The sequence below is a fragment of the Convolutriloba macropyga genome, chromosome 7 (genome assembly GCF_964194025.1).
Source record: "Convolutriloba macropyga chromosome 7, txConMacr16.3, whole genome shotgun sequence".
Taxonomy (NCBI): domain Eukaryota; kingdom Metazoa; phylum Xenacoelomorpha; order Acoela; family Convolutidae; genus Convolutriloba; species Convolutriloba macropyga.
In genome coordinates this window covers 32,874,711-32,946,076 of record NC_134474.1, presented here as the reverse complement: position 1 = coordinate 32,946,076, position 71,366 = coordinate 32,874,711, and the positions used below count along the sequence as shown (strand labels likewise).

The following is a 71,366-nucleotide window of genomic DNA, read 5'->3' as shown; positions in this document are numbered from 1 at the left end:
TCTTTAGAAACTTTGGCGCAGAATATAAACAAGTTACTACACATGAGAACACGCTAACTGTTAGCAATGTTGATTCAAAATGTGAGGAAGTAGCCGATGAATTTCCGCAAAATTTTCAAAACTTAAAACCATCCAATACGCAAATAACACGGTTTTAGTGAACGTGCACCAAAATCTAAATACAACAAACTTGAAGTACGCATAAATATTATGGAATTGAAATAACAATCAGAAATAAATGGCTCAAGAAATTGAATGCATAAATGTACTCAATGCACAAATGTATTCAATGTACAGAATTAATATACAAAGACAGGAAAAAATGATCTTCGTTTTCAGGCAAGCTCGATGCTGTTGCCCTTTTTAAAGGTGCTAATAAAAAAATCATAAAGGCCTGTTTCAAAATGACTATAAAATGACTACTTCAAATCTTAAGTCTGGCTGGTATCATATTGTAAAGATTTCCAAAATTTTGAGCATATCTGATGCGTACTGCAAGCACGACAAAAAAAGATCAGTGCAGAAAATGAGCAATATGAGACCGCTGAAAATGAGCGATATGCTATATTGACCTGAACCAACTTGTAATTCAAATTTTTGTAGATGTTTACGCAAAACAAAGGTTGAAATCTTCAGAAGAACAAAAAGCGTGATAAATTAAGATTACGTGAGAAGCATTCACTTTGAGAATTGCAATCAGCAACGCAAACAGAGATGATGCTTTTTCAAATGAAGTTTCCACTTTTTACGTCAAACTATAAAACGCCTAAGCTAAATTTGACATCAATTGTCATGTGGAAAGATATGCGGCATGTATAACTTTGATTGACCATGTTGGTGGCTTAGTTGGACATCTGGTTTTCGTTATTTGAGCACAGCATGAAGGCTAAAAACGCCTAATCTTGTAAATTTTATATAAATTAACAAGATTAGAACGCACAAGATTAAAACATGACATCACCAAAAATAGGTGTTAAAACAAAAATAGGTGTTAAAATAGGTGTCAATATGAAAAATTCTTAAACTCAGTACTTCAGCGAACACATAATTTCCCAGAATAGCATAAAACACAGGAAACCAATCGAAGGAATCTAAAAACAAAATTGTAGATTTATGCAGTGAAAGATCGTCACAAAAAATCAGTCAGGAAATGAACTTTCCCGATATCAATATAGCTCATTCGATAACGGCAAGCTTTCGCTGGGAATATCTTAACAGTTTTCATTGATCAATAAAAACTTGCTACCTAGCTGAAAGCCGCAAATTTTGTGCTGGTTTGATATCTTAATTTAATGTACTCTAAGCTTGGTTGACGCTGCAGCTACTCTGTGGAAGATTTACGAACTTTAACTCTGGCTTAAAATTTGCTTCCTCTTACTGCTTTAGCAATCAATTTTCGAAGTCTACCGACCTTCTAACGGTCAACTTTGTACAAAACAATTCAGGACTATGTAACCGTGAATTTCAAATTCAGTACCATTCAGACTTTGTCAAATATCTTGGTTTCAAATTACCCATAATTGAACAATCCGCACTTAATACTCTAAATAATTCAAAAGGTGATAATTTAAATTTGGAATTTCAATTTAGAACTTCTCGGTTAAAACTGTTGCTCGACCTGTTACCATTTAGTCGAGAAACTTCTTCTGCGCTTTTTCTTTCAACTTTGACTCCGCTTTCTGTTTGTACTCTTCGCTTAAGGCAATGGGCACGCAATTCTCCATATCGATTCTAAACAACGGATACAATTGAGTCGAGTCGAAAATCGCAACTTTATCCGGAGCTTCCAACTTTGATCTGTTCAAATGCCAGTCAACGCACGAATCGAAGAGCTCGTCTTTTCCTTTCTTCTTCGGGGGTCGCTTGTCTTTAGGGTCTCCATAGGCACTTTCACCCATCAGAACAAGAGCAACGAACACAACTCGATTCGTAGCCTCGTACATGACATTTCCATACTTATCAATCACTGCTCCATCGCAGAACCGCTGTGAGTACTCCAAGTAGGGACTGAAGTAACACGCATCTCCTAGCATCAGATTTGACCCAGAGGCCAACCGAGGATCGAAGTTCTGCTTTGTGATCGCGTCCATGTACTCCCATTTAGTTCCATGGAACAGCAGCACCTCATTCAATCTTCCGATTCCCAATTTGCCAATCATGTGCTTCTTGCGCAACAGGTAAGTTTCCCAAAGTTCCTTATTTTCCAGCATATTGATTTTGATATTATCGTATTTAAAATGCTCTTTAAAATGTTGCTTAATGGTAGTGTAGTACTCATTCGTAGCGTCAAGTTCGACTACTTTCTGCCCAGAAAAGATGACAACCGGTTCGTCATCATCTTCGCTTTTGTTCACAACATGGCAATCCTTCAAAGCAAAAGTAGCTGGTCTTCGACAGATATCGCGTTCTGTTTTTGTTCTCAGATTCTTCTGCTTCCAGGAACGTAGGAATATCGCATACGTTTCTTTCTTGCTGAATGTTATCATTCCCGTCGGATATTCATGGTATAAAACGTCAAGGTAACAACCGACGTCGTAGTGCTTCTTAGACTTTCCCTCTCCGTATTTTACCCAATTAGTTCCCTTTTGCTGAACGTCTTGCTTCAGGAACTTTTTCAGAATTTCCGGAAAAACAGATATTCCATCCGACTCCACCAAATTATTTTCCAGCCAATACCAGTTCCATTTGATCAGTTCTCCCTCCGAGTTGTTAACGTACTGCAACCTTTTGATTTGCCGTTCTTCGGAGCACATGATCAACTTGCCATCCTTTCGGATCTGGACGTCAGATCCTCCGGGTAACCAAACTCTCCAATTTTCAGGATGACACATTGCTTTCTCCCACCAATCTGAATCTTCTTTCGACATAGCGAACCACTTCCCATTATTGCGGCGCTCAACCCACATATAATCCGCCTCTTCGTTTTTATACATTGGGCATTGCTCCTGGTCACACGGTCGTTTAAGATGCTTTTTGCATGCATTCTCATATTCTGGATTTATATAAGCAGTTTTACGTTTCGGAACTGGGCATTCCGGTAAGATAACATCAGGAACAATGGAACTCTCCACAGGTGCGGCTTTTCGTGGTTTGGAGGGTGATTTGACGATAGCAATACTCGGGGCAACTTTTAGGCTAGTTGACCCTGCTCGTTTGGGACTTCTAGTCCGAGAACGTGTTCTCAATCTTGCCAAGTGTGATCCCGGAATTTCTTTCCCGACTGACATCTCAGCCGATAATCTCTTGCTCGACACTCGGAACATTGGCTCGGGCTCATTTTCGTCAGTTTTCGTCTCCGAAAATTGATTCTTAGACGGAGAAGCTTCTTGGCTTTTGTCTGACGCACCTTCTGGTTTCTTAGCTGTTGCGGGCACCTTAAGAGATCTCGTCTTTTTCTCATCTTTCCCCTTAAACAATTTTATGCTGTCAATTGAATTGCGTTTCAGCGTCTTTGTCTTTGGGATTTTAACAATTTCTGTTCCCGTTTTAGATTTCTCATCGGTAGACATAGGAGCAAAGTTGTCAGAGCCAACATTGTCATCACTGCTATTCATTGATATTTCCAGAACACAGTTTCCAATAGCTTCATTATTAATCCAAGCATAAAGAACAGCGCACTGCCTCGGCTTACCTATGTCAAAGCAACGTTGTTTCAATTTGTCCAAGTCAAGCAAACTCAAAGTGTGACTTCTCTTATCGATACAATCCTTTTCAGGGTACTTGTTGCAAGCTGACTCAGCGTAGATATCCAACATCTTGATACAAACATGAAGGTCTGGGCAGAACGTATCCTCACATCCGCCATCATTATACGCAAAGCAAGGATCCGGCAGTGCTTCTGCGGTTGTATTTTCCTTAATTCCACCGCAGAAATACAACAGAAATGCGTTGAACTCTTCGTGGTTTATATCAACACCATAAGTTGCCAGCCGTCTTTTCCAGCGATCACTGAGTACATGATCACGTGGACAATCACACTTCGCACTCAGACCACGGATACAAATATGGATAAATTTACACAATGGATTCCTACAAAATTTCAAAGAGTTGTAAAATTTGCATATTTCGGGAAAGCGCTCACTAGTATCCATCGCTTAGTTCCAAATGGCGCGTTCTTGCTGCAACCTCTTGTCCAGTTAAATCGTTGACACTATGTAAATCGCGAGCGAGCAGATTTTGTTTCGGTCAGATGAAAGGATTCCGAAACAGCCAAGGTCACGGTCCAATGGTTGCAACCGTTGTTATAGTAAGTCCCATGAAGTTGCAATGCAAGCGAACGTTCGAAAAGCTCGGGGCATGCAAATGGGCAGTGTTTTGCTAGATATCTGCATGTTTTAAATTTAAACTTTGACCTTTCAAACGTTCGATAGCGTTGCAACTTTATGGGACTGACTATATATAGCGTGTCCCAAAAAGTTGAAATAAGCGAACGTTTCAAAAACCCCTGGACAGATTTCAAAGATCAAAGATCAACGTTAAAACATGTAGAAAAAAAATGATGAATCGAAGCTTAATGGAATACAAAGTTGAAATTCAAATGACCAATTTGATGCTCAATTGCCTGTTTTTGACGTTTTTGAACGTTCGCTTATTTCAAATTTATGGGACAGACTATTTAGCGAGTCCCAAGAAGTTGAAATAATCGAATATTTCAAAAATTGTCCAATTGCCGATTTGCATGCTTTTGAGCTTTTCGAACGTTCAGTTATTCCAACTTTATGAGACCATAGTTATAGTCAGTCCCATACAGTTGCAACGTAAGCGAAAGTTCGAAAAGCTCCCGACATGCAAATGAACAAGGAAGTATTTACCTCTCCATGTTTTAAATGTGAACTTTGACCGTTGAAATGTTCGATAGCGTTGCAACTTTATGGGGGACAACTATACCTGAATTGATGTAGTCTGTCCCAGTAAATTGAAATAATCGAACGTTCGAAAAACGCCAAAAACAGGTAAATGAGCAACGTGGACCTTGTTTTTTTTGAAACGTTGATTATTTTCAACTCGTTGGGACACATATAAATCAAAACATAGAAAGCATACCGAGTAATAGCCGCGAAACGTACCAATAGGTGTGAGCTAATACCGATTGATGATCTCGGCTTTCATCCCTGAATGTATGCTTAACAGAAATCCATCACCGTTTGTCAAGAAATCGAGCCCTGTTAAATATTAACATTTGACCACAACAAAAGTTTGACCAAACGCCAAAAAATTGGATTCAATGAAGTCTTTTTCGTCAACCAATCACGAATCACATGAACTTGAGAGAAACACCACACACAGAAATTCCCTGGCTTCACCGGAACAAGCAAAGCAGTCCAACAAAGTTTATATTTAGAGGTTTTGAGACGTGCCTGGGGCTCTATAAAGTTCAATTGCCAATTCGGTTCGGCGGACCCCGCTCATTCGCATTCTTGACTCAAGTTTGCCATCCAAAGTTTTGAATTAATTTAGTACATGAGCACAGCCAAAAGTTTCCTAATCACCTTCAAAACCTGATGGCCTAACTTAAAAATCAATTTTAACATATCTTAGACAACAAGACAAAAAATTCAAAAATAGCTGGCAGATTACCAGAAAATAGCCGCAATAGCTTCGTAGATCTGTCGTCTCACAAAAACAGTAATAAAAGACAGACCAAAAAAATTCGTCTTTTCATTGAAGGCTGATATGCTATATTTTGGTTAAAAATCTGCATAAGTTTTTGCTGCCTCTATTAGCTGCTCTCAAAAAACCTTCATTTAGAGTAACACACACCCATTTGACCTAATCCCTGTGAATTAAAGTAAATAAAAGTCAATTTCAAAGTGAGGAAGTCATTTTTGAGAGTGTGGTAAGTCAAGTGTGACCAAAAAATTAATCACGCGAAAGAACCAAAAAATTCGCTCCACTAAGAGCGAAAAATGACGTCACACACAAACTTCAGTTGAAATTGCATGAACAAATGAACAAAAAGCAGATTTGAAGTGGTTGTGACGTCATATGGTCGTAACAAAAATCGTGACGACGAAATAAAAAAAACATAGCAGGACAAGTCCTGACGTACAATTCAAAGAATTTTCATTGACTAAACAGAAAAACTAGACCTACAATGGACTATGAGTGAATTGAGAAAACCATTTCAAAAAAAATCAGATAAAAAAAAATAAAAAAACAGAAAATCAGTGACAAAATGCCGCATGTGAACAAAAAAACCACTAGCGAGAAATGAAAATTTAATTCAAACAAAAAACTAGGCCTAGAATGAGCTGTGAATGGATTGGTAAAACCATTTAGAAAAAAATCCGATCCAAAAAATCGAAACAACAGTAAAAATTAGAGTGAAATTGCCGCATGTGAACAAAAAACCACTACCGAGAAAACGAATTTTTGTTCAAACACCGTTTTCTCACTCTACTTTAAAATTAAAGCGAAAAAATTCACGCCGCAAAATCACTCGCTTTTTCGCTCCACTTCCTGTTTCGGCGTGACCAAAATCACTACTCCAATTTGACTTCAAAAATCATGAAAATGTGTGAACAGATCTTAAAAAAAAAGACAGCGCCCCAATACAATTCAAATTCTTTGAATTGTAACAAGCCAAGAGAAGGCCAATAATAGCCCCAGCTATCGCTGTGCGGGTATTAAACAACCAATTTTGCCAAAAAATTATTTCGCAAGGCAAGATTTTTTGAAAATATTCTTTGAAAAAAATTATTGGAATGCGAAATAAGTTTTTGTAAAACTGGTTGTTTACATGAAATTATTGTTTCTGCTGGCTACGATATTTGAAAGAAACGCCAAAAAATGAGTTTATTTTCTCTGTTCCAGTCTGTCGCTGATTCAAAATTTACTCATCCAACTTGTACATATTTTGTAGGAGTGACGCTGTCTGCATTTTGCAATTGATTTTCAGTTGTTGAATGCCAAACAGCAGTTTTAAGCACCCGTTACTTTAACGACACGCTAGGATATTTTTTTAAAAAAACAAGCGTTGAACCTAGAGTTGAGCAAAGGAGCTATTTCCTGCGAAAGAGCTCAGGTACATCAAAAAATTGGAATGGTTTTTTTTCATGAAAACTAATTTCATATACCAGAGTACACCATTTCAAAAGAAGTAGCCCATTTGCTCAGCTGTCAGCTGCAGGTTCAACGTTTGTTGTTTTTTTAAATGACGTCGCGTACCATTAAAGTAACTGCTGCTTAAAACTGCAATTTGACAATCAGTCACTAAATATTAACGCAACAAAGGTAAACAAACATCCCTCTTACAAAAATTCTATTAAGGAAATTATCAGGATTTGGAAAAATATTGGTTAAATAAAACAATTTGGAATGGTTTGGAACAGAGAAAATGTTCTTATAAACGCTATTTTTGGCAATCAAACAAATTTGGCACTCAAACAAATGTCAAACAAATTTGGTAAGGCCTATTAGTATATAAGTCGGGCATCGCAGCACAAACGTTTATTCTTCCTATTCAATCGAGCAGATAACCGCCTTGTCAGATTATTCTAACTCTTGTTGTGGATGTTTCTGAGCAAAATTATTGGCTCAGAAACATCCACAACAAGTGTTATCTGACAAAGAGGTTCGGTAATGTGCGTTAGCACAAAATGTTCCGACCCTGCTCATCTACATTTTTCACTTAATTGTCTACCAAGTGAGGAAGAGATAAAAAAAACATATCGTTCATCAAACTAATAAAAGAATGAAACAATCTACCTTGCTCGAAGAGACCTGTCAATAATAGACAACCAGAAAAGACGCCGATAAAAATCAAACAATTACAAATATTAATTATGACCAAAACCCGTTGTCCATTTTTCAAAACCATTAATAATCAAACCAAAATGACATCAGATAAAACTTATAATAAAGAAGATTACCCTGTTCGTAAAATATGGGACTTTTCCTCAATGCGACTTATTAATAAGTCGACAAGAAATGCGCAAAAGGGCAAAGTTTAATAAAACTTTGCTTTTCTGAAAAGAATTAAAGTCAAACTTATTAGAAACATTACTAAACAAACGGAATCATTGAGGTTCATTTATACCTACATAGAGAGTGATTGAGACCATTCATCATCGAGTATATGTCATAACACTACAAAAAGAACGGCAAAAACAAGTAAAAAAAATCGAAATTTGAACGAAAACGGTGTCCCAGACAATTAAACATTAAGCATTTCACTAAGAACATTAACAATTTTTGATTGCGTTTTTCTGAAAAGGCTAGAGGATCGCCCATTCTTTTAATACTGTGACAAAACTTAAAAAAATGGGCGAATACTAAAAAGTCAAATATTTTCTGAAAACTCGTTGTACCAAGAACGAAGACCATATGAGGAAAATGAAATAGTTATAAAGAGCAAACTGTTGTTCAAAAGAAAGGGGACGCCACTTATCAGATATTGCTACAATTAACAGAAATATGATTGGCAAAGCTCAGAAATCCAGTCTTTTCAAATATTTTCAAAATTCATGGCCTACAAAAGCTTTTGATAGAGTAGACAGTTTATCTTGCAACTTCTTCAAAAACTAATTGCACCTGTTATTAGTAAGACTATAAAATAAATAACATTAAATACAAGCAGAACTAAAAAATATTCGCAAACAAATTTACGACACCACAGTGTTGAAGCCGTTAAACTTATAAATATTAACCACGAGAAAATTAAATCTTCACTTGCGTCTCCCTTGAATTTCATAAAGTCTTTTTTGTAAAACGACTATCTCAGAATGACATCACAAGAAACACAAATTGAGCAGCAGCTAAAGCTCACAAAATTCTTCTGAAACAAATTGTCTAAGGCCTCAAGACATCAGTCAAAACATTTAACCAACAGAAAAATTATAGTTTGGCTCAACAAGGAATTAACGAGATCTCTCAATAACGAGGATAAGTTATCAAAATGATACAAGTTTGAGAAAGACGAAAAACACGAGAACCAGAACAAAAGGGGATAAGTCGAAGAAAACATTTTTTTTTTGAAAATTAATTTGAAAGTCAATAAAAACATTAACTAAATACCGATAACAGTTAACAAGTTCAATAAAATATCTAAAGTTGGCCATTCTTAAAATATGGGACTTTTCCTCAATGCGACTTATTAATAAGTCGACAAGAAATGTGCAAAAGGGCAAAGTTTAATAAAACTTTGCTTTTCTGAAAAAAATTAAAGTCAAACTTATTAGAAACATTACTAAACAAACGGAATCATTGAGGTTCATTTATACCTATATAGAGGGTGATTGAGACCATTCATCATCCAGTATATGTCATAACACTAAAAAAAGAACGGCAAAAACAAGTAAAAAAATCGAAATTTGAACGAAAACAGTGTCCCAGACAATTAAACATTAAGCATTTCACTAAGAACATTAACAATTTTTGATTGCGTTTTTCTGAAAAGGCTAGAGGATCGCCCATTTTTTTAATACTGTGAAAAAACTTAAAAAAAACGGGCGAATACTAAAAAGTCAAATATTTTATGAAAACTCGTTGTACCAAGAACGAAGACCATATGAGGAAAACGAAATAGTTAAAAAGAGCAAACTGTTGTTCAAAAGAAAGAGGATGCCACTTATCAGATATTGCAACAATTAACAGAAATATGATTGGCAAAGCTCAGAAATCCAGTCTTTTTCAAATATTTTCAAAATTCATGGCCTACAAAAGCTTTTGATAGAGTAGACAGTTTATCTTGCAACTTCTTCAAAAACTAATTGCACCTGTTATTAGTAAGACTATAAAATAAATAACATTAAATACAAGCAGAACTAAAAAAAATCGCAAACAAATTTACGACACCACAGTGTTGAAGCCGTTAAATTATAAATATTAACCACGAGAAAATTAAATCTTCACTTGCGTCTCCCTTGAATTTCATAAAGTCTTTTTTCTAAAACGACTATCTCAGAATGACATCACAAGAAACACAAATTGAGAAGCAGCTAAAGCTCACGAAATTCTTCTGAAACAAATTGTCTAAGGCCTCAAGACATCAGCCAAAACATTTAACCAACAGAAAAATTATAGTTTGGCTCAACAAGGAATTAACGAGATCTCTCAATAACGAGGATAAGTTATCAAAATGATACAAGTTTGAGAAAGACGAAAAACACGAGAACCAGAACAAAAGGGGATAAGTCGAAGAAAACATTTTTTTTTTTGAAAATTAATTTGAAAGTCAATAAAAACATTAACTAAATACCGATATCAGTTAAAAAGTTCATTAAAATATCTCTAGTTGGCCATTGAGACCTTTTATTACTCAATATTTGGCATACGACAACAAGAGTTAACAACAAATACAGGGCAAAAAAATTCAACCAAATGCTGCAAGAGAACGGTGTCGCAGCCCCTAAAACAGTTATAAAAAATACAGGATAGAAATAAAAAACTCTACCAAATTCTGCAAGAGAACCGTATCGCAGCCCTTAGAACAGGAAGTTATGAAAACAATAAATATGTTCAGTTACAATTTTTCTAACGTTTTTCTCAATTAGATTGTTATGTAATGTAAAAACTTACCAAAGAAGCAAAAACAAAACAGCGAAAATGGGCAATTATGCACAAAAATTACGAAATTTGTATGAAAACTCGTCGTACTAAAACCAAGAAGCCGATATTTTAATTACAATAAGCTAGAAGTTGACAGAAATAAGATAAATTAACGATTTCAACAAACCAATGATTTTTATTAAAACAAAAATATTCCATGTCGTAAGAGACATTAGATAGCAACCGAATGCATTGTACAGTTTCCATTACACCTATTGAACAAGCCATTTTTGCATCTTTGATTGAGTAGACATAGTAATCAGAATGCAAAAAGAATAACAATTAAAGGCAGAACACAAGAATTCAGTTAAAGTTTTCTAAAACTCTTCTTCAAAGCCATAAAAACCATTAGGTTCTCTGAAAACATACTATTTTTTATATTTGGCATCATTTATACGTAAATGGGAGCTGTCATTAATGAAGCCGTGAATAGAAAATTTTTTCTGTAATTAACATTGAAAACAATAAAAGCAAGACATTTTTTTAAAAAAGGCAGTAGCAAAAAAATGAGGAAAAAAATCTGATTGAAAGAATCCATGATAATATCAAGCCCATCCCTAATTGTGCTGCTCGCCCAACAAACTACCAAGGTCTTAAAGGTTTGCGATTTAGACCAATTGTTAAGTGAAACATTTCAAAAGTCAAAAATGGCTAGAGGACCGCCCATTATTTTAATCCTGTAAAAAGCAAAAACTTACAAAAAAAGACGAATACTAAAAAGTATACACTTATCTACTAGAGGTACTAGGCTACAATTAACAAATAAGATTGGCAAAGCTCAGAAATCCAGTCTTTTTTCAAATATTTTCATAATTCATGGCCTATATTAGCTTTTGATAGAGTAGACAGTTTATCTTGCAACTTAATCAAAAACTAATTGCACCTGTTATTAGTGAGACTAAAAAATAAATAACTTTCAATAAAAGCAGAACTAATGAAAATTAACAAACAAATTTGCGAAACCACAGTGTTGAAGCCCTTAAATTTAACCACAAGAAAATTAAATCTTCAATTGCGTCTACCTTGAATATCATAAAGTCTTTTTTGATCTCAGAATGACATCAGAAACACAAATTGAGAAGTAGCTAAAGCTTACAAAACTCTGAAACAAATTTTCTAAGGCCTCAAGACATCAGTCAAAACCTTTAACCAACAGAACAATTATTGTTTGGTCCAACAAAAAAAACTAACGACATCTCTCAATAACGAGGGAACGTTACCAAAATGATACAAATTTGTGAAAGACGAAAAAAACGAAAACCAGAACAAAGGGAAATAAGTTGAAAACTTATTTTTTTGAAAATTAATTTGAAAGTCAATAAAAACATTAACTATATACCGATATCAGTTATTAAGTTCATTAAAGTATCTATACTTGGCCATTGAGACCTCTTATTACCCAATATTTGGAATAAGACAACAAAAGTTAACAACAAATACAGGGCAAAAAAAATCTACCAAATTCTGCAAGAGAACGGTGTCGCAGCCCTTAAAACAGTTATAAAAAATACAGGACAGAAAAAAAATTCTACCAAATTCTGCAAGAGAACCGTGTCGCAGACCATAAAACAAGAAATTATGAAAACAATAAATATGTTCATTAACAAATGCTATAACGTTTTTTTCAATTAGATTGTCAAGTAATGTAAAAATTTACCAAAGAAGCAAAAACAAAACAGCGAAAATGCGCAATTATGCACAAAAATCACGAAATTTTGTATGAAAACTCGTAGTAACAGAACCAAGAAGCCGATATTTTAAAAAACATCCACCACAAAGATTAGTTTGTATCTTATATGAAAGAAATTTTGACCTGTATTTACTTACAATAAGCTAGAAGTTGGACAGAAATAAGGTAAATTAACAATTTCAAAAAATCAATGAGTTTTATTAAAACAAATATATTCAATGCCATAAGAGACATTAGATAGCAACCGAATGCATTGTACAGTTTCCCTTACACCTCTTGAAGAAACCATATTCGCATCTTTGATTGGTTAGACATAGTAATCAGAATGCAAAACGAATGACAATTGAAGGCAAACACAAGAAATAAGTTAAAGTTTTCTAACTCTTCTTCAAAGCCATAAAAACCATTAGGTTCTCTGAAAACATACCACTCACAATTCTCTAGGATGAACATATCGATGGGCCAAAATTGACTGAACAAAAAAACCCATTTGAGTATGTAGTTCCTCCCTCCCAACTATAGTGGGGGTCGCAACAATAACTTCAGTTCAAAGGAAAAATCTAGAAAATTAAAACGTAATAGCACAGAGACGTCAGATTTTCCATCGAATCCGTTCGTCTCAATTCAGCTTGTCGCCAATGCCGTTGAGCATGCACTTTTAAGAAAACAAAAATGACCAGTTAAAAATTCTGCTCAAGAACTGGCAAGAGACTAAACCCTAAAAAGTGGGTAAATAAATTAACTCTTTGTTAATAACGGCTTTAATTCCACGAAGATTCACATAGTTTGTGCTCAATGTCAGAAAGTGCGACTAGTGCTAAATGTAAAAATTTACCGAAGAAGAAAAAACAAAACAGCGAAAATGGGCAATTATGACACAAAAATGGGCACAAAAATCACGAAACTGTATGAAAACTCGTAGTACCAAAACCAAGAAGCCAATATTTTAAAACATCCACCACAGAGATTAGTTTGTAGCTTATATGAAAAAAAATTGACCTGTATTTACTTACAATGAGCTAGAAGTTGACAGAAATAAGATAAATTAACAATTTCAAGAAATCAATGAATTTTTCTAAAAAAACAAATATAATCAATGTCATAACAGAATTTAGATAGCAACCGAATGCATTGTACAGTTTCCCTTACACCTATTGGGGAAGCCATATTTGCATCTTTGATTGGTTAGACATAGTAATCAGAATGCAAAACGAATGACAAAGGCAAACACAAGAATTAAGTTAAAGTTTTCCAAAACTCTTCTTCAAAGCCATAAAATCCATTAGTTTCTCTGAAAACAAACTACTTTTTACATTTGGAGCTGTCATTAATGAAGCCGTGAATAGAAAATTTTGTCTGTAATTAACATTGAAAACAATAAAAGCAAGACATTTTTCAAAAAGGCAGTAGCAAAAAAATGAAAAAAAAATCTAATTGAAAGAATCCATGATAATATCAAACCCATCCTTAATTGTGCTGCGCGTCCAACAAACTACCCAGGTGTTCCAAAGGTTTGCGATTTAGACCAATTGTTGAGTGAAAAATTTCAAAAATCAAAAAAGGCTAGAGGACCGCCCATTATTTTAATCCTGTGAAAAAAAAAAGCAAAAACTTACAAAAATGGACGAATACTAAAAAGTCAAATATTTTATGAAAACTCGTTGTACCCAGAACGAAGACAATTTGAGGAAAATGAAATAGTTATAAATTGCAAACTGTTGTTCAATAGATAAGGGATGTCACTTATCGAGAGAGAAACTAGGCTACAATTAACAGAAATAAGATTGGCAAAGCTCAGAAATCCAGTCTTTTTTCAAATATTTTCATAATTCATGGCCTACATAAGCTTTTGATAGAGTAGACAGTTTATCTTGCAACTTAATCAAAAACTAATTGGACCTGTTATTATTGAGACTATAAAATAAATAATATTCAATACAAGCAGAACTAACAAAAATTCGCAAACAAATTTACGACACCATAGTATTGAAGCCGTTAAATTTATAAATATTGCCCACGAGAAAATAAAATCTTCACTTGCGTCTCCATTGAACATCATAAGGTCCTTTGTAAAACGACTATCTCAGAATGATATCACAAGAAACACAAATTGAGAAGTAGCTAAAACTCACAAAATTCTTTTGAAACAAATTGTCTAAGGCCTCAAGACATCAGTCAAAACGTTTAACCAACAGAACAATTATTGTTTGGTTCAACAAAAAAACTAACGAGACCTCTCAATAACGGGGTTAAGTTACCAAAATGATACAAATGTTTGAAAGACAAAAAACACGAAAACCAGAACAAAAGGGGATAAATTGAAGAAAACTTATTTTTCTGAAAATTAATTTGAAAGTCAATAAAAAACATTGACTATATACAGATATCAGTTATTAAGTTCATAAAATATCTTTAGTTGGCCATTGAGACCTTTTATTACCCAATATTTGGAATACGACAACAAAAGTTAACAACAAATACAGGGCAAAAAATTCGACCAAATTCTGCAAGAGAACTGTGTCGCATTCCTTAAAACAAGAAGTTATGAAAACAATAAAAATGTTAAGTTACAAACTTTGTAACGTTTTTTTCAATTAGATTGTTAAGTAATGTAAAAATTTAACACAAAAGAAAAAACAAAACAGCGAAAATGGGCAATTATGACACAAAAATGGGCACAAAAACAATGAAATTGTACGAAAACTCGTAGTACCAAAACCAAGAAGCCAATATTCAAAAAAAAAATCCACCACAAAGATTAGTTTGTATCTTATATGAAAGAAAGTTTGACCTGTATTTACTTACAATGAGCTAGAAGTTGACAGAAATAATAAATTAACAAATTCAAAAAATCAACGAATTTTTCTTAAAACATATATAATCAATGTCGTAAGAGAATTTAGATAGCAACCGAATGCTTTGTACAGTTTCCTTACACCTATTGAAGAAGCCATATTTGCATCTTTGACTGAGTAGACATAGAAATCAGAATGCAAAAAGAATAACAATTAAAGGCAGAACACAAGAATTCAGTTAAAGTTTTCTAAAACTCTTCTTCAAAGCCATAAAAAACATTAGATTCTCTGAAAACATACTATTTTTACATTTGGCCTCATTTATACGTAAATGGGAGCTGCCATTAATGAAGCCGTGAATAGAAAATTTTGTCTGTAATTAACATTAAAATCAATAAAAGCAAAATATCTTTTAAAAAAGGCAGCACCAAAATAAAAATGAAAAAAAAATCTGATTGAAAGAATCCATGCTGACATCAAACCCATTCCTGATTTTGCTGCGCGCCCAACAAACTACCCAAGTGTTCTAAAGGTTTGCGATTAAGACCAAATGATTAGTGAAATATTTCAAAAAACAAAAAACAATGATGCACATTGGAAAATTATCAGTCTAAGCTTGCAGAAAAACGGCAAAAATTAATTCCAGCAGACTTTTATAGGACGCCGAATTTCAGCTAGCTCTCTTTGATTTACCGAGACTGTGTCAGCGATTTCTAGGTCTCCATCTTCGACAAACTTCAACAAAGTGGACCAAAAACGCATATTTTGTGCAATTTTTGATAAAAGTCTGATTTTGAAAATGTTAAAAAAACTCCAATCAAACAATTCAGCAACGCTCTTCTGTCTCTTAAGATACCCATAACAATCTACCGCTAAAAACTTAAACTCAATTTAAATTATACTCGCAAAACAGCCAAATTTTAGCAAAAATCAAGGAAATGTGAATATTCACTGTCGAATATTCGCAAAATCTTAAACATCGATAACTCCCTGTAACAAAATTCGAAAAAATCTTTTTAATGCCATATCCTAGGATGTTCCTGCTTTTTAATGATACCACTCACAATTCTCTAGGATGAATATATCGATGGGCCAAAATTGACTGAACAAAAAACCCATTTGAGTATATAGTTCCTCCCTCCCCACTATAGTGGGGGTCGGAACAATAATTTCAGTTCAAAGAAAAAATCCAGAAAATTAAAAAGTAATAGCACAGAAACGTCAGATTTTCCATCGCATCCGCTCGTCACTAGTCAGCTTGTCGCCAACGCAGTTGAGCATGCACTTTTAAGAAAACAAAAATGACCAGTTAAAAATTCTGCTCAAGAACTGGCAAGAGACTAAACCCTATAAACTGGGTAAATAAATTAACTCTTTGTTAATAACGGCTTTAATTCGGCGAAGATTCACATAGTTTGTGCTTAATGCCAGAAAGTGCGACTAGTGCTAAACATTTAACTAAACATTTGGTATTTTCTTGCAATAGCGAACGAAAATACATAGAAACAGAAATTACAGAAGAAACTTTGGGAAAACACTTGGCCAAATAGAGAAAAGAGGAAAACACGAAAAATTAAAGCAAAAATAGTCGTCAGAACTAATTTTTAAAAAATGACCCAGAAGTCATGAAAAATTGCAAAATATCAGCGAAAAAAAGGAAAATTTGATAAGTTCGCAAAATGAAAGCTTAAATGTCCCTGATATTATTTATTAGTTCCAATATTATTTCTTGGTAAATGTTAGCAAGAATTGCCAATTTTGCTACAATTAAGATGAAATTTGCCAAGATAAACGCATAATTATAACTATGCGTTTATCTTGGCAAATTTTATCTTAATTGTAGCAAAATTGGCAATTCTTGCTAACATTTAACATGAAGTGCTATACTGTAGACAATGAGAAACTATGAGAGCAGTTCAAAATCAACGACAAGGAGAAACTATATTTCAAGATTAAACAATAAACTACCCATGGGAAACATTGAAAGTTATTGAAAGTGGGCAATAAAAAATTCATGCATTTTGTCACCAACTTTCGAAAGCCGAACCAAATTCCACGAGAGTAGTGAAAAATGAGGACGTCTACCGCACAGAAAAAGGATCCCTCCCTCTAGTAGCCTCGCAACCACTTTCTATATATTTCTAACAACTATTTTTTGTATTTTAGATGCTTCCTTACCACCTGGGCCATAGGATCATGATTTTTATGTTTTAATGTTTAACCAACTGAACCAAGATGGCTTTATTTCATGACTTGATTTTCAGTTGAAATATTCACTATATAATGTGTTAACAACTGTTACTTTTCTGAATTATATTGCATTTGAACCTTTCAGCAGTTGGTTCTTGTAGTGCACTGGTTTAGGCATTAATCTAGAGTTGTTAAAGTGCAATTTTGACTTAGGTTCGAGACTGGATGGGAGGGATCCTAAAACTGTACCCCCCTTTTTTCACTACTCACGAGTTTTAGCAAGTAATACTTCGCAAAATTCTTCAATTACCCTAAAATTGTATTGCTCAAATTTATTTTTAATTAAGTACTTTAAAGGAAATTCAGATTATCAATTGTTCTTAAGAATCAGAATCAGGGCAGAGTAGATGTAAAAACAGCTAATTGTTACCTGAATCCGTAAATTTAGAAACAAAGCCGGTTTTTCTTGAGATAATAGGACAATATAAGTTTGAAAAGTAGACATAGCCCTCATACAGAAATTAGACAACTTGAGAATATTGGAGGAAAATAACCAATAAGCAGCACTAAGCAATACATAGAATTTGCCCACAGAATATTAAATTTTTCATGAAAAGCGGAGACAGACATTTGATAGGATCAATTTCTGTAAAGACAAAATTTCTGTAAACAATTTTTAAAAAGGTATAACTGCACCTTAGAGAAGCTATTGTGACTCTTTTCTTTTTCAAAAACAATTATAAATGAAGCAAACATTCAACAAAAAAAAATAATTCGGAAAAAAAAATATCTCAGCCCACAATTTGCTCTGAATAAGAATGAGATTAAAAAAGAAAAATTTCGAGGAAATGTCATCCAAAAATAAGCAAGATTTTTATTAACAAAGTTTTACTCAACGGCTTAGCATTCAACAGCTAAGATTTTAACTTGTAAGCTAGCTCTTGAATAAACGCTCGAACTTTCAAAATGTTTTGACTTCACGCTCAAATTATCATAACAATTTGTGTTGTATAGTTTATAATCTCTTATCGAAATTCATCCGAAGGAATAGCCCGGGGCAACCTTTGATTTTTCCAGCATTTTCCAAGATTCTTTCAACATTGTCTATATTTCATGCATTTTTTAATTGGTCAAAATAAAACTCGAATATTTATGTCACGCAGTCTAGAAAGATAAAAAGAGGTACCCTATGAACAGTTACGTCGCGTAGACTTATGCGCCAAAAAATCTAACGAGCCCTCTAATCAAACGATTAGGCGCTCTCCATGTTATTGTTGCTATTAATGTTGCCAAAAAAAATTGGGAGAACTTTATTGCTAGCCCCTTTTTTGTTGAGAATTTTTGACTTTCTTGAGGGCACCTCAGACCAACAAATTTGGCATCAAATTCAAGCTCTCTGCCTCTAGAATTTCACTACAAAAAGAAAATTCAGGAGTTCTGCTTTTTGAAAAAAATGTGGCAACAATTTTGCCTTATAATGTAACGCATTTTTGCCTCATTTTTGACCGAAATTAGCTCAAAATTGGTCAAAATTCAGTGAATTCAGACCACTAAAGGTTTTTTTAAGGGTATCAAACAAAAAATTATATCTTTTTATTATGTCCCCATCTAGGAGAAAAACAAAAAAATGATTTTTTTTGTGTGAAAGTTTCGAGAAAAATTCAGCCAACAATTTGTAATTTTTTATGACTTCCTGACCTTTTCTCACCCCTTTTAACCGAAATTTTTGTCCAATGTTCCTTCAAATTGGGAACTTGTAAGTCCCGAGAATCAGGTTGAAAATTGGATTAGATCTGTCTATTAATGGTTAATTGAAAAAGAGAATATTTGAAAAATCAAAAGAAAAATTGTTGTTCTTTCAAATACAATCTGAAAAAACTATAAAATTGTTTTTCAATATCACGCACACTGTCTGCATGCACCATTAACTGAAAACCAACCAGCAATGACTGATTATGAATTGCGCTATTGTTTGGGCTACACTGATTTGAATAAGAAACATCAAAATTATTTTGATAACATTTTTAAAAATTTTGACCTTACTTTAGTCCTCATTTGAAGTTCCTTCTTTCATATTTGTGTGAATCATAACAAAAAAAACCTTTGTTAGTAGTTGAAGACTTTTTTAAGAACTCTTCATAAATTTTATTTACTTTGAATTCAATTGAAAGTGAAATTTTTGCCGCAATTTTCATTGCATTGGGTCGGAACACGTAGCTAAAAACAAACAGTTTAAGTTCCGAAAGTTCCAAGTGGTTACTTTTATAGTACGAGAAAAACATGTTTCTGCAAGTTTTCGTTGATATACCATATGACCAGTTATGTCGCGTAGACATATGCCCCAACAAATCTAACGAGCCGTCTAAACAAACAATTAGGCGCTCTCCATGTTATTGTTGCTACTATTGTTCCAAATTTATGCTAGCCCCAATTTTTTGTTCAGACCGTTTTTGACTTTTTCGAGGGCATCGCAGACCAAATTTTTCACTAGCAGTTAATTAATTTGCTAATTGATTTGGGATAACAGGAATATTTGAAATAATTTGGTATAACAGTAAAAGCAGCAGTCATATGACTGCTACTTTTACTGTTAAACCAAATTTATTCACAAATTCCGGTTATCCCAAATCAGTCAGCAAATTAATACACTGCTAAAGATAAATTTGTACTTGTGCCCAACAAAAATTAATGATAGGTCTCAATTGCTCTCTAATAATGTTTATATTAAAGTTATTTAATAATAAAAGTTACTTTGAAGTCAATTGAAAGTGAAATTTTTGCCGCGATTTTCATTGCATTGGGTCGGAACACGTAGCTAAAAACAAACAGTTTAAGTTCCGAAAGGTCCAAATGGTTATTTTTATAGTACGAGAAAAACATATTATCGCAAGTTTTCGTTGATATACCTTGCCATCGTTGTATTTTACCAGCTATTTCGCGTAGGCTATACCCCCAACAAATCTAACGAGCCATCTAACTTTTTTTGCAAATTTGAATCAAATCTGCTACTTTTTGCCCGCATTTCAGATCGCCATCTTTCGTTCTAAACACTTCTTATGGAAAGTTTTATCGCGTTCTTCATTAGGTTGCCAATTTTAATCTGTCTTAACTAGTATTTTGATCCCTTAGACATAACATGTTTGAAATAGTTTTTCTATTAGAGATTTTTCCGAATTGTGTAACTACATTTGCAGAAATCAAACAAGCAGTCAAAAATGCGTTTTCTTTTTTGTTTCTTATTGAATTGTATTGTCAGGACCTGTGCTGCTATGTTTCTCAATTTCTTACACAGATTGAGTCATTTCAAAAACGTTTGCCGCTTTCTATGTAACTACCAGAATTTTTCCGTTCCTCTTAACATTTTGTTTTGCAGCTCCAGTTGAGGAGCCTGTGCTATTATAAAGTAAATTTTTATTTAAAACATTTCTCGTGCTTCAGAGGGTGCAATTAAAATACAATTACTACACTAGAGGGCACAGACGGAAAAACTCCTAACTGCCTAAATCATTTCTTGACTCCTTCATGCTTCTAATTTTTTCCATTGTGTAACGAAAAGGACATTTTAAAAGACGTTACTAAGAAAAAAGTGGAGATAATTTTGTCTCGTTGATAGTAAGAGCCAACTAAACGAATAAATTACGACAGTTAAAACAAAAAAAGGTTTCAGCTTCAAATTAGGTGCTTTTTTGAAACAAAATATCATGGCTACGAATAAGTTGAAATGAGCAGTGTTTAAATGAACGCAGGTGATTTGAACCCTTTTTCATTGATGATTTCGGGTTTCTTTTCGATTGTCTGGAAAACATGGAAACATATTATAATTACACTTTTTGGTGACTGCTGGAGCTAAATTTGCCAAAGTTTTGTCCATGATGTTCTCCCTGAGACAAACTCAGAGCGTTTTTAAAACAGTTATCTTTGAATCGGAAGCCAGGAATCAATTTCACAATCAGTTATAGACAAACACTGATGGAGCAAAATCAAAACCACCAATAATGCAAATCGAATTGAGACCTAAATGCTTTATTTTATAGCGAAAACACTTTTGAGAAAAAATTTTCATAATATTTACAAATTAGGTGCAACTAAGTATATTTTGTGAGAATGAAGGTTACTCAGGCTTTTGGTTCCTATGAAAACATACTTTTCTCTGTTGTTTGTTTCCAAGCTAAATAAAACTGACTTTTTCGTAACAGCTTGATAACATTTTTTGGCGTTAGCCCAAATGTTTCGGTGATACAATTTCAGAAATATTGATATATCTCATGCTTCCACAGTTATTTAAACCTTCTTGTTATTTAAGTTATTGTTGTTCAAGTTCTTTGACAATTTTTGTCATTCATTCGAGGAAAACATTTTTCCAAATGCTCTGTTTCTAATTTCAATTAAATAATGCTCTCAAAGGCATTGACACTATTAACACTTACGAACTTCCATACATTTTGTCTTTTTGGCCAGCACTCTTAGTTGTCAGAAAATGTCTCAGCAAGCCATCGTTATTTTCAATTAGCGTTTAACAAAAACGGTTTTTGGGGACAAGAGCATCAAAAATTTCGGTCAACTAAAATGTTTTTTTTTAAAAAAAATCTGGTATTGTCCGTTTTAGGAAAAGGCCAAAAATGTTCACCTAAGGGTTAAAAGAAATTGCCAGGCGCCACGTCAAGGGAAACACGAAAAATAAAGACAAAAACTGGAACAAATAAGACCCTTTTCACGCATTAAAAACGAGGCTATTTTCACCGGCTTTTGTGTTTCAGAAAAATGTGTACAGAATTATGTCAAGTCACATGATTTTTTCCTTTGGGTCATTTTTGGAAATTTCCCAATATGCGAGTCAGCTGGTTGCAAAGGTTTAATTTGCTTCTTTCCTAATCACGAATGGCTTCAGATAGAAAACTTTAAAGCGTGGCACTTGATTGGATACAGTTCTCAAATATTACTCTATAATTTTATATCCTCCACGCTTGAGTCCTCGTCAGACAGAACTTTCACAAAAGAGCCGCAAAAAATTTTCATATAACTTGGTTTAATAAATTCCTTACTTGTTTGGGACAATTTACAATGGTTTAATTCCTTACTTTGTTTAGAACAATTTACATAATTCATAAATTGCAAATTTACTCTATTATTAGTGACGACATTCTTTGTTAACTTGTTGCACATGAAGTGGAAACTTGGTTGACAATTTCTGTCATCTTCCGGGTCATCCATGTGATGTCAATTGTGATTGACCTAGTGGATGATTTTCAACTACTCTGCTAAGGCTTTCTTGGTTTCCTTTATCCTCTCGCTGAAATAATCGCGTTCCACACGCTGCAAATGCATCACACGCTTGTATCTCGCACTCACTTCTATTGGTATCGATTGTCTCATTTCAACTCTAAATCCAGGATACACTTGTTCATTATCGAAGATCGCCACTTTATCGGGTGGTTCAAGACCAATCTTACTGACTTCCCAGTCTACACAGGAGTCGTAGTTATAAATTGAATCTTCCCTTTTGGGGGGTGCGCAAAAACTTGAATCTCCGAGTCCACTTTCCCCCATCAGCACAAAGGCAATGAACACCACACGGTCAGCTCGGTGATACCTAACAATTCCATCAGAGCCACTAGCATGCACAGCTCCGCAAAATTGCATCGCATATTCAAGTTGGGGCGAAAAGTAACAAACTCCATTTGCAGCCAACTCGCCATTGGAACCACCAAAGTTGTGTTCACAAATTTTGTCCATATTTTCCCATTTTGTACCATGATACAGCAGCACTTCGTTTAATTTCTCAACTCCAAGCCTGGCAATCATTTCCCTTCTTTTCTCACAGTATGCGTGCTTAAGATTCGAATTTTCGTTTGGAACCACGCTAATGCTAGAATAACGAAAATGCTGCTTAAAATGATGCTTGATAGTCGAAATCATATTCTTGTCTAGATTCAAGTTCGGAAGTTGACGGTTCAGTTGGTCCAGATAATCCATTGTAGCTGGTCTCCTACAAATGTCCCTTTTTGTACCCGTGAGCCTATTCTTTTGCTTCCATTGCTTAAGATTGAGATCATGGTTGGATCTATTTAATACTAACAGCTTCTCCCCTGCTTTCAGCCTTTCATCTAATTCCTGGTCGATATTTACAAAGCCACTTTCGTGTTTGCTGTACCTGACCCAATTAGTACTTGCTCTGGTATCTAGAACACATTTTTCCAGCAAATCTGGAAATACTGAAATGCCATGTGCATAAAGAGGGTCATTATCAAGCCAAAACCATCTCCAGGCCATTGGTCTTCCAGAACGGTCTTTTTCATATTCCAAGCGCTTAAAAACAAATCCTAAGTTCGTGCAAAGAATATCTCCATTTGGTTGGAAATATATGCCTTTGTTCAGTATCCAGTTTGTCGGAGAACAAAACGCTTGCTCGAAGCATCCGGACTGCTCTTTCGTCAACCTCTGCCACGTCCATTTATTGTCTTCAGAGCGAACACAATTAATCCACATGTAATCGACGTCATCTACCTTGTACAATGGGCAGTGAGGCTGGCGACACGGTCTTTCGCTATGACTCAAAGGACACAATAGCTTCATGTCAAAAACATTCTGATTAACGAGCGGTACAGGTGTTTCAGGCGGAAGAACTTTAGTTCCTATTTCTGTTTCTATGCCTGGCACAAAACTGGCAGCAAGAAGGCCTTCAGATAACCCGTTAGCCGAAGATGCAGTTTCATTCGTCGCGCTCAACTCCTCGTATCCCAGATTAAGATTGCTCAAATTACCGGCAGCTCGTATACAAAACTCCTCGTCACTTTCATAAGTCAATTCGGATGAGTTACTGCTATGTTGACTATTTGTCTTACGGACAGAATGTGATCTATGACTACTCTTCGACGTCCGTTCAATGCAAGAAGTATCGGTGACAGCATACAAGCGTTCACGCACAGGTGAAGTTCTTGGTGACCGTGATTGTGGCGGTATTCCAGCGTCCAAAAGAGAGGATTGTAACGGTGATTTCGAAACGTTATCTGTAACCGTAGAACTGCGCGCTGCATGTACATTTATGGAAATCGGGTGCGACTCCTTCACCTTCGGCGATGGCTGGGCAAACCTTTCATCTTTCGGTTGAGTACATTTAGGCGTGGAATCGGTGTTTCCCCAGTCGTTCATTTCGTCGAGGCATTTTACGACTGCATTTACGTTCACTTTGGCGTATAGCGATGCACATGCTCTGGCGTTAGATATGTCGAAGCAGGCATCGATTAGTTTCTGGTTATGTTGCTTCTGTTTTGTCAAATCATGAGACCTCCCAAAAGGACATCGACTTTCTGGATTCTTGACGCAATCGTGTTGAGAGAACGCATCGACCACCTTGATACAAACGTGTAATTTAAGGCAACTTCTTTGCTGACAAGTGCCCATATTGTAACCAGAACAAACTTGCGGAAGCATATTTGCAAAGTTTGAGGCGTTACTGCTTTCTTCGTCACATAAAGCGGATATGCACTTTTTGAGGTTGCTGTGGTTGACATTCACTCCACATTTTATCAGCTCATTCAGCCAAAATTTGCTGAGAGAATGCTCTCGTGGACAGTCACAATTGCCAGTTTGCAGCCACCGCCGACAAATATGCATAAATTTACAGTTAACATTTTTCCGACAATAACTTGAATTCCGATTGTAAAATTTGCATACTACGGGAATTCGGTGTTGCTCCATAGCAGTTCGTACAACTTTGGGCGTGCGTTTCCGCTCCATGACGCTCCCCCTCAACTTCAAAATTTGCAACTACACAGATCACTGCACAGCAGCAGAACAAACATCGACTCACTTCATCCGTTGTATCTTGAGTGCGAGCACTAGTGACCGCGAACACTATCTGATTACGCCATTCTTTTTATATTATACTTCAACCTTGAGAGTTGAACTGCTAAATTCGCATTTTCTAGACTGCAAATGAACACCTGTTACGTGTCTTTCGCAGTTAGGCTTCAAATAATGAGACATAACACTCGTTGCAATGCACACGAACGCGTTGTTGCTGTACAATAATATTGTTACCGTTGATTTGATCCTCTGGAAACCGAAATTTTTGCAGCTAACCGTGGACGTGGAGAAGCCCGAAGGGAGTAAAACTTCAGACGCAAATAACGTCTGCGATTAGTGTGAACCAGATTGCTACATTCCATTTCCGTGCAAAAATATTTCGCGTGCTCGTTCAACACCATTATGCTCTGAAAGAGAAGCAAGTGAAATGACTGAAGATAATATGATTGGCCTAAAATTCAATTGACGCAAGGAAGTCAAAGCATAACTTGATCAATGTCATGCCCAGACCATGAGGTAACACCCAAATTTACGCAACGAAATTGAAATGATAGTTAAAATTAAACAGCTAAAGTGATAAGCTTCAGCAAAAAGCAGAACTGATCAACGATGTCCAGACATTTTAGTAGCAATAGATCAACTCTCATTCAAAAGAAACAACGTGCTACAAGAAACATGCAATGTTGTTTCTGTGCAATCTTCTGTCTCGTAGCACAGCATCATTGATCTAATAAATCGCAATAGAAATGACCAGACTTAATATCTTCAGATACGGACGACCGCGCTTCAAGATACACAGCCAAGGAGAAAAACTAGAAACTGATGTCATAAGCTATTTAATTTAAGAGTTAACCAAGGCCCTCAAACATCGAGTGATTCTAAGATTTGACATTGAACGTCTTAAGCAAAAACGAGACATGTTAATTAAATTTATCTATCTCAGAGAAGCAATGGCAAACAACTGCATAGCAGAACGAGGGAAGAAACTCAATGCTAGCCTGGCTTCTCTGTTCGATATTTGTAAAAAATGAAAAGCCAGAAAATTTGTAAAAAAAAAATGTAAGAAGCCAGGCTAGCATTGAGTTTCTTCCCTCATTATGTCAACAAAAAGACAGCATAGCAGAACAAGTTGTTTGCCATTGGTCCTCTGAGATAGGTAAATTTAATGATGATCGTCTCGTTTTTGCAAGATTGTCTCGATAGATATATGCATCTGCTCGCGTAGGTTTTAAAATGTTTGAAGTTGTTAGTTTTTAACAAACAGGAAGATACCAGCCAAAATAATGCAATCAGAAGAGATTAAGAAATTTTTTTAAAAAAAATTGTGACCTTCCATTTTTCATTTCCAGTTTTCTGGAGACCTAAATTATAGAAAAATGTTCATACCTTAACAATGAATTTCAAAAAAGCCCCATTTGGAAAGTTTGTATTCTGCAAGTGCGCTCGAGTCATATCACTTATTTCTCACTCCGATGAATATTTGTAAAAAATGATTGGAGTAAAAAATCATTCGAACTCTCTTGCACAATACAAACGTTCCAAATAGAGCCTTCTAGAAATTCATTGTAAAGATGTAAACATTTTTCTAAAATTTCGATTTAGGTCTCCAAAAAACATGAAACAATGGAAGGTCAATAGTATGTGGGCATTCTGAGAGAAATCATCCAATTTTCAACTGATGGAATAGTTAGATCTCATTGGTATTCAAGTTTTACTGAACGACCAGATACTGCTTTGAAAAACGCTGGAGTACTAAAAGCTTTAATCTTATTACCGGAATCAAGTTGGTAGTTATCATTAGTATTTTATGGTTGAAAGGAAACTCGTTAATGTGCGTTCGCACATGATGTTCCGACCCGAGCTCATCTACGTTTTTGACTTTTCAAAAAAACGTAAAACCTAACTACTACTTGAATTACAATGCAATGCCTCATTACAGCGCTAACACGATCTGAAGTTAAAAAGACAACAAACATAAGCAAAAACGAAAATTTCACAGCAATAACTTTAAAAGCACCTAGTAACAACGTCAAAATGAAATCAGATATAACGTTAACTACAAGAATTTACAAGAAAAATGTATAATATTATTAACTTTAATACTATTCGCTATAAACTGCTTCGGGTAACACCATTCATTCAATCATCCATTACAAGCTTATGAGACTGATCATCATTTTACATGAGACTGGTCATCACTTTACGGCTACCTAACGAATAAAAAAAGCAGGCTAAACCAGCAAATTCAAAAGGAAATTGAGCACGAGAAATGTCGAAGCAGTTAGAAAATGATTTTATAAGTAAAAACTTTTCTATGTTCAATTCATGTTTAACAGCAACGCAATTCTTTTTTTAAAACTATGACTTCAAAAAATCAGCAAAAATGAAAAAAATACATTAAAACCACGAAAACCCATAGAATCAACGCCATTAAATTCAATAGCTTTCAGCAGCCAGTAAATACGCCAGATAATGCCTTGGACTACAACAACGTTTGTCATTCATAATCATTAATAAGACATTACAACAAATCATTGACAATGAAAACCACAATATATACAGGCAAAATCCAAAAATTCGGCAGAAAAGTTCGATAAGGAAGTGTCGAAGTCATTTAAACCATGAGCTTCTCTCGAAACTTTATTTATGATTCATTGAGGGTCTTATCCGCTGATGGGAAATATTAATATAAGGGAAATGTGATAAGATTTCAAAAGGAACCAAAATTACAAAATAAAATATCAAAAAATTATTTAAAAAATTATGAAAACTCGTGCATCGAAGTCATAAAACCAATAATTAGAAGATCGACCGCTACCTTAGATAAACATTAGTTGATTTAGAAAGGAAGGCATTCCTGCCCTTACTGAGACTGATTTAGAGTTCACGAAAATAATTAATTAATTATAGATTGATTAATGTTCAAAAAGATTTTTCAAAAAAAAAATTAAAGTTTTAGCAGCCATTAAATTCAATAGCTTTCAACGGAAGTCAATAAATACGCTCAGTTATGCCTCGATAGCAGGACAAGGATGTTTGCCATGCATAGATAAGCAATAAGAAATCCCAATAAATCTGAAGACTAAAACATCAAATTTAGTCGAAAATCAAAAATTCAGTAGAAAAGTGCGAGAATAAAGTTTCGAAGCCATTGAAACTAAGTTTTTCTCTGAAAACTTTATGTGATCCACTGACCGTCTTTTCTAAGCCAATGGAAGCTATCAATATTAGGATTTCGTGAAAACATTTCAAAAGGAACCAAAATTACGAGAAAAGAATATCCAAAAATTTTAACCGAAATCTTGTGAAATTGATGTCATATAAAAAAATATAAAGAATAAAAAACAACTAACCAGGTTTGCAGTTGGAAAGATCAACATTTCACGAAAATAAGTTTATGATGGGTTAAAATTTTCGAAAATTTAATTTTGAAGTCTTAAGAGCCAATAGCTGTCCCTGAAAGCACTAGACAGGCTCACTAAATGCCCATTACGAAACCTTTTGCACTTTTAGTCAACAAATTTTTGCAGTGGGTTCCCAAAAATCACAAAAAAATCACAAAAAAAGGAGCGACTCCTTGAAAACCAATTTTTTGTTGATTGGGCTTCGATTGACTGTAAATGAGGTTTGTCATCAACGGAATCTCGATATGAAAAATTACTGGTCTCCAGGTGACATATACATAAATATGAATTTTTTTTAAAAAAAAGATCTCAAATAAAATTCGAATTTTTTTGATAGTGAACTTCCCTATGAGACCAGAACTAGTCTTTCGTCTAATAGGAACACAAAATTAATTTTTTTGTGGCGTGAAATGCAATTTTGAATTACTATTTTTATTTAAAAAAATCAATTTGAAGAAAAATTACACTAAAACTGAACAAAATCACGCCAAATATCCCGTGTTCACACAAAACTTCAATCATCGATAACTCCTCGAAGCGAAATTCACAAAAATCTTTTTAATTTCCAATTCCACGCTGGACGAGCTTTTTAATGATACCACTCATATTTCTCTACGATTTGAGTATATAGTTCCTCCCCCACAAGTGGGGTCGGAACAATTCGGATATTCCCGAACACTCAATTCACTGTCTGACAGAAAGTCTCTCTTGGCCAAGCACAGAATCACAGCCGTTTTGTATACTGATGGCAGGAATTTCAGAGGAAGACAACTAACCAAATAAATTTAAAAATTAATTTGTGTCTTTACAAAATTAAACAAACTTGCATTCTGTGCAGGCATAAGTTTCTACTGTTAAAAATTCGTTCTAATGCAAGAACAAAGACTGTGAGGATAATTAAAGAACAACTCGAAGGCATTCGTAGTAATGCGAGTTCATTTTTTTCTACCAACGAGCAGCTGCAAGATAAACCATTTGAAATTTTTACATGTACTTCTGCGATTGTGCTTGATAAGAAATTCGAGCATATCACTTTAAATAAAACATTCACAGAAAACCCTGGCAAGGCGAAACCTTACAAACCTTTCCTAAAAAAGCTGCGCGACTAAATTGTTTCTAGCGAAATTGGCCAAAAAATTTTGTTCTGGTTTCATCAATCCTGACTGTGTAAGACAAGATTTCCGGAGAACATGATTTAATTGAATCTTAACCGCAAAAGTTTGCCTGAAAAATTGATTAGCTTCTAGGGTTGTTTCGTAGGAGCAGTTGCAAAACTCAACAGACTACAGTGACTCTAACAAATGCTATCAGAATGTAACAATGTTACTGAGAAATCCAACTTATTCAAATACAATTTTTTTAAATTCATCTAGAGAATTAGCTGATTAACTAGCAGCAGCTGATTAACTAGCTAGCTGATTAGCTAGTATAAGATAAATAAAATTACCAAGAATTCCACTATGCTGCATTTTCTCAAACTCATTGGAAAAAGTATCACATTATTTTTGATTTGTAAGAATATCAGAGCAATAATGAGAAAACGGTCCATATAAACTTAGGTTGAAGAAAAGTGGCTCCAAAAAACTATTGCGCTCTAATTCAACCAAACCATTTAATTTTTCTATTAAGAGCAATAAGTAAAATCTCTGAGCTCATACTTATAATTAGAACAAGTAACTTTTCAGTAGCTATCAATTTGGACTATATTAGCTAATTCTAAAACGAGCAGGGGACTAAATTAGAATTTTAAAAAATATGTTTCTCTAAAAATACCGTTAGAAAAAAGCTATTATCAGTAAAATTATGGTCTATAAAGTCTTCCGAATTATGTTGCTCATTTTTGCAATGAAAATCAAATGGGTTCTAGTTCAAAACTGCAGCATAAAATTGAGGTAGAATATAGTTACTTCCACTTTAAAACAATTTCAGAACAGATTTAAAATCCAACACATGCTGTTCCAATTTGAACGTCTATTGAGGTTATAATTTAGAAAGAACAAGGATGCTCGTTAATGTGCGTTCGCACATGATGTTCCGACCCGAGATAATCTACATTTTTTTAGTTAATTGTCAACCTAATTATGAGATACTTAAAAATAGATGTTTGAGTTTTAAAAATCGTTACAAAACCGAACGACTAATTGAATTGCAAAAACCATTCCTCATTAAAGAGCTCACAAGATCTGCCAATAAAAAGACTACGAGAAAAAAAGCACCAAAATAAGCAGAAACAAATTTTTTCAGCGAATGTGATGAAAGAAGAGAAAAAGAAACACAAATATTGACCACTCACAAAATTTTATGAAAAAGCATATTGCCCAACAAACAAAGCATGAGTTAGACATGACATCAATGAGAAAAAACTTTTTGAATTACAAGAAATTGGATGGAACCACTCAATGATGAGATTAAATTACAAGCTGACGAAAAGAACAAAAACTGAAAAGTATAAAAAATGTAAAAAAAAAATGTTTGAGAACGAACAATATCGTAAAATTTAACACTATTCGCTAAAAAAATGAGTACATTGAGCAGCATCATTCATTCAACCCTCAGTTAGAAGCCTATGAGACCAGTCAGCATTTTACGACTACATGAAGAATTAGATGGCAAAAATAGCAAATTCAAAAAAATTTGAGCGAGAAAAGTGTCGAAGCCATTAAAAAAGGAAATTTTTGGTTAAAATTGTTCTAATACCATATAAATTTTTAGCAGCAATGGAGTTCTTCATTTTTCAACAATATGACTTCAAAAAATCAACACGTATGAACAAATATAAAAAATAAACAACTAATTTTTTTAGAAGTCTCGTTATATCAACGACGTTAATTTCAATAGGTTTCAACGGAACATAAAAAAAAGCTCAGTTAAGACTCAATGAGAAGGCAAGGATGTCTGTCAACCATAAGTCATCGAAAAAACATCAAAATAAGTCTTATGATTTTGAGAACAACAACAAATACATGCAAAAACCAAAAATTCAGTAGAAAAGTCCGAGAAGAAAGTGTCGAAGCCATTTAAACCATAAGAGTTTCTCTGAAAGCTTAATCTATGGCGCATTGGACTTAGCTCTCAATTGAAGTCAATAAATATGAAAAGTCATGCCTCAATAAAGAGATACGGATTCTTATGTCATCAGTTATTCCTATGTCATCAGTAGGACATCAAAATAGGTCTTATGATCATGAAAACAACAACAAAAGCAGTCAAAAACCAAAAATTCAGCAGAAAAGTGCAAGAAAGTGAAGAAGCCATTTAAACCACAAATTTTTCTCTAAAAACTTTATCTATGACCCATTGAACGCCTTTTCTAAGCTACTGAGAACAATCAATATTAGGAAAATAAGATAAAATTTCAAAGTGAACCAAAATTAGAAACAAAAATTAATAAATTATAAAAACTGGTGGCAGCGAAGTCAAAAAACCAATAGTTAAAGATAAAACTACTAGCCAGATTCATTTAGGTTGCAATAGAAAATATCGAGGTTGTGTCATTACTGAGATTGACTAACAGTTCACGAAAACTAATCTACGGATGGATAATGTCCGAAGAAATTCTTAAAAATTATTTTTAAAGTCCTAACAGCCATTAAAATCAAGAGCTTTCAACGGAAGTAAAAATACCTTGCTATATTACTTGATGGGAATACATGGATGTTTGTCATCACTATGTTATAAATAAGACACCACAATAAGTCCTATGATTTTGAAAACAACAACAAGCACAGGCAAAAACCAAAAAAATGCAGCAGAAATTTGAGAAGAAAGTGTCGAAGCCGTTTAAACCATAATCTTTCTACTGAAAACTTTATCTATGATCCTTCGGACGTCTATTTTAAGCCAATGAGAACTGCCAAAACAAAGATAATGATATAATATTTCAAAAGGAAACAAAATTACAAAAACATTTTTTTTTTCAAATTAAGAAAACTGGTGTTATCGAAGTCATAAAACCGATAGTTAGCAGATAAAACTTCTCACCAGACTAATGTTGGTTGCAGTAAAAAGGAAGGGGTTCCTGTCATTGCTGAGACTGACTTACTATTCATAAAATTAGTTAATCTCGGTTAATCGGAAAAAAAATTTAAAAAATTATTTTTTAAAGTCTTGACGGCCCTTAGCTGTCCCCTCAAAGCGCTATATAGGCTTACCTATTGCACATAAGAAAGCTAAATGAATTTTTAGTTTGCAAGTCGAAGCAATAGGACTCCCAAAAATAAGTAAATCTCAAAACGAAAATCAAAATTTAATTAAAAATTTCAAAAAATCAGAGTCGAAGACAAAAAAGATATCAGCGATGCCTTAAAAACGATTATTCTTTCATTGGGTCTCATTTGACTGTAAATGAAGTTTGTCAAAAATCGATACTCGATATGAAAATGACAAGTCTCTAAGTAACTAAAAAAACAATAATAAATAGGAAAAATTTTCTAAAAAAAAAACAGCTCTCAAATTGAATTCGAGTTTTTTTTATAGTAAACTTCCTCACGAGACCAGAACTACCCCTTTTTTTATCTACTGGTAAAACAAAATTGTTTCTATTTGTAGCATGAAACTTAATTTTGTAAATTTTTTCATAGAAAAGCCTTAATTTGAACAAAATTACGCTAAATTGAACAAGATCATGCTAAAAGTGAACAAAATATCACATGTTCACACAAAACTTTAAACCTCGATAACTCCTCAAAAAATACGAAATTCAAAAAAATCTTTTTAATTTTGAATTCTACGCTGGAGGAACCTTAATGATACCACTCACAATTCTCTACGCTGAATTTATCGATCGGCCAAAATTGACTGAACAAAAAAAAACCTATTTGAGTATATAGTTCCTCCCCCCACAAGTGGGGTCGGAACAAAAATTGCTAATATTAAAGTCGCCTCACTGAAACGTCCTTGCATGGCTCGCAGAAATTTTAATTAAAGCCTTAATAAAATCTAGAGAGGCAATATCACCAACATGTTCTATAACACTTTAGTGATCAGCTGCATCATTTGTAGTTCTAAGTAAACTGATTGGACAATTTTCAAAATGCTTACGGACGTTTTCTTTCTTTCTTATTCTGCTCGAAAACATTTTGAAAGACATAGAAAAACGACTGGAAGTTCTTATGAGATCGATTTCGCCGCTGAAGTCTGCTAAACGCGGGTCGAGTTTTTCATAATTTGAATCGTCAAAACTTGTCTATGATTTAAAAAACTTAATTTTAACTAGTATTCATAGATAATTGGAAACAATAACCCGCAGTGGGTTTCGCACGTTCTCAGAAAGTGCCAACACGGTCCTAAAATTGAAATTCTGCAGGAAAACAATTTGCTCCCAACCAAATTTACTTGGGAGTTCGGAACATTCTGCTAGCCTCCCTTTATTGGCTGTCAACAATTTGCAGAGGGACAAATAAAAACGTGGTATCATCGAAAAGCTCATGAAAAGCTGGCTCGATCCTTGAAACTTTTTCGTTTTATTCTCAACGAAAAAAAAACAGATTTTTTCCTATGCAACTTTTTTGACAAAGTTCAGTTGCCTCATACACTCTAACCATCATAAAAATAAACAAATTATTCTGTCTAATTCGGGGTCTATATTTTCAATTATAACAGATGAGAGGAAACTGTTCGTCGATTTGTTAGAAAATTTTGAAAGCTCTTTTAGAAATTAAATTAGAAAAATTTAACATATGCTCATTTTTTAATTATTTTTGACTGGTATTGAGTTTCAAATAACTGAAATACCGGTCTCAAAAACGTAGAAAATGTTTTTAAAGACCATTCATATTTAGTTATGAAAAAAAATTAAACATTCAATATAACTTTTAAATTTTTTCAACAGTTAGAATCCATGCATTTTTGCTTTGTTGTTGATCAAGTGAAATTGAAGAGAACAAGAAACTCGCTTGTTCTATGCGTGGCACCGAACGTTCCAACATTCGCATTGGAAAGCCTACAATGCATCATATCTTATGATTTCACAGAGGCAAAGATGAACAGCCAGTCAAAAAATTGCTCAACTCTTACCGTTTGCATGATGAACATCTGCTTTTATGCAGCGATAAGTAACAAATATGGAACGAAACAGCATCGAAGCTCAAATTTTTGTAAAAATTGTAAAAAAGAATGTCGAAGTTATTAATTATAGATCATAAATCTTCCATATTCAGTGCCTGCTAGTCATACATTTTAAATTTATCAAAATATTAACGCTTTATGCGTTCTGATAGAGGTCAAAGCGCACAAAATCATTGAAAAGCAGAATGAGCATGTCAGTTTCTCGCTTTGCTTTATTTTAAGTGAACCGTTTAGACACCATTATCTTACAGCAAAATTTTTTAAAGCAGTAATCTTTACTATACTCTGAAGCAATAGTCTAGTGCCCATTTTGTGACCAAAAAGTCTTTCAACACACTTCAATGAGATAAATTTCCTCCGAATGTTACAAAACGACTACATAAATTTAAAAACACCAAAAATCTGATTGACCGAAATAAAAACAAAGTCCTGAACTATAATACAACACAAAAGGGAGCCAATATACCTCAATTTGTGGCAAATTGTTTTGGGTTTCAAATTGTTTTGGGTTTATTACAAAGAGTTTTGGGTTTCAATATAGCAAATGAAACTAAACAATTTAAGACCTAGCAAAAACACCACGTATTAAAAAACACCACAATAAAATCACATTAGTGAAGGTTGATTAACCTAAGCTCTTTAGGAAAGCACCAGCTAAACTCTATCAAATATGAACCCAAAATGTAATGGGGTCATGTGATGAGAAGAATTACTGGGGCTTTTGAAAAAATTGATCTATATCACATCTACAATTTGTACTCTGTTAGAATTTTGATTCGAGTTAAAGACTTAAACTTAGTATTATTAGAAGGTTTAACTTACCAAATTAATCTGACAGAAGGTAAATTGATTCAGGTTACCAATACTGATATAAATGAATCTTAAAGAAATGGTGCTGTGAATCAATACTCGGTTCAAACTGATGATTCTAGATAACTATTATTAGAGTTAGATTAATTGATGTAAAATTTTCCCAGCATGTATTAAAGGATTATGATATCTCCGTAAGTGTCAATGAATTCTTAGAAAAGTGCAAATGCATTCCATTTATGGTTCCCTTTGCTACTGATTTGCAGAAGCAAACCATATTGGGTAACCCTTGCGACCCCCACTATAAATCATGGTGCTAAGATTAGTTTTGTATCTTGACTTTTTCACACTGATAATGGGTATATATACCGCTGATTTTTGAGTCCTTTTTCATCCCCAAAATCAAATCACCATCTTGATCTAATAATCAGATCTCTCCTGTAAATCTCTAAATTCTGCTGTAAAATATCATTCCTGTTATTCTCTCATTTTGAGAAATTAATTTTTCTACTTAGTTTAAAACGCCTTTATTCCGCTTGATAAAGTCCATAACCCAACAGGTTATGGGCCCAGCAATTTTCTAAGTCTTAAAACTAATTTCTAAAACAAAACTAATTTGTTGTTGACAGTCATAATCCTTTTCTGCTTAGTACCTCTACTTTTCACAACTGTTTTGCCTGCTCAAACTACGATGGATCAACAGACAGTGAAGCTGCTTACCTAGACAGGAAAGGCACAGGACTTTCCAATTTGGAGCACAAGATTTGTGGCAATGATGCAGACGAAGGGACTCTACAAATCACTACTTGGGACAGAGGAGCAACCCAACGAGCCTGCACCACTAGCCAATGGGGCGAGCAACGATGAAAAGAAGAACCATAAGGTGCTGAAGGATGCATATGAGAAGGAAGTTGCAGACATCAAGGAGAAAAGGAACAATGTGTGGTGCCATCTGGCACTGACTCTAGATGCAACAACCCTCATGCTGATGAGACATGACTGTGTGGAGATGACGGCATCGGAGATGGAGCAAAGGCTTTGATACTTTTGCAAGAGATTTCAGAGTGTGGAGACGCCGACAGTGGTGACTTTGGTGGCACAGCTTGCTCGACTGCAGCTCGAGGATGCTGAGGATTTGGATAGCTTGTTCATCAGAGGACAGGAGTTGCTCAGAAGGCTACAAGAAGCAGGGGAAGCAGTCTCAGAGACCCTCTTCAACGCCTTGGTCCTCAATGGTCTGCCAATGAGGTATGAAAGTTTTGTTATACAGGAAAGCTTTAACCCGGCAACGAACTTCACAGAGTTGCGGAAAAGGCTGCAGAACTTCCATGAGAGCACAGCACAGAGGCACAAGGGACAAAGTGGTTCAGTGGCACTGGCAGTGAAGCGTGACTTCAAGAAGGGTCCCAAGAAAGGAAACTGCTTTGTGTGTGGGATCCCTGGACACTTTGCCAAGGACTGCAGGAGGAAGGAGACAGCACAATGCAGCAAGTGTGGTGACAAAGGTCATCTAGACAGGGCATGCAAGGGACAGAGATGGAGGCAAATATGAGTCAGTGGCAATTGGTCCAACAATGGCCACACCAGAAGAGGAATGCTGGGCAGCTCTTACCCAGTGGAAGACAGCAGGCATGCTAGTGGACAGTGGTTGTACAGATCAAATAGTGACAAACATCAACGCGTTCCTGGACTTTGTGCCCATTCAATCAGTGGTCAGAAATCCCAACGGAGAGGCTTCCAGAGTTGTGGGCAGAGGCTGTGTGAGAATCAGCATACCCTCAAACAAAGGGGAATTCCAATGCGAACTCAAGAATATTTTGTGTGTGCCGGACTATTCTTCAAACCTCCTATCAGTCTCAAGGTGCACGGAGTGGGGACATAGCTTCACTTTTGAGAAAAGAAACAGCTGCATGAAACTCCAGAAGGGAACTCGGGTAAAACTACAAGAAAATAACTTGTTTTACTTACCCTGCAGCGTGCTAGAATTCAAGATGAGTTCGAACAGCGTGAAACTTGACAGTGCAAAGAAGTGGCACATACGATTGGGTCATTTGAATCAAGCAGATGTGGTCAGGAATACACCAGAGACAGTGGGGAACTCGATGACTTATGCAATGTGTGTGCATTGGCCAAGATCACAAAGACTCCAGTACCAAGAGTGGCAAAGACCCAAGCAGAAGAGAAGCTGGAGAGGGTGTTCACAGACGTGACGGGACCTTTCAGAGTATTGTCACTGCAAGGGTTCCGGTTCTGCATTGTGTTTGCAGACCAGTACACGAAGTTTGTGTTTGTGGATTTGCACATGGCAAAGAGTGAAGCACTGGCCAGCCTGAAGAAATTTGTTCTCAGTGTGGGGACGCCCAAGAAGCTGAGGCAAGACAATGCGAAGGAGTTTCTCTCAGAGCAGTTCATGACATATTGCTTAGATGAGGGCATTCTACAGGAGAAGACCATACCAGAGACGCCACAACAGAATGGGTTAGCTGAGAGGTGCAAGAGGACACTGCTGGAGATGGCAAGATGTTTGCTCATTGACTCAGGACTTCCCAAGATGATGTGGGGAGAGCCATTCTTCACGCAACAAGGATCAGGAACTTGGTTGTGAGACGAGAAGAAAAATGCCCAGCAGAGCTGATGCGAGGTATAAAACCTAAGCTTTCAATTAGTAAACTATCTATTTTCGGTTGCACAGTCTTCATGAGAAAGCGGGACAGAGATGTCAGCAAACTTGAACCCAAGGCACTGGAAGGAAAGTTTGTGGGTTACACTGAAGGAGACAACGGATACCTGGTGTACGTACCCAACACACGCAAGGTTGTGGCAGTTCGAGATGTGATCATCAAGGAGTCCAAAGTGGGCTCAATCCCTGACAACACAGAGACGCCCGACCTACTAGATGAGGGGTCACAGCAACTGGGGATCTGGCAGCCAGATAATGGTCATCAAGACGATGGCAATAAAGAGGAGCAGGGCACATCTACTGCAATAAAGGAAGAGTGGCATGACGCATAGAGCGTGAACACTCAAGAAACGACACTGAGACGAGATGCCTCAGATGTTGAGGAAGCAGCACTGGACGAAGAATCTACTGCAACAAGAGGAAGTCTCAGAGACTCTGAGTCACTGGATGACAGTGAAACGGAGGACTTCTCGCAGACAGTTGGCTTCTTTGAAGAGGCACTGGAGCAAGCGGGCAGGGCAGAGCCCAGACGAGGGACACGAGCAAGGAATGTTCCGCAATTCTTTGGAGAAGTCAGGACCCATCTTGCTGTGACTGAGGGTGACTATGTGGAACCCAAAACAGTCTACGAAGCCAAGCAGGCTGACGAATGGGACCAGTGGTACCGGTCAATGAAAGACGAGATCAAGGCACTCCAAGACAACGAGACTTGGGACCTAGTGAGACCACCCACAGACAGGGACGTCATACCGGGCAAATGGGTCTACAAAGTGAAATTGGGACCCAGTGGTCAAGTTGACAAATACAAAGCACGCTATGTGGCGAAAGGCTTCAAACAAGTGGAAGGACTGAACTACTTTGAGACTTTTGCGCCCACATGTAAGCCAGAGACATTCAGGATTCTACTTCAGCTATCAGCGAAGCAGGGCCATGTGATGCACCAATTTGATGTCAAGACTGCTTTCCTGCAATCACCAATCGAGGAAGAAGTGTATATGGACCAGCCACAGGAGTTTGTAAAACGCGGATCAGATGGGGAGAAGTTAGTATGTCGACTAAATAAATCAATTTATGGTTTGAAACAGGCTGCTAACAACTGGTACAAAGAGCTGGCAAACTTTCTACTGAGACAGGGGTTCACCAGAAGCAGGAACGATCACTGCTTGTTCGCAAGATCAGAGACAGAGGATCACACCTTCATCTTGGTCTGGGTTGACGACATAGTAGCATCAAGAAGTATGACAGTGATCTCCGATGTCAAGAAGGCACTAGAGGCAACATTTCACATGGAAGACAGAGGGAGACTACACTGGTTTCTGGGCCTTAGAATCAGACAAGAAGGCAAAGTCACAGTCGACCAAGAACGCTACATAGAAACAATGCTTGAGCGGTTTCAAATGGATCAATGCAAACCCTCAAGAACTCCAGCTGATTTGAATTTGAAACTTCAGACAGCACAGAACGGAGACGAAGAAGTGGACCAGAGGATCTACAGAAGCTTGGTTGGATCTCTTCTTTATCTGGCCAAACAGACGAGACCAGACATCATGTTCACAGTCAACATTCTGTCCAGGCACATGAACGCACCTACCAATCAACACTGGCTATGCGGAAAACTACTTCTGCGATATCTTCAGGGTTCAAAAGGTTTAAAACTTACTTACACAAAAGAGGCTAGTTATGATTTAGTGGGGGAAAGTGATGCAGACTGGTCTGGAGATGTGAAGGACAGAAAATCAACAACGGGCTTTTACTTCAAGCTCAACGGACGTGGCGCAGCACTAAGCTGGGGTGTCAAGAAGCAGGCTACAGTTGGTCTTTCTTCATCAGAAGCAGAATACCAGGGCATGTCAGCAGCAGTTCAGGAAGCACTCTACCTGTAACAACTTCTAGAGCATTTTGGCATTCATCAGAAACGTCCAATAGCAATTGGAGAGGACAACCAAAGTTGTATCAGACTTTGCCAAAACCCAGTCATTCACAAGAGGAGCAAGCACATCGAGATAAAGTTTCACTTCATTCGGGACAAGACGGAGGATGGGACTATTTCAATTCATTAGGTTCCTACAGACAAAATGGCAGCGGACATCTTCACAAAGTCCTTACCCGTTCCGAAAGTGGAAACATTCAGAGCAGTTTTGATGGGAACAGACTCTACGCAATCAGCTCAAGTCTGAGTGGGGGTGTTAGAATTTTGATTCGAGTTAAAGACTTAAACTTAGTATTATTAGAAGGTTTAACTTACCAAATTAATCTGACAGAAGGTAAATTGATTCAGGTTACCAATACTGATATAAATGAATCTTAAAGAAATGGTGCTGTGAATCAATACTCGGTTCAAACTGATGATTCTAGATAACTATTATTAGAGTTAGATTAATTGATGTAAAATTTTCCCAGCATGTATTAAAGGATTATGATATCTCCGTAAGTGTCAATGAATTCTTAGAAAAGTGCAAATGCATTCCATTTATGGTTCCCTTTGCTACTGATTTGCAGAAGCAAACCATATTGGGTAACCCTTGCGACCCCCACTATAAATCATGGTGCTAAGATTAGTTTTGTATCTTGACTTTTTCACACTGATAATGGGTATATATACCGCTGATTTTTGAGTCCTTTTTCATCCCCAAAATCAAATCACCATCTTGATCTAATAATCAGATCTCTCCTGTAAATCTCTAAATTCTGCTGTAAAATATCATTCCTGTTATTCTCTCATTTTGAGAAGTAGCATAACAGTCCGATAAGATCTTCATAGCAGCAAACATAAATCTTTTCACAAACTTCGGGAAGCAGAAAACTTTCTGGAAAACAACAACGCTTTTCTCGTAACTCTTATTATTAGCCGTGTCCTGGTACCTATTAGCCGTTACTAAATCGACTCACAAACACTAAGAAAACTACGTTATGACAAAACTTGGCTTCGAAGTCATGAAATTAAATTTTCATTTATCTGATTTGCACAGATGCAACGATGAATAGAGAAATTTCGTCTTTAATAAAAATGCTATTTTGCATACAAATTTTTTTTGGATTTTGTTGCTGTATCTACCACCATAAAATGAATAAAATTGGAAGTTTGTCAATAAATGCGTTGTCTTTTCTGTATTAAGTACAAAAAACAAAGAAAATTTATTGACATTTCTCAATACAGCAAATGCATTTTTTGACCAACTTCAATTTTATTCATGATTCTATGGTGGTAAATACAGCAAAAAATGACAATCCGTAAAGCCATCAAATCAAAATCAAAGATGATCAAAATTGTCTAAATTGACAAAAAGCTCAGTAAGTATATGCATCGTAAAAACTTTAACAAATTCATTAAATACTGTTTGCAGCAAAATTCTAGACGCAGAGAGCTTCAAAATGATACATATATTGGTCTGTGATGCGTCTAAAAAATCAAAAAGGGTGAATTAAAAAAGGTGGGGCTGTCATATAGTTCGTTTTCCTTTTTACACTAATTCATTAAATATTGGCATTCATTTTTCTTGCCTGCCTTTTCATTTCTAAGTTTCCCCTCTTACGTCCATAAAAATTGATATTTGGCAGCTTGCAACACCTCCTGTGCGAAGCACAGCCGCTGACTACTTCCTGTGCGAAGCAAAACCCCTATTAAATTTTACGTTCAACTGAAATAAAAGGCTAAAAGAAACTAGTCGCGTGACTGGGCCTAAGATACTTCTAATCTTTTAAATATAAAATGGCAAAGTTACATGTTAAGTTCTTCTTTTGAAGCCTTTGTGCTTTTCAAAGCAACAACATCATTATTAGGTGGTAAGTGGGAACACGATGAAAGAAAGCAGAGGCAACTGTCTCACTGATTTTATTTCAGTCGTTTTAAAGTCTCCTCTCAAAACAGCGTTAAATAATTGATTTGATTCTAGCATAAAATTTATAAAATTTGAAGCATTTCCATCTACATATAAGTGCAGTTTTCAAGTTGTTGATAGATATTTTTGACTTAATTTTCAAATCGCAGTTGAATTTTTCATTTCAACTTGAAACAAGGGGTACAGCTGGGTGCGTTCAAATATTGCAATTTTTTGTGGGGGTTCCGAATTCTCAGTCTCCGAATCCGAATGTTCCCACTCCACGCACGAATCGAACATCTCGTCTACCCCTTTCTTCTTCGGAGGTCGTCTGTCTTCAGGGTCGCCGTAAGTACTTTCGCCCATCAGAACCAAAGCTACAAACATAACCCGATCTGCTTCGTTAAAATACTCCATGTGTTCCGTCTTCTCAAACCCATCGCAGTACTTTGCAGCAAACAGTAAATCAGGGCTGAAATACGCAGCTTTTCCCAACTTTTCACCTTGGTTTCCCGACAAACGAGGATCAAAGTTTTCGCGCGCAATTTGTTCCTTTACTTCCCATTTGGTGCCATGGAAGAGTAAGACCTCGTTAAGTTTTCCTAATCCAAGTTTCCTGGTCATCTGTTCTTTCTTCAGGCAGTATGTCTGCCAGAGATCAGCGTTTTTCACTTTATAAACCTTGATGTTTTCATATATGAATTGCTCATCAAATGCCCCTTTGATAGCTACTAAGTCCGGATCACTATCAACCAGCTCATGAACTGCAAACTTAGCAGTCATTTTCATAGTATTATTTCCTTTATCAATTATATCACAATCAACTAAATTGAACGTTGAAGGTCGGCGACATACAAGACGCTCGGTCTTTGTTTGTTGGTTAGTCTGCTTCCCAGTTTTGAAATCAACAATATAAAGACTGTCGTCATTTTGAAATCTGAACTCCGGCAATTCTTTCTTGAATATTGCCTCGAGACCTTTTTCCAGTTTATTTGGATTCCTGTATTTAGAGATCGAAAACGGCAACCAATTTGTGTTCTTGTAAATGCTAATGTCGGCGTCCCGTTCTAAGACTCGAGGAAGAACTGTAATGACATTAGTTCTGACGTAATCATTCTCAAGCCAGTACCATCTCCACTCATTAGGGTTTCCATGCATGTCATATTCGTATTCTAACCGCCTTATTTGGTACCCTTGAGCTCGTTTGATGAGAACACGTCCATCTGCTTGAAAATACACATCCGACAGATTTTTTCCGCTTCCCACATTCTCAACTTTCCAGTTGGCTGGGTGGCAAAATATTTTCTCCCAATTTTCTGATTCGCTCGCAGACATTTTGTTCCAACGACAATTAGTGCGTCTTTCTATCCACATGTAATCTCCCTCATAATTAAACATTGGACAATCTTCATTTTCGCACGGCCGAATTGGGTGACTGTCGCATGCATTTATTTTTGCTGCTACCATATAAGTTGATTTCAGCACAGGAATCGGCGATAAGGGTCGAGAGGAACAAACTTCAAGGGAGCTCTTCACGGGTGCACTATCACGGGCTTCAAATGATGGCACAGTAGACGAGACGGGCGTATTGTTGGGCGTTAAAACAGGAGTTCTTGGAATACATCCGGACTGCGGTACTTGAAAATTATTCTGATGTCTGGCAGGAGTCGGAGGGAAAGAGAATTGCGAGTTATCTCTCTATTGAATTGTTTAGACCAATAAGAAACTTTGAAAGATATCCAGACATTCATAACTTCGTATGCATGGTAAACTGAACACCATATACCATGTACCGTTAATAAATTCTAGTTCAAACCCTATCTTTTAAACGTTTCATCAGGTGAGGGAAATCAAGATTCAGATGAGCAAAAAATTAAATAGATCTAATATAGCTTTCCCATTATACCCGCTTAGTGGTCAGATAACCTATAGCCCCCCCATCACGGTATTTATACAAAAATGGGGGGGCTATAATTTCATGGGTGGGGGCTATAATGGTAAAGACCCTAAATCATTTTAAGAACGTAAATTGGGCAATTTATCACGTGCTATCACATCTTTTTTCCTGCAACCTTTGAGCACCATCGGGGAAAATTAATGGTCTAAACAAACACTGGAGCTGTTACTCATTGTAGATGCCAATGATGGAGATCCATGGGAGTCGAAAGTCCTCTGTGCTCTCGGGACATACTCACTGCTGTAACTCGAAATCCCCGAATCACTACCTGCCCTCTTTTCTCTCTTCAATCTCTTATAAACTTGAAAAGAACTCATCTCAATTCCTGCCGGGTTCAGAAAAATGTACAGCTTCAAGCACGCAGATGGATTCGACGTGTCAAAGCAGAACTTTTCCAACTCTTGCAGCTTTTGCAAATCTTCCATTGTTAAATTGTGGTACCGACCATCAACGCAAGGATCACGAAAATTTAGTCGGCACTCCCCTTCTGCATCCAGGTAATCAATACAGATGTGAATCTTATCACAATCAGGTTCGCAATGCAACCCAAGATTGTAATCCACACAAGGATCTGGTATTGCATCTTGCTCCGCGAGGTCCTCGGAATCCACACAGAAATCGTAAACAAACCGTTTAAAATTCGGATTAGTTAAATCGACTCCACATTTCCGAAATTTCGCGAGCCAAAAAGTTGCGATAATATGCTTACGGGGGCATGAACAATGCTCACGTAGCCCATCACGACAAACATGGATTTTTCGGCAATTGGAATCATAACAGAATTTTGAAGAATTGTAAGCACTACAAGTTCGCGGAAAGTCAAATGAAGTCGACATATCTGTTTATTAGTCCAAATTTTTAATATAAGAATAGTTAAAATAAACAGTCTCTCGCTGATTAGGGCAGACAGTATAGTAAGTCCCATAAAGTTACAACGCAAGCGAACGTTCAAAAAACTTTCAACATGCAAAAGAACAACAATGTACTCACCTCATCATGTTTTGAATTAGAACTTCGACCTTTGAAACGTTCGATAGTGTTGCAACTTTATGGGACTGCCTATAGTTCAAACAGCTGAGTTGCGGGAAAGTTTGAATTGAACAAAGAAATACGTTTAGGATAAGTAATACGAACAATCTCTTGACCTTCGATGAAAACATTTAACCTTGTCGCCATCAAGAAAGCATAAAAAACTAACTGGCACAGTTAAAAAAATCGTAGCACACTTTGTCTATATAGAGCAAGTTATTTCCTTTTATAGAAGTCCCAAATGTTGACCTGTGAAACGAACTCTACCGTTGGGACTTTATGAGACAATAACTATATATAGCACGTCCCATAAAGTTGAAATAAGCAAACGTTTCAAACGCCACAGGTTAGAGTTCAAAGTTCAAAGTTCAAATTTATTCGAGAGCCTATTACTTCATTTTCCGATCGTTTATAAAAGCTCTTAGTTTAAAAGGTTAATTCTCTAAAGCTCTTTAAAGTAGTCAAAGAATTCAGTTGAGTGAAAACCATGTCCTAAACCGTTTGACAGTTCCCCTAGATTCAAGCTGCGACGTTTAGTGTTTTTCACATGATTGCAAACTGAGACAACAATGAGTCAAAACCTTTGTCTATCCCACCTGTGAGCCATTTACTGGAAAATGGCGTATTCAAAGAATTACGTAATACCGGTTTACGCAATAGAATCAAATTTTCCACAGAATCAAATTAACAAATGCAATCCTTATTTTTGATTTTCAAATTGCATATAACTGACGTGTACAAATTAAGTGCACTTTAGAAAAGAGTCACCAATAGTGGCGCTAGAATCCAGTAGCAAATGGATATATTTTAGTATATTTTCAATTAATTAAGGTTTCACGGCATTTTTTATATCAAATTGTTGTCTATAATTGCAGTTTAAACGAGGAATAACATATTCCTTATTAAAAGACATATTCCTTATTAAAAGCCATATTCCTTGATTGCGAAACTTATTCAGACAACTTGAAATTTCTTATTAAAAGACATATTCCTTATTAAAAGACATATTCATTGATTGCGAAACTTATTCAGACAACTTGAAATTTCTTCATTTAAATGTACGGAGCATAACAAGAAAACAACTTCAGTTAAAAAGCCTAATGAATGATGTTGGCGCTAACTGCATCTATGGTCTGTCTGAAACATGGCTAGATACAAAGATTGACACTGATTTGGTAAACCCGGACAAAAAAAACTGTCTTGTTTTTCGAAACGATCGGGTGAGTTCAAAAGGGGGAGGTGTATTGTTAATTGTTCCTAGGAAACTTAACCCAAAATTACGCGTTGATCTAGCTTTCAAAAGTACTCTGTTTGATACTCTGTGGGTTGAAATAACTTGCCCAAAGATCAAAAAAGTTTACTTAATAAACATTTCTTATAACCCAAAAAAACTTCTTTACGAAGAATTTCTCGAGCAGTCTGCTAGATCAATTGATAGAGCAATTACTGAGAACAAAACAATAATTATGATGGGAGACTATAATATAAATTATTTGGAAAACAAAGAAAAACAGAATTTAGAAACAATCATTCAACCGTATGATCTAAATGTGACTAATAAGCATCAAGCAACTAGAATTAAGGACGAATCGAACCCACTTATAGATTACATTATTATTGATGGAAACGAACCCCTTCTTTATAATGAAATTTTTGACTCACCAATACAAACAGATCATTTTGCTCAATTGATCATTCTTGCCACAAAACTTAGCAAGAACAAAGTAATTAAAATACAAATTTATGATAAAACGAATTACAGCCCAAAAGATTTTAAACATTCTATCAAGCAATTAAATTGGGAAAATTTTTACTGCTCTACAGTTCCAAGTGAAATGCTACGTACATTTGAGCAAAATCTTGAACAGCAAATACTCCTTCATGCGCCAATCAAAACAATTTTTATAAGAAACAACAAATCACAGTTTTCCCTTGCCAAACGGTTCATTTCAAAAAACACACGTAACAAAAATCTGCTTAGAGAGCAATACCTCAATTCAGAATCTTTCCACGAAATTTTCAAATTGAAAGCCGAAGTGTGCGCTGGCTATGAAAAAGATTTTGAAAAATTTCAATCAATTAATTGAAAGCTCAACTTCAGAGCGCAAGAAATGGAATTTGATCAACGAAGTAAGAAACTCCGTGAAAACGACAACTACGGTATACTCTTTAAAAAACTCTTTCAATGAAATTATTACAGAAAAAACTAAAATAGCCAGCTTACTTAATTTAAAATTCAGCAAATTAGAATTTTTTGAAAGTAGGAACTCTACTGTAGATCTGCCTATGGATAAACACCTTTTCTTTTAGATTTGTCACTAAGTTTGAATGTCTTAAAACTCTTCTTGCTCTTGGAAAATTCAAAACATTGGGTCCTTCTACCATTCCCTCATGGGCATTGCGAGACGCAGCTAGTGAACTAGCTGAACCTATTTGTTTTCTTTTGAATGAATTTATAAAAACAGAAACATTCCCTGCTGAACTCAAAAGAGCCGACATCACTCCACTTTTTTAAAAAGGAGACCTTGATGATCCTCTAAACTATCGACCAATTTCGTTAACACCAGCATTAGCAAAAGTTTTTGAATCTCTTATTAAACAACAAATCGATGAATATGTTCATTAGAATGCCCTGCTTTCTAAAACACAGTTTGGTTTCAGAAAAAATTTTCTACAACAGATGCTCTTGTTTATTTAACTGCAAAAATACGATGCAACAAAAACGAGAAAAAAATTACTGCAGCGGCGTTTTTAGATCTATCAAAAGCTTTTGACTCCATTAATCACAAGCTCATGATTCAAAAGCTTTCCATTCTTGGATTTTCGATACCAGCTCAAAATCTAATTACGAGCTATCTTTCAAACAGAACACAAAGAGTCATAATCAATAATGTTAAATCAGGTTGGATTGAAGTGGCTCAAGGAGTTCCGCAGGGAACAGTCTTAGGTCCACTCTTGTTCAATCTATATGTTAACGATCTTAGCAACTTTTTGTCATGTGAAACAATACAATTCGCAGATGACACAGTACTATTAAGCTCTCATGATGAAGTTCTCAAATGCAAAGACGAGCTTGAGAAGGCCATAGAAAAATGCATACAATTTTTCAAACTACATCACCTCAAGATCAATCCGGATAAAACAGTTTATTATTTTTGGTAGCTCTAATCCTCATGACGAAACGACATTAAAAGTGGGAGACAAATTAATAAGTTCGAAAGCGGAAATCAAATATCTCGGTGTTAATATTGACAAAAACCTCAAATATCAAAAACAAGTAAAAATTCTTTTGTCAAAAATGGCACAGGGCATTAAATGCATATATGCACTCAGGAACATAATACCCACTGGTTACAAAAAAATTATTTTGAACGCTTTTGTTCTCAGTCATGTTCAATATTCTTCTGTTTTACTGCAACCATCAATCAAAATCTTATAACGACATTAGAAAAGCAGTTAAATTGGGCCATCAAAGCTTGTTTTCACAGACAGAAATTTGACTCATCCTCAGATCTTAAAATGAACCTTGGTATACTACCTATTTCTTTGCTTTTTGATTACAGGGCTGCCACTTACTGCCATAGTATCATGAATAAAAAGAAGCCTGCCTTCTCAAGCTCAGCTTTGAAATTACCAACCGCAAGTTTTTATATACACGAGCGAACTCAAAAAATTTTTACCCAGACAATTTCAAAATGCAATTTGCATGAAAAAAGTATTATTAAAAGAGGTATTCTACAGCACAATTCTTTCCCAAGAAATTATTTGTCAATGTCATACAGTCTTGCAAAGAAGAAATATAAGCTGTTTTTTCTTAATGAATACAAGAAGGACCCAAATAAATCCCAACATGGATCAATTACTTGGAAACATTTTAAATTCAATTAAATTTCTTTGTTTTACATTAAATTTATGTTACTGTCGTCCCTCCCCTCCAATACAAGTGACTTCTCTATTGGATCGATATTTTAGTTATTATAAATTATTAGTTTCTCTTTTGTAATTATCAATATTTTACACTGCCTATCTCTGTAAATTTTACTACGACTGAAACATTTACAGATTTTAGGAGAAATACAGTGTTCCTTTTTTTTGTTTAATTAAATAGCAATTGTTTTAAATTGCAGCAATTTATTATTTAACGATCAAGCAGAATCATCAGAATTGGCAGAGAAAACAGAAGTCAACCAGCGGTAAACATACAGAAAATACCGAAAGTTTTTTGTTGGTGACTATTTGAATCGACTACTGAAAAAGTTGATTTTTATTTGTTCTTTGTTGATCTTTATTTCTATTAAAAGACATCGTTTATGGTAAGATCAACCGAAGTTGGCGAGTTGTTTCATTATTTTCTTCCATCTAAATAAAATTTTCTTCTCTAATGTATGTCTACAAAGCTTGTTAATTAGAAATTTCAAATTAAACAAAAATTTTACAAACTTATGCTGTTTTTAAAAATGCAGGATTCTAGAGAAATCGGCAAAGATAACGTTAAAGAAAATGCGTTCTTTGCATTTTTCCGTTGCTTTGAATCTCATTCAGTCAAATATGACTGGTTCGTCTTGTTCAAATGAAACTAATTTCATTGGGCCTATTTGATTTTCGAAGAGACTTAACCAAATTTTCTTAATCAAACTTCTCATCAAGGGACGAGCATAATTTACATAAGTACAAATAGGCCTTTAGGGAAAGCAGCAATAAATTGAGCTGGACAAAAGCATAACAATTTTTCGATCTTTTCTAAATACTCTTTCTCTGTTCCCTTTTATTTCGAGTACCCCCAATTCACCAGCTCTCCACGGCTTCATAAAATTGAACCTGAAACTAATTATGTAAAAGTAGGCACATTTTTCATAACTAAAAAACTTGAAGAGTACAATTATTCATGACCGGAATGTTCTGAGCTGACCAAACGTTCATCAATCAAACATGAACTTCAGAAGCCAAATTGAGAATCCCGATAACCATCAAAAATGATTTTGTGTCTAGCTTTTTTTGGTTTTATCTCAAGTCGCATGTTCACTCTATTCGGATTCTGTCTGTTTCAATCAAACTTATATAGAAAAGGTCAGAATCTGTTGGTAAGCCGAGAAGCTGAGCAATTAGCTGATAGTGGTCATTTAACCATTTTAAATTAATTATTCATACCGAATTTGGTGAACTGTAAATACTATCCTTCATATCAAACATTCTAAGATTTCAACGACAAAAAGATAGAGATCTATCTAAGTATTTAACTTTTAAAGTCCCTGTTCTTCATTTCACGAAACAGAGAAGGCAGCTGGTCAGCAAAAATGTGTAGTAGTGGTAGTAATGCAAGCTTCGGGCTATTGCCCCTGGGGTGTCAACCCCAGTGTTTATCAGTCTATTTCAGTTTATCTTTTTCAAGTTGTTACATAGCTATGTAGTTGTTGATAGCTCTGTTCAAGTTGTTGATAGCTTTGTAGATTCGCACTCTCAAAAAGGCGAAAGGCTAAAAAAAGGCGAAAAAGAGATTTCATTTTAAAAAATAAAATCTGAGACGATAATTTGCGATAAGAATCTTTACTTTAGTTTACTCTTGTTTCTATTAACTGCCCTCAATTAGTTTTCACTTATAGAGACATTTACCCAGTTGACCTTAACTCTTTAAAAAAAAGCCAAAAGTAGTTTTGAAAATGAGAAGACATTTTTGAGAGATGCAATATATTTGTGGCCAAAAATCTAATCACGCAAATGAACAAAAATGAGAAAGAAGACGTCATGCGCGCAACTCAGCCCAAATTGCATGAATGAATGAACATAGGGAATATATGCTTTTTTGGGATGTCGGGAGCCGGTAGTTCAGCGGTCTGATATTGGGGAGGGAGTACTGGGGCATAGTTTGAGAATGGAGAAACTGTTACGGGAAGAAAACTGCTCAAAATGACCTTTCGACCTTGAGTTTTACAAACAGTTCCGAAATTCTATGTATTAAAAAATAAGCTGCTGTTAATTAATAAATAAGCTGCTGTTAAAACGCATTTTCAAAAACAGATTCCAATGTTCAAAATTAAATGTCAACTCATGAACAAACTTGCTTCGGCGCAAAGAAACCAGTATAATTACAAAACTCGTAAAAAACAAACATTTATTAAGGCTTCAAACGTCGATCGAGAGCAATTAACCATAATCTGCAGAGAACCGAAAATTATGGTAACGATATTAATTACTTTTAAATGTTTCTCAGATTTAAATTTGTCAGGATTTTGATATTTTGTAAAAAAAAATCACTTCCTCGTCAATCGCCTGTTTCGCTATACAAAAACATAGCCGGCAGATTGCCTGAAGAAAGCCGTGATAGACGATTGTGATCTTCCATGATTTAAAACAACTAAGGAAATAAGATAGACAGATCGACCACCAGTCCTTTAATAGACCACTAGACTTTTTGGGTGAAATTCGGCCTGTCAATTTTATGACACATACGGTCCATAGCAAAAAGCCCTAAAAGAGCCTTTTTCAAAATATTCGAAATCAAAAACTCAAGACTCTAATGCTCAAGAACTAGGGCATATAAGTTTGGCACTACTTAGATACACACTATCGATCTTAAATTTTATGAACATTTACTAGTTAAAGATCGATAGTGTGTATCTAAGTAGTTCCAAACTTATATGCCCTAGCTCTTGAGCATTAGAGTCTTGAGTTTTTGATTTCGAATATTTTGAAAAAGGCTCTTTTAGGGCTTTTTGCTATGGACCGTATGATCCATAAGTTTCATAAGTGAGTCCAGAAGTCATTTTAGTGAGGTAAGACGCAATTGACCTAAAAGCAGAAACGAATTCACGCACACAAATTTTAACTAAGTAGTAGAAGTCACTGAAGTCATTGAAAATGTCAACTTCAAGAAGTCAGGTCGTAAGAATCATCGATGGAGACATAGCAGAATTTAAAAACATAGGACAAGTCTTGACGTATAATTCAAAGAATTTTCATTGACTAAACAAAAAGCTAGATCTGGAACAGACTATTAATGGATTGAAAAAAAACATTTAGAAAAAAATCCAATCAAAAAATCGAAAACAGTAAAAATCAAAGTAAAATTGCCGCATGTGAACATAAACCACTAGCGAGAAATCGAATTTTTGTTCAAACACCGTTTTCTCACTCTACTTTCAAATTAGAGCGACAAACTTTTACGCCGCAAAACCACTCGCTTTTTCGCTCCACTTCCTGTTTCGGCGTGACCAAAATCACTACTCCAATTTGACTCCAAAAATCATGAAAATGTGTTAACAGATCTTAAAAAAACATAGCCTGAAGAATTCCGGAAACGACTCGAAGGAGGAAATTGCCCATACTTAAGACTAAACAACTAGAACAACTATTGTGAACCCTAAACCTCCACAAATGCCATAAAATTAAGGAAAAATAGAAATGGCATTCAAAAACAAATTGAACAAAAAAAACTATAAAAACTTAATTTTATAGTTTTTTACAGCACAAAGAAACAAAAAGCCGAATAAAGTTCCTTTGCAATTAGAGCAAGGAAAAGCTCGCTAAACAATGGACAGGTCATAATAGGCTAAGGAACTTGTTTAAGATTAAAAAAGCAGAACTGCAAACATACCCGGCAGATTGCCGGAAAATAGCCGCCGTTGATTCCCATAACTATTGGGATTGAAAGAAAAGAAAATATCAATCAAAACTGATTTTTGTATAAATCATTTTTAAGTGCAATTTATTTTGATGTCATTTCGTAATTGAACATACTCCTGTCTCACAGTGAGAGGCTAAAGGGTCTAGTATCAATACCAATAAGCATTATAGATAGTAACTAGAACTTATGAGAACAAAGTTCAAGTACCGGGCATCTAAAAATGAGCTTTATGGGTTTATCCCGTTTCTATTTCTGACTTTAATTTTTTTAATACTGACTCTCTTCATTTTCAATTGCTTTGCTGAGCAGCTGCTGTTCAAAAGGATTTTGAGCAGAATGACAGAAGAGTGAAACGCCTAAAGAAGTCAAAAAGATTTCACGCAAAATGACGAAAAAGCGAAAAAAAGTTCGACGAAGTAAAAAAAAATAGGAGCGCTATAATAACCGGCTGAGAAGATGAGGGCGGGCGGCTATTAAAAAAATAAGAACAAAGGTTTAAAACTTCTCAATTTCTCTGCCATTTTTCCTAAGAAAAAATTTATTTATACCAAACTTTAATCAATTAATATCTGAAAATTCCTTAAGTAACAAGCGTCTATTCAAATCCACCCACTTTAAGCAGTAAAACAAAAAACAGGTAAAAAATCATTAAATTTCGTCTAAAAATCAGCAAAACTGATCAAAAACCTCCAAATTATCATTAGACTCAAATTAACTACTTGAAACCTTCAATTCCTATCAAAACCAGCCTAAAACTAATACAATATCATAATCAAACCTCATAACCATCAAAAGTTGCAAAAAAAACTGCTTTTAAAAGCCGCACGTGAACAAAAAATTTCGCTCGCTCAGAGAAAATTTTTTCACACATCAATTTCTCGCTCTCTCAAAAACAGCGGTATGAACAAAAAACCACTCTCTTTTCGCTCCGCTCTTCACTTTTGTTCAGCAACCAAATCACTCCAAATTTTTTCACGCGTTTCATTTCCCGCTCCAAAAGTCACTCCAATAAAATTGATTTAAAAAAAGGACTTCTCCAATACTCCTCTTCGAGTCGTAAAAAAGACAGCGCCCCAATACAATTCAAATTCTTTGAATTGTAAAAAACCACGATGTCCCCAATAATAGCCGCTATCGCTTTGCGTCTATTAAAAATGAGAGGTAAGTAAATATTCCCAAAAATTTGGAAGCAAAAATCCCATTAAAAAGCTTCCTTCCTGAGAAAATGGAATGACGAGATTTTAGGGCAGAATATTTAAAACAGCGGTCATAGGATTTGAACAACGATATAAAATAAACCCTGAAATTCCAATCTGAACTCTTATTTTATTGTATCTGTTCAATACTAAATGAATCTGGTTTCAGAAATAGGGAAAACGTTTGAATATTTTCATAATATTAAACCTGTCCAAAAGATATCGAATAGCCAAATTGTTAATTTTATTTACAATAATGCTGATAGTTGATTAAGTTCAATGCATGCATAAAAACAGTCACACCAGTAACGGCAGTTAGAAGATATTAATAGAGATTCAAATATTTTCGATTGATCAATCTACTGCTTTGTGAGCACTTGGGTTAAGTATCAAAATATGCTGTCAAATCTACTAGCTACTTAGCATGTGAAAATTTGTGTCGAAACCAGGTGGAAATATGCTGCTGATTCGACATTAAACCTCTTTGTCTAATGTTCCCACGTTGCCTAAATCAGTGCACGCCTGCTTGACTCTGGCAACCATTGTCTTCTCAGCCTCTCTAACCCACACCCTTGGGTCATAGTATTTCTTATTGGGTTTATCTTCTCCCTCTGGGTTCCCAATTTGACCCTGCAGGTAACCTTTCTTAGCCTCGTAGAAGTCTTTCAGGCCTTCCCAATATGACCATTGAGTATCCGTGTCTACGTTCATTTTTACAACTCCATTTCCAACTGCACAGGCAATCTCTTCTTTGGTAGAACCAGAGCCTCCATGCATCACCAAATACAACGGCTTATCGGTATCAGTTTTTTCCTGCTGTTTAACGAATTCCTGATGCTTGCCCAACATTTCTGGACTCAATTTGACGTTTCCCGGTTTGTACACACCGTGAACGTTTCCAAACGCTGCGGCGATTGAAAATTTCTCGTCAATTGCGCCCAATGATTTATAGACGTTGAGTACCTGTTCAGGTTGAGTGTACAAACGACTTTGGTCAGTGTTAGTATTATCTACACCATCCTCTTCACCGCCAGTAATTCCAATCTCCATTTCCAACCAGATGTTCATCTCTTTCATTCTGGCAAAATACTTCTCACATGTTCCGATATTTTCAGGGTCGGTTTCCTCCGAGAGGTCCAACATGTGGCTACTAAAGAGAGGCTCCCCAGTCTTCTTGAAATACTCTTCGTCAGAAGCCAACATCCCGTCAAACCACGGCAGCAAGTTCTTAGCACAGTGGTCTGAATGAAGAATAACTGGAATTCCATAGGCAGGCGCCACAGACCTGGTAAATACTCCTCATTATTAAAACATAGGTAGAACGTATGCTTAAAACCTCAGCGGGTCGTAATGCAAAAAGACGCTTTCACTTCACCAGAAAAAATTCACGATAGGACCATTATAGCTCGCATTCGCTTCACATGTCATTTTTGAAATCATTTCAGAGCTACAACCCATTTTTTTAATTTGCTGACTAACACGAAGGATAAACTTACCTTTAAAAAAATATTTTCGAAAATTTACAAACACAGCCGGCAGATTGCCGGAAAATAGCCGCGATAGACGCTTGTGGCCTACCATGAATTGAAACAACTGAAGAAATAAGATTGACAGATCGAACACCAGCTTTTTAACAGACCAATAGAATTTTTGGGTTAGATCCGGACTGTCAATTTACGGTCTATAAGGAAAAAGCCCTAAAAGACCTTTAATTAGTAAATGTTCATAAAATTTGAAGTTCCATAAGTGAATTCAGAAGTCATTTTTTGAGTGAGGTAAGTCACGCAACTGACCTAAAAGCAGAAATGACGTCACGAACACAAATATTAACTGCAAAGCAGTAGAAGTCACTGAAAGTCTGTTAGACGAAGTAAAAAAACATAGCAGGACAAGTACTGAAATACAATTCAAAGAATTGAATGAAAAACTTAGAAGTACTCTACGTGACCAGCAGATCAACTGAACAATGCCAGCCAAAACACAAAAAAAACATCGAAAAATTGAGAAACAAGCAAACAAACTTTGGCTTCACTTTCTACTTTGGTCCTCTGATAAAACTTTTAACTCCCGCTGGGCTTTAACTGTTTATCCCGTTTTGAAAGATCAAAGTCATTGAAAAATGTGTGAACACATTTTAAAAACACACAGCGCCCCAATACAATTCAAATTCTTTGAATTGTAAAAAAAAATAGGAGCGCAATAATAGCTGCCTGGAATTGCTGACGCGGCTATTAATAAAACGATTTTCAAAACCTGCCTATTGGAGGTGGGGGGCATCTCAATTGGCAATTGATTAATAATTTTCGAAACCTTTTAAAAACTATCTTCGAGAAAGTCAAAAGACCAGGCCTGACACATTGTTCGACCACCAGAAGTTTTTCAGATGTCAACTTTCAAATCAAATCAAACGGAATTCTCTGGAAAAAGTAATGCTTAGTCAAAAAATAATTTAATTGAAAAACCCGGAATGGCAGAAGGTTTCTCATAAATAACATTCAGTTGTAACACTTAAGTAGTTACACAAGCAATTGAGTAATCAATTGAAGCATGACAGAAAATAGATGAGAGCAAGCCAATAGAAAAGATGCACGAGTAATTAAGCTAGGGAGTATCGAGGAAAGGTAATTTCAAAACCAGAAGCGAAATAGACCTCTTTAGTGAAAGCGGACAAAGCAGTTCACCTGATTCATTTAGAACCTAAGAAACAACAGAGAAAATAGTGAGCATTATTGTAAGCAGTTATGTATTTCACTTCAAAAACTAACATACCAAAGCCAATACGTTTTCCCGTCACGCATTCGATTGATAGAGGAGTCAAGATCTCAATCTTTGCAGACTGAGTATTTTTGCAACAAAGAGGCTCTGTAAGGTGCGGTGGGTTTAAGCAGTGCGCTGACACCACACATCCGCATTCCTGTCTCAGTTTCTTATGAATAAAGCAAGGATACACAACTTTTAAGAAGACTCGGCAGCTCATTTTTTTCTTATTACAAGAGGATAAACAAAAATTTAATATGACCACATTAAAAACTGATGGATAATCTTTCATTCACATTTTGAGACATCAATTTTAAGAAGCAGAATCAGACTTTTAATAACTAATTTCATTCAACACCAAATCTTGTTTTTGTGGATAAATTGAATCCCTCAAATATCTTGAATCCAACAGAGAAGATGAAGCAAAGGCTCTTTAGCTTGGCTAGTTTGCTTCCCTTGCTGATGATGGCGCGATATCACTAACCGTCAATGGACAAAAATCGCATCCTATATATGTACTTATGTACTGCGATGCAAACTCCCAAAGTCTTACAAACTAACATCTCAGAAAGAAAATGGAAAAATTTGATTAGATGGTGCTTATAAATCATATTTCTCCAGGTTATTGCTGCTGAAGTAATAAACGGAACAAAAAAATTTGAGTACAAGGCGTTTAGAGACTTGGGATTAAGGGGTGCAACCGTGTCTGTACCTGGTCTCATCAGCAGTTTTAGGCGAATCTGCTTAGGCATTCCTGAGACAAATGCGTCTCTAATTCGTAGGGTTCGTTCACCGGATCTGTCTGTACCAGTTGTACTAGCAAAAGCAATGTTGGCAAGTTTAGTGAGATCAGTAGTCTACTGGGGTTTCTTTTGATTCGTCATACTTTCTTTCTTGAAACTTCAGTTTATAAAGTTGCAATTAAAGCTTATCCAATGTGTGTGTTTTTGTCGCCTGTTGGTAGTTCAACAAAATAGCTCAAAGCACCTCCAGTAAGATGTGGTTTCAAATAATCCACGTTTCCTGCGTCTGGAACCTGGCTATTGCAATCGGAACTTTGAATTGTTTCCTTAAAGACTCTAGAATCCTCCGTCTGAGAGCCGGAAAATGGTGTAAGTTGTACAGTAGAGGCACCAGTCGTCGTAGTTATACTCACTTTATTGCCTTTGCCATAGCTGTAGCTGCTGCCGCAACATCTGCCATATTTTGATTAGACCACCACTTTCTTTTCTCTCCTGCACCAGGTTAAATTGTGAAGAGTAGGATGAAAATTATTGATCACCGAGGATAAAGGTACTGTATATCCAAATCATCTAGAGTAATGGTTTCTGTGTTTTCAAAGCAGTTTGTAGAAATTGAACTCAAAATTAGTGGTGAATTGAAGAAGAATTAGTTGTTGCACATTTGCATCTTCAGTAACAACTAAGATTCTGTTTTGTTTCAAAATGGCACAATAAAGCCAAGAACTCTAATGTTGCATGTTGGAAGTAGATGAATGAGTTGTGTGGAATAAATAATTCAAAAGGGCCATCAATTGTGGCTTGAAATAGAGTATCTTGAAGAGTTGGAAGCATTTTTCTAATGGAGATTGTTTTTATTCTCAGATATTTGTGCAAAGACAAATTATAAAAATGTAGAAAAAAGAACGAATAAATGTGTAATGAATTGTCAAGTTGAACAAACTGTACTATTGGACAGTAAGATTATTTGATGATAGAAATTTATCCAGGCACGACGTGATTTTGTTATACTGGAAATAAGATTTGTCAACAATGAAGATACCAACGCCGGAGGTAAACAAATTTTTATGAATTAACTGAAGCTTGTTTGAGGCAGAATCAATTGCGTAGAAAATTAATTGTGATCTCGCCAAATCAATTTGGAGAAAAATGTAGTTGTTTGAAACGACAATAAATTTCAAGTAGGCCATTACTTTTCTAATAACCACTTCTGCCACCATCTTATATTCAGATTGTTCATACCAATTGTTGTTTCTTCAATAATCACGAATAAAAACATTTTTCACTTCTTTGGATGTTCTGTTGGCTTGGTGGGTGTCTTAGTGGTTCTACCCTATTTCTATCTTCAAAACAATCTGCACTACATTTTCAATTTATAAACAATTTATAAAGATTAAAAAATGAAGCCGCAATCGAGAGCCGGTGATACCTGCCATAAGGCTGCGAGAGCAGACAAACAAAACAAAACAAAAAGTTAAATTACCAAAAAAAACTGAATATAAATTCTCTTTTTTAAATAAAACCATCGATTAGCCAAGTTAAAAGCACCAAAAAACACTTAAAACCAATCAACTTGCACTTCCCATCGAAGCACATGACCTGTCCTCAGTAAGAAAAGGTAGCACGTCGACAAGAAAAGAGGGGGCAGACATAAAAACCATCAGCTTTCAACTTAAAAAACTAGAGAGATTTTTATGTAAACCCTTAGGAAGCCAATGGTACCAGTAATTAACGAAAAAATTTAATAAGAAATGCCGCCTTGGAAAACCGATGAGACCTGCAATTAAGGCGTCTAGCAGAGGTAATGAAATCAAATAACAAACACAAACGTTGATTACGATCAAAACTCAAAATTACTTTTAAACTTGTTCTTCATTAGAAAACAGATGGAACCGATCCTAAATGGACACAGTTTAAAAATACGTTTAAATATTTGAAAACAAATATTATTTTTTGTTTATTCGTCAATGATGTCCACAGAAAATTGCGCCACTCGCTCCAAAAAAATTTACTATCGATAACTGATCTTGTTATCTCATTAACCGTCAATGGACATTAATCGCATCCTATATATGTACTTATGTACTGCGACGTAAACTCCCAAAGTCTTACAAACTAATATCTCAGAATGAAAACGGAAAATTTGATTAGATGGTGCTTATAAATCAATTTTTTCCAGGTTATTGCTGCTGACCTAATCGTCGGGTAAAAAGATTTTGAGTACAAGGCGTTTAGAGCCTTGGGATTAAAGGGTTGCAACCGTGTCTGTACCTGGTCTCATCAGCAGTTTTAGGCGAATCTGTTTAGGCATTCCTGAGACAAATGCGTCTCTAATTCGTAGGGTTCGTTCACCGGATCTGTCTGTACCAGTTGTACTAGCAAAAGCAATGTTGGCAAGTTTAGTGAGATCAGTCAAGTAGTCTACTGGGGTTTCTTTTGATTCGTCATTCTTTCTTTCTTGAAACTTCAGTTTATAAAGTTGCAATTAAAGCTTATCCAATGTGTTTTGGTCGCCTGTTGGTAGTTCAACAAAATAGCTCAAAGCTCCTCCAGTAAGATGTGGTTTCAAATAATCGACGTTTCCTGCGTCTGGAACCTGGCTATTGCAATCGAACTTTGAATTGTTTCCTTAAAGACTCTAGAATCATCCGTCTGAGAGCCGGAAAATGGGGTAAGTTGTACAGTAGAGGCACCAGTCGTCGTAGTTATACTCACTTTATTGCCTTTGCGATAGCTGTAGCTGCTGCCGCAACATCTGCCATATTTTGATTAGACCACCACTTTCTTTTCTCTCCTGCACCAGGTTAAACTGTGAAGAGTAGGATGAAAATTATTGATCACCGAAGATAAAGGTATTGTATATCCAAATCATCTAGATTAATGGTTTCTGTGTTTTCAAAGCAGTTTGTAGAAATTGAACTCAAAATTAGTGGTGACTTGAAGAATAATTAGTTGTTGCACATTTGCATCTTCAGTAACAACTAAGATTCTGTTTTGTTTCAACATGGCACAATAAAGCCAAGAATTCTAATGTTGCATGTTGGAAGTAGATGAATGAGTTGTGTGGAATAAATAATTCAAAAGGGCCATTAATTGTGGCTTGAAATAGAGTATCTTGAAGAGTTGGAAGCATTACTTCCGATCATTTTTCTAATGGAGATTGTTTTTATTCTCAGATATTTGTGCAAAGACAAATTATAAAAAGGTAGAAACAAGAACGAATAAATGTGTAATGAATTGTCAAGTTGAATAAACTGTATTATTGGACATTAAGGTTATTTGATGATAATATTTATCCAGGTACGACGTGATTTTGTTATAGTGGAAATCAGATTTGTCATCAATGAGGGTACCGACGTGGGAGACAAAATTTTATGAATTAAATAAAGCTTGTTTGAAGCAGATTCACTGGCGTACGAAAGTAATTGTGATCTCGCCAAATCAATTTGGAGAAAAATGAAGTTGTTTGAAACGACAATAATTTTCAAGTAGGCCATTACTTTTCTATTAACCACTTTTTTCTGTCACCATCCTATATTCAGATTGTTCTTACCAATTGTTGTTTCTTTAATCACAAATATATTTATATTTCAATTCTTCGGATGTTCTGTTTTCTTGGTGGGTGACTTAGTGGTTCTACCCTATTGCTATCTTCAAAACAATCTGCACTACAACTTTCAATTAGCGTTCTTCTCAGTTTCTGTCTTTTTTTCTAATGTAAACTACTAAATAATTCATCCAATCATATCATTACAAAATATTATAAAAGAATTACAAAATATTTATTCTTGGATTATTTTTATTGGATAAGATTTGTCCATGACAAATGATTACATTACCTTCAATACATATTTTGTCGGAGATTTTGAGAAAGTGTGTACTCAGCAAAATTATTTATAAAGATTTAAAAAAGAAGCCGGAAAGGAGAGCCGACGATACCTGCCATATGGCTGCAAGAGCAGACAAACAAAACAAAATAAAAACGAAAATTACCTTAAAACACAACAACTTTAAAAAACACCGATTACCTAAGTCAAAATAGCACCAGAAAAAATACTCTTGAAATAAATCAGCTTGTACTTTAATTCGAAGCACAGGACCCGTCCTTAGTACGAACTGGTAGCACGTGACACGAAAACAGGGGCCAGTCATAAAAACCATCAGCTTTCAACTTAAAAAACTAGACAGATTTTTAAGTAAACCCTCAGGAAGCCAAAGGTACCAGTCATTTATGAAAAATAAGAAATGCCGCCTTGAAAAACTGATGAGACCTGCCATAATGAGTCTAGCAAAGATAACAAAATCAATTAACAAACACTTGTTCCTCATTGGAAAATAGATAGAACCGATCTTAAATGAGACCAGTTTAAAATAGGTTTAAATATTTAAAAACAATCAATTTTGAATGCAAAAAACCCATCAGCTATCAACTGAAATAATAGTTTCTTTTGTAACTCCATAGGAAGCCATTGAAACCTGTCATTACCTAGCATATGTCATGCGACTACAGAAAACCGACAAAACCCAAAATATCAATTAAATGCTAGAAAACTATCTCGAAGCCATTACATCAATGAGACAAGAAAAACGCTCAAAAATGGGCCAAAATATAGAAATCCCAAACCTTTAATTCAAACTCGAAATATCAGAGCCTTCGGAACATTAAATGGAAAAACCACCTCCATGAAGAACAATTTTTTATCTAAGAATATTTGTTCTATGAGACTATGCTACAAGTTGACAGAAATACGATAAATGGCAGAGTTCAAAAATTAGTAATTTTTAATTTTGAATAAAGTATTTAGTAGAATCATAACAAAAAACTTTCAATTGATTAAACCAAGATAAATTGAATTGTAACTCCTTAGCAAAATCAGATGAGACTAAGCCCTAAGACTACAAATTAACAACGAGTACAGGCAAAACAAAATTCCAAAATTTTACGAAAACAGCGCTGAAGCCAATAACAACAGAATTTATCAACTGAAGAGAGATTGAGTGTTCAATTGGGTGATATATGAACATCAATGTGCAATCATTTAGGAGGCACTATAAGAAAAAGGCAACAAGAAGAACCACAATCGTTTCTCAATTTCAAAATCATAGATATTAGCGTTTGATTCACCGAAAAAAGGACATGTAATCAATGATTGGACAAGTTGTTAATTAACCAACTAATATCCGTTATCAACCAAAATGTTATACCACTGCAAATCCACCATCACAGTCAAAAATCAAAATATGTAAATTTTGCAAGAAACCGCCTTCTACGGCATTAAAACCATACGCTTTTCCTAAAAAACGCTTTTCGATATAATGCTTGAAATTCTCTTCTCTAGAAGAAAGATGCCACATGTTTTTACTGAGACCAAGCTACCATTTGACACAAATAAGCAATGTGGCAAAGTAAAAAAAATAACTTAAAACAACATATGCCATAAGAGTCATTAGATATCAACTAAAAGGATTATATAGTTCCAAATATACCATTTAAGCAAATCAACCGAGGCTCTTATTAGTGATACTACGTTAAAAGAGTGCGAAAAGACCAACAAATGCGATCCAAGCGCAAGAAAATAATGACAGATTACATAAACACAGTCGGAGCCAGAAAAATCGGTGAGATCTGTGAAAACATACATAACCTCTGCGCCTCATTTTCACGTAATTAGAAACTATCAAAAAAACTACCTTCGTTAGGAAAATACTCTGGTCTGTAATTAACATCAGCCCAATGCAAAAACCCAAGATGAGACAGAAACCAGTAAAAGTATTGCTGCGCATTCATTAATAACAAGCAATTGTTCAAAAAGTTACCAAAGTAAATACTATGGAGACAATAATTTGAATTTCAATATATCAAAGAGAAATGATGCATTTTGGATAAAGATTGCTCTAAGTTAGCGAAAATCGAAAGAAATTTTATTCCAGCAAACTCCTATAGGACGCAGAAAGAACACTCAAATTTCCCTCAATATGATGTCAGCAGTATTAGGGTCTCTACTTCTGGCTAGAGAAGTATGTTGATTGCCAATTTTGAAAAAAAGTTGAAGTAGACAATTTAGCAAAAATTTGAAATGAAAATGTCGGTTCAAACAATTCAGCAAATCTCCTCTCAGTTTATAGGCAAAACCAATAACAAAAAATTAACAAATTTTGACAATCATTAAAAAATAGACGAAATGACCAAAACTTCCAGTAAACAAGAACAAAAACAACAAATATCAGTCATATGCTCACAGAACTTAAATCCTCAAAAACTTCTGTTCAAAAAACAGAATTAAAAATTTACGCTGTACGGGCTTTCTAAAGATAAAACTCACAACTTTTCAAGGCCAAATTTGCCAACAAAAACCAGTCGAACGTATACTTCAACACCCATTAAGATAGGTCGGAACACAAAATAATATTCAATTGCCACAATACTGCTTGATTAAATATGCCCATCCTTATTTGGTATAAATAATACTTCTGCCCAATATTTTTTACTTGAAAACTGGCTTGGAGGAGTTCAAATTGCTTTAAAAAGTGATTACATTGCCACAAAATTAAAGCATGCAAAGTTGTGTGTTGCCTTAAAATATCACGCCATGAAGCTGATGAACTAATATATATCAATACAGTTGAAATCTGCTGCAAATTGAGAGCAATAACATCACTAAAATAAAACAGCCGGAAAAATTCCGGAAGCGACTCGAAGCGTCAAAACTTCAAAAAAACCCGTATATGTAGCTGGAACCATTATGTTTTCTATTAAACCATGAACTCATTACCTGCCCAGGTATGATCAAAAATTGGTAAAGTTTAAGACCGCTGTCACCAAGAGCAACAATATGCAGTAAAATTTTTTATTATTGAAAACGTTTGGTATCGTTATAAGTCCAAAATAATTAGCATGGCCAAAATACTGATAGGTTAAAAAACCGACAGGGCTAACAATTGCCCTTAAATAATTCATGATTCGTATCTCAGAAAGATAGCGAATGAAAACGGCAGATAAAAATCTTAAACTAAATTAAATTTTTCAATATAGGTTGCTCAAATTTAAGAATCAGAAAGACACTACAATAAGATTTCTAATCTGTGCAATTAAGAAAAATATAACACATACTTCTTCTTTGTTGTATATATTCTAGACATGATTTCCTACTAATTTAAAAATTAAATAATAGAAAAGACGCAACAGCATTAAGAAAAGTTCAAGGAAAAAAAAACGTTTTAAAACAATACCAGGGCCGGAAAAGAATTGCAATAAAAAGTAAAGAGTGGCAATTTTAAAAAAACGTTCTCGCAAACTCTCGGTACTAGCCTTAAGTAGAATAATATCAATTGCAAACAAATGACTAAAATCTAAGAAGCTGAAATCAACCAATTTTTTAAAAACTGCAAAAATCAATATAAGGAATAAAAATGTAGGGCCAGGACCAAGCTAGAATCATACAAACGAGAATGTAAAGAATATGGACACAATGTAAGGAACACCGTAACAAAAAGACTAATTCTTGATTTCTGAAAGTTAAAACTCAAATTTATAAAATAAAAAAACGAATACATTTCAATGTTCAGCATTCGAGACATAGAAAAGACGGCGAGTCATCTGAGACAAAGATCCATTCTCCTGAACAGAACAAAAAAGAAAAAGAAAAATTCAATCAAACAAAACATTGAAACATTTTGCTAACAAAACTGGTCAATAATTTTTTGAGACTGCATTTAAAATTGAAAATTTTTTACTGTTTTTTAATGTCTGAAAAAATTGTCTGAAAAATTATTGAAACAGAATTCATGTCCCTCAAGTTCCACAAAAAGACTACTTCTAGTAATTAAAACCAAAATTGGATTAGTATATCTACAACTTTATAAAACATCGAGGTATAAAGAGGCGTTGAGTATATGAATTAGCAAAGGGAAGTTGCCATATTAACTGATTTTTGACAAAAAGACGGTTTAAAGATTCAAAAAATGAAATCAATAGAAAAAAGCCGAAAACTAACAAAAAATCAAGAAATATGTGCCAATTCTGAACTTCAAATGCATTTTTAGGCTCAGCAAAACACCGTGGTATCAAATTATGATGTTTGCATTTCAATACAGCATGGAATAAAAACTAATTCTACAGAAAACCAAATTACAAGAAAAAAACTGGGCCACTCAGACGAAAAACGGCTAAAAACGGTTATCTAAATCTGCCATTCAGTCAAAAACTACTTTTCAAAGTCAAAAATTCATTCATTAAACGCAAGGCATGATCAAACTTCTCTCGCTCAGAAAAAATCAGTTCACACTGCAATTTTACTCGCTTTCGCTTTTAGGTGAAAACATCGTCAGAACGAATAGAACTTCCGGTAAAAAAAAACCAATACTCTTCTTCGAGTCGTAAAAAACACATTGAATTACAATTAAGTTATTAACAAAAACAGCTTTAATAGGCCGTGTAGGTCGGAGCAGGCAAGAAATAAATAAACTGATACAATGTGACAGTGGTACAATGAAAACTGAAAACATTTCCATGATGCCTCGCAGTACGCATTATTCGAGTTTTGTTTAAATACATGAAAGAAACATTTGAAGATGCTTCTTAAGAACCAATGGTCCTGCATCCCTTTCAAAAATTTTTCAAGCTTATATTAAAAAACTTATTACGAAGGATTGAGCCGTTATTCAGAATACTTTTCCAGTGCAGATGAGCTTATTTTGTGATTGAAGCAGTATTTTTTTTTGTTCGCTGGCTGTTATTTGATGTTGGTAAAAGTAGTTTTTTAAAAATTTAACCTGATTTCTGGTAAGCTGCATAAAATAATTTAGTACTTTTTATTCCAAGAAAAATTTTGTTGGATAATTTTGATGTTTTAGTTTCAGATCAGAAATCTCGTATTTTTTTTCGATCGAAGCACGTCTTCACAGCCCAGCTTAATTGTTTCTCCAAAGTAATGAAGCAGTTTTTTCAAAATCGCTAGTAGAAGACTCGAGTAGTGTAAATGACTTAATACTAAAATCACTTGCCAGAAGTAGTAGTTTTGTCTGCTCAGGGAATGGGCAAGAAATACGTATTTATACCTGCAGCCACTGCGTAAAATGTCTCAACTCTTCTTGAAAACTTTAAAAGCAATCAAGATCTGTACACAAGTAATTTAGGCATTGACATTTGGTATTTTGTGATTACCAATCAAAAAATTGTTTCTTTTGGTCTCTAGTTTTACTTTTTTGAGAACGTAATTAATTGAGTCTTTGAGTGATTGGGCATTAGACTGTGCTTTTCATAAAATTCAGACATCTTTTTTAAGGATTGTTCAAGAATTTGTGTCGCTAGTTTTTGGTCAGTATTGTATGTAAGAATTATAGTATCATCGGCGTATTGAGTCATTTTTGCGTAAAGTATTTGTAGGTTCAAATCATTAATAAAAAGGATAAGGTGAACCAAAATTGTCACCTGTGGGACACATTGATATAATTCAATGCAATCGGATTCGACATGATTCACTATGGTTTCTTGTAGTCTGTAGGATAGATAACTATTGAATAGCTTTTGCAATTTGAGAAAATCCTAAATCACGCAGCTTATGGAGAAGGATCATGTGATTTATCGAATCCAAAGCTTTAGATAGATTTAGTAAAGCTGCAGTGCCAAATTTATTCTGATTTATGTGGTACCTTGTAGTTTAGAGTAAACTACCGCATTTTCGTTCGAGACCTTGTTACGAAAACCAAATGAGTATGGGAAAGCAAGGCAAATTTTTCAAGACATTATTCTAAGGTTTGCTCACGAAGCAAACGCTCAAAGACTTTCGCGAATGAGCTTGTGATCGAGATTGGTCTGCAATTCTCAGGTAAAGAGTTGTCTCCTTTTTTGAAAATTGGAGTAACAATTGCTTTTTACTAGGGAAATTTCAGGAAGATCATGAGGAAATTTTTCTTCAGCTAAAAAACGGTTAAAAAGCAATTTAATTGGCTGCGCTAAAAATAAACAACTATTTTCAAGAGCCTGTGATGGAATATCTGAAGGACCTGACGGTTTATTTGAGTCAATAATTCGCCATATCTAATAAATTCACTAAATTTTTACCAAAAAATCAAATCCACGCACACAAAACTTGCAAAAATACGCAACTACACTGATTTCTGCAAAACTCGTTCGAGGGCAATTCTTGACAATTTTAGCTAAAACTGATCCAAAAAAGCTGTAAGCTAATTTGTCTGGAAAGAGTAAAAATATCCAGATCTTGCATTTATACGATATCCCGGATATTCTTTCCATATAAAAAACATATGGCTCAACAACCGTAGAATATGGTGAAACAAGGAAAAAACGGGTCGAATCAGAAAACTATTACAATAGAGTATTCAACGCTCGATGAGCTCTCTAATGATAACTCCGGTATTATATCGAACGGCCAAAAATGACATAAAAAATTGCTGGCGCATATAGTACATTTCTAATCACGTCGAGTCGGAACAATAATTTAAATGATGTATCTGCACAAAAACAATTTTTTCAACAAAAATCTTGAGGCTGTATTTTTTTCTATTTCGGGACATCAGTTAGGATTTGATCTTAAAATCATTTCGAGCTATTGATAAACCAACCTGATGAAATGGGCTCCAGCTTCGGCGCCCACAATTGACGCATGCTGAGGCGGCGACTTGTTGTTGATGGATTTGCCTGCAAAGAAGGCAGCCCCTCCATTTGAGATCTGCAGGATGATTGGACTGTGGAGCTCCTTCGCTGCTTCCAAAACTGCATTGGCAGTGCTCGATGATGTCACGTTGACAGCTGGAATAGCAAATCCATGCTTGCTTGCGCATTGAAACACCTTGAGCACCTTATCACCTGTGATTACTCCAGTTCCCACCTCATCAATAAGTTTACCCATATTATGATATCTAGAAAAGAAAGTACCTAGTTTATCCAAAAATATGCTTGTTCCGATATCTGTAGTCACCCAAAGAGAGGTCAATCACGAGAGCGTTTGGATAAGAACAGCTTATCAGACCCAATGAGCGGGGTCACTGAAAACAAATACGATGTGCCCATACGATGAGACAAGAGTAATTATTTTACAGAGAACACATCAAGATTTCTCCTTGTCGAAATTGAGCATTAAAATTAATTGGAAAACACCGACTTTAAATTTTCAAAAAATAAACTGTTGATTTGATAATCCTAATTATTGCCATAATTGACGTTTAGATAGTAGCCTACAAAAATCAGATTGAGATAAAAACTTAACGAATTCATTTAAAATCAAAAAGAGTACTATAGGGATAAATTTAATCAATATGTTGGAGACTAAAGAAAAGTTTTGGAGGCCCAAACTTTATTGAAGACCCAAAAAAATAAAAGATATCCATATAGGTAACACTATTCTGAAAATACTCTACCGGTACTTAACAGCAGTTCTCATGAAAACTCAACTGCTAGTGATGTTCCACCTCAATTCAATGGGTTCTTCACGCATGTCAGTGAAACCAATAAAAAAATTATTCCTCAGAGACCAAAGATGAGAATAGTGAGCCAGAATAAAATCTATGTCCCTATTCGCAGTAGATGAATTTGAAGTTTCAAGAATAATTTCACGATAGGACAATATATCTTCATCAGGAAATAATGATGTTAGCAATTCAATAACAAACTTGAACATTTAATTCATAGACAGTACTTAATTCAAAACGAAATGCTCGCGTGAGCTCGCTTTTTCTTCTCGAAATTATATCAGTATCAGTATCTTCCTTTGAAGATTGTATATTGGTAAGAGATGTATAACTACAACAACAATATACTAGGACGCCGTACTGAATTATCGGATTGATGTTTGGTTTATAATAAGTGACAATTAAATTTCGAGGATTATAGTGCTTTAACCTAGCAATAATTGCGCAACTTTTTGTGAAAGTCTTTGCAAATGTATTGTATGTGTATTCTAATTTTAAACCTAAATACTTGCACAAATTCTTTTTTGTTCCGACCCTCTTGAGGGGGGAGGAACTATATACTCAAATGGGTTTTTTTTGTTCCGTGAATTTTCGCCGATCGATATATTCATCGTAGAGAGTTGAGACTGGTATCATCAGAAAGCTCGTCCAGCGTAGAATATGGAACTAAAAAGATTTTTCTAATTTTTGTTTTCTACAGGGAGTTATTGAGGTTTAAACTTCTGAGAAAATTAGTGAATTCACATTGTTTTTATGCACATTTTCCGGAATTTTTGCCTAAACTTTTGCCAATTTTGCTAAAATTTGTTAAAATTTTTAAGAATAGTGTCGTTGATTTTATTTTTAAAGACAAACAAGCATTGTTGATTGTTTTGATTAAATTTTTGGTCAAAAATTCTGGATAAATATTTCAAAATTCAGCCTTTTTCATCAAAAACAGCGCGAAATAAGCTACTTTAGTCCACTTTGATTAAAAAAGCCGGCAGTACACTCCCAAACAACAATCACACAACCTTTGTAGACTCAAAAGAGGGCTACTCCTGCTTCAGCGTCCGCTGCGAGTGCTCTGTAATTAAAACTTCGCCGTTTTTTGCTAACTTTACTCGTTGATTATCAAAAATGCTGATTTTATTTTTGAGTTTTCAACTAACAAATTATCTATATCTACAACACTCGAAATATCAATTGTCCTAGCGGACAAAAGGCATTAGCAGGGCTAGTTTTGGGCCAATCTTGGACTGTTACAATCCAAAAAGAAATCGGATTGTAATCAGTCGGTCTTTTTTTGAAAAAAAAAGACCTTTTTTAAATAATAAAGAACAGAACACATCAAATCAAAGCTCAGGTGTGATAGGTTCAATTGGCCTCCTAAGCAGCTCCAAGCTAATTTTTTACTTGAATGGTCCTTTTTGGACTTTTAGAAAAAATTGATTTTTAAATAAATAATGGCTTAATTAACTTTTCCTCTATTTTTTTCTTAATTTGTTCAAGTTCTAGCATAGTGTCAGCAAAGAAAGAAAGCTTCTTCATTCTACTGATTTAAAGTTCAGTCTCGATTGCGGTTTTAAGCCTGAAGTTATTGTTTTCTGGCTTTGATACTACTAGATTTCGATTTTTTTTTTTTAGATGTTTGCCAATTTTTTCACGTTTTCTAGTTTTGTCACATTATCACATTATTGACAGTTATCATATCACAATATTAGCTTTCCAAATAAGGCACAATTGAACATAATAAAATCTTGAATGATATAGATTATCGTTTTAACGGCCTCGACACCTCTTTCTTGAAGAAATTAATTGAACTTTTAATTTTGTCTTTAACTGTCATTTTCACTTTGTCGTTTCGGTCCTATGAAATTTCGTGTATAGTGATAGCTTTCATTGGCTTTTCATTGAAAAATAGAAGAACCGATTTTCTGATATTAGTAGATAGCTGATGGCTTTCATGACTTTGAAAACAATCGTTTTCCAAAATTAAAAAAAAAACTTTTTAACTTCGCAATTTTGTTCCTTTTATGTTTCTTTTTGTTACCTAATCTCGTTAGTTAATTCCAGGTCAAATATGACATTATGGGTGTCAAGGGAATGAAAGGGATTGGTGTCCCAAAATCTATTTTTTAAAAATTGTGTTATGACCTTACTGGCTTCGACACCGGTTTTTCACAAAAAAAAGTAAAAATAATTTGATTTTTGTCATATTTGACGTTCTTTTTGTAGATGCAAGAAATATTCTGGATAAACGCAGGTCTCAAGGGCTTCCTTTTCATAAATAAACTACCCTATTTAAAAAGTTCTTTTTGTAATTAATGCCTTTCATGACATTGAATGTAATTTTGTTTCGCAAAAAAAAATTAAAAGTATTACTTTAGCACTTCGCTTTTTTGTCTACTTGTTACTTAGTCTTACTAATGAATGGCCACGTAATACATTATATCTGTTTGAAGAAGGCGCAATCGAATATATTTTGAGGGCCAAAATATGGCTTGACGGTTTTGACAGCGTTTTCTGGCAAGTTTCAATTGAAATTCTGTTTGTTTTTTTGTTGTTCTTTTTAGCCCCTTTAAAAAATGAATAAGGACAGGTCCTAATGCCCTTCTATAGAAACAGTGGTAGCCGTAATATTGTGGTAATATTAATTGATTCCTAATGGTATATATTACTTTGAAGTTAACTGTTTCAAAAAAATAAGTTAATTTTTTTACTCTACTGTTTTTGTTCTTTTTTGTATAATTGTTACAAAACCTTTTTTATGGACAGCTCGCATATGTTTTCTGGTGATTTATAAGTTATTTTTGTTTAGTTTTAGGTTTATCTGACGGGTTGTTGACT

At 35.1% G+C, this 71,366-nt stretch overlaps 2 protein-coding genes across 2 annotated transcripts; both read right to left on the bottom strand.

Moving 5' to 3' along the window:
* Positions 1 to 41,859: 41,859 nt before the first annotated feature.
* LOC142342788 (protein mono-ADP-ribosyltransferase PARP12-like) lies at positions 41,860 to 45,066 on the bottom strand. The gene is made up of 3 exons (XM_075394357.1): positions 44,824 to 45,066; positions 43,920 to 44,657; positions 41,860 to 43,505 (listed from the first exon to the last, which is right to left on the bottom strand). Exons 2-3 carry the CDS (start codon positions 44,598 to 44,600, stop codon positions 41,967 to 41,969), a joined length of 2,220 nt encoding a protein of 739 aa, XP_075250472.1. The 5' UTR covers positions 44,601 to 44,657; positions 44,824 to 45,066; the 3' UTR covers positions 41,860 to 41,966.
* An 8,766-nt stretch (positions 45,067 to 53,832) lies between these two features.
* LOC142342787 (uncharacterized) lies at positions 53,833 to 67,985 on the bottom strand. Its single transcript, XM_075394356.1, has 2 exons — positions 67,692 to 67,985; positions 53,833 to 54,895 (listed from the first exon to the last, which is right to left on the bottom strand). The coding sequence occupies exons 1-2, from the start codon at positions 67,976 to 67,978 to the stop codon at positions 54,085 to 54,087; spliced, it is 1,098 nt and encodes a 365-aa protein (XP_075250471.1). The 5' UTR covers positions 67,979 to 67,985; the 3' UTR covers positions 53,833 to 54,084.
* Positions 67,986 to 71,366: the final 3,381 nt, after the last annotated feature.

Excerpts from the sequence above, each read along its gene's own strand:
- LOC142342788 (XM_075394357.1), bottom strand. The coding sequence starts at position 44,600 with ATGTCGACTTCATTTGACTTTCCGCGAACTTGTAGTGCTTACAATTCT. Across the intron at positions 43,506-43,919 it reads CAATGAGTAACAGCTCCAGT|AGAGATAACTCGCAATTCTC; the intron begins GTTTGTTTAGAC and ends ACAATTCAATAG.
- LOC142342787 (XM_075394356.1), bottom strand. The coding sequence starts at position 67,978 with ATGGGTAAACTTATTGATGAGGTGGGAACTGGAGTAATCACAGGTGAT. Across the intron at positions 54,896-67,691 it reads GCTGGAGCCCATTTCATCAG|GTCTGTGGCGCCTGCCTATG; the intron begins GTTGGTTTATCA and ends AGTATTTACCAG.